This window comes from Pelodiscus sinensis, chromosome 1, assembly GCF_052426305.1.
Source record: "Pelodiscus sinensis isolate ZL-2025 chromosome 1, ASM5242630v1, whole genome shotgun sequence".
Lineage (NCBI taxonomy): Eukaryota > Metazoa > Chordata > Testudines > Trionychidae > Pelodiscus > Pelodiscus sinensis.
The window spans coordinates 248,586,548-248,658,636 of NC_143052.1; positions in this window are offsets into that span (position 1 = coordinate 248,586,548).

Sequence of the window (72,089 nt, forward strand, 5' to 3'; positions counted from 1 at the left end):
CTACAAGGACTTTTTTGTACATATTTATGCAGACGACTCTCTTATTTATGGAATGGGATCAGTTATTCCCCGGGTGGTTGTAAAACTGCAATTTCACTTTGACAAGATACAAATTAGTTTAGAGAAAACAAATTATTCCAAAGTCTTTAGAAACTGAAAGGATGTTGTTGGAGCATAGTAACAGGATAACTATATCTAGAAGATGATGATTTTATTATTCAAAACTGGATAGACTCCTGCTTAATCATGCTACTGACATTAGACTACTGATTTAATCCTGAAACACTTTCTGACGAGTGAAGTGATAAAGTCCATCACCTATCAGAAAAAGAGTTTGACATATGCCTATTGATCTTGTTTATATCTTGTGCTGTGTTGAGAATGATAACTATGCAGTTTTGGCTCCCTTTAATGAAGAAGGCAAATACAGCATTGATTTGTATGAACAAAAACTTTTAAGAGCTGAAGGTAAGATTAACACTTCTGTATCAGTGCAATAATATGTACTAAGAGATGCTAATTAGTTCAGATCAAAGCACTCATTTTTACTCATAATACTTTACCTTTAATAATAGTTACCACTATCTGGGAGTAACAAACAGTCTGAGGAATAGATTGGGATATATTTCTATGTCTGATAAGGAAAATCCTCTTGATTGAATTTGCTTTCTCTACAAAATGAGATTTGCTAGAGACAGTTTGGTGTTAGAAAGCACTAAATTTTCACAACTCTTCTTGAGAAATAGAATGTGACAATTGAATAGGTTGGGCTAACCAGTCACAAGTATAGAATAGCCCACACATGTAAGTCAGAGGATAATTTTTTGGGAACAACTTCTCTTATTTCTAATTAACAGTGGCTTAGGGAAGAGAGAGGAGGTTGGTTTTGGTTTTGGTTCATCATCAGGTCTTTCACTAACAAACTACTATATTGCCATTTAACTATGCCCATAATGTTCAAGTTATTGTTGTATCCAAAGTTTTGTATTTCCTGGGATATTTTAAATCTCTTTTCACTGAAAAGTGAGACACTGAGTACCCCATCTTCAGTTTTTAGAAGGAGACTTCTGTTTTCTTTCAAGACTATCTGATAAAGCTGGGCCTGCATTTGACAAAGCTAAGTCTGGGTGTGGCAGCCTATAAATTCACTTTCCCACAAAAGAAGTAGATATAAAGGTAGCAATGTGCATGTCGGTGGGTGGAGTCAATCAATCAATCCTTTCATCATTTTGGAAGCCGTTATTTAATAAATAGAAGTACTATAGCACTAAGCATTGAAAACTCAATGGTTTCATTTTTTCCCCTAAAGTGATTGGCAATAATCCAGCAAGAAATAATAAAGTACATTGTTCAGTCTTAGTTTAAAAAAATTAAATGAATTTATTGAAGTATTAAATCAAAGTAATGAGGCTTCACCAATACAGATGTGTGTGTGTGTTTGTCCCTCCTAACTAACATGCAATGGCCTCACATTTGGGGAAAGGGAAAGAAAGAAAACTTTGATCAATGGTGCATTAAAATTCAAGACTCTCCATGTATATAATTTTGACAGATAAATTTTCAGCTTTTTGAAATTCTATTATTTTTTGATTGTCCAAAGCTACAAGGATGTGTATCAATCATTGAATCAGGAACACTCAGTACCCTTTAATGGGAGAAAGGGGGGAAAACAAACATGAAGAAATGCTATCTTCATCACAATTACATTTTTTAGGGAGCAGTTAAAGTATGTATTGCAAATTCCTCAGGACACGGGTCTCTTGTGCTTTTGTACAGCATTATGTACACCAACAATGCTCAACAAATGACTGTTGTAGATATTGGACAACAACAATCAGAATGGACAAGAGGAAACAGCCTCCTTTTATTGTCAACAGGAGGCCTCTGTAAAATGATAGAGCCTAATTTATCTTTCATCAAAGGCCTCAAGTTCAAGATTCTAAAAAAATGGAAAGGTAGCTTTCCAGCCAACATAAAGCAGTGGTATTGGGGCTCACTTGATTATTATATGTTTAAAAAAAAGATTATGTGAATTCAAAGAAATTTGAACCCCATTTCTATGATGTTGAAAGTTAATGGCTAGTATTTAGAGAGACTGGTTATATGCAGTTTAGTTGGCATAGATGGGTACCTTATATAGTACATTGTATATACAATATAAGAAATGTACTTTATTTTATTTTCCCCTCTTTGCAGATGATGCTACTGTGACCAGTATAGTTGATATTGCAGTATTTTATTTTATTTTATTTTATTTTATTTTATTTTAAAGTACATGATAAAAGCATTGGGAGCAGGTATGAGCTTGTGAAAGGACACAGATGATTCAAGCATGATCACAGCAGTGGATTTTTTAAGAAGGGTCCACAAGGATCCAAAAATAATATGATGGATACTGGGCATGTTCAGTAGCTTTCTTGACATTATATAGAAAATTACCATTGAGAGCAGGCAGGTTTGTATTTCATATATATAAACAGTCCATGAGTTTAGTCAATTGGAGCTGAAGGGTGAGGGGTCAGGTTGTTTATAAATAATAAGACAAGAGTTACTGAAAGCTCTATGGATATGGCTGATCAAAATAAGATCATGAGATGTATCTGGTAGGAATGAGGTCCCTAAACCTTAACACTGAGCTGCAAATTTTGTATCTGAATACAAGCTAAGGTAACAAGGCATCTGTTAACCAATGGACTGAATGCTGCTATCTATAAAGAGGCACCAGACTCTTGTTTGCAGATAAGACAAGCTTTTAGTTTTTTGACTGAGAAGGTATTCAGTTTCCTTTGTGAGCTCTGAAGAAATCCAAATTACATATTAACCATGCTATAAACTGAGAAATAATTTCTGAAAGAGTGGAAGCGAAAGTATATGTTTACATATCTTCACTAAAGTATAGAAGTGTAAATGCTCTGCAAAATGTTACATTGTAATGCTGAAGTTACAAACCAAACTTCTATGCCATGTTTGTGCATGGTAACAGTACCAGGTTTGATGAAGCTCATATAGGAATAAGTGGATAGGTTTACTGTATAATAGCCTTTTGTTTTATTTAGGAAATATTTTGAATATTCTTTACTACGGTTTGTGTGTGTGTGTATGTGTATTAAATGTAAACCTTTGTTCAGCAAGAAACTCTGAAGCAAGCAACTTCGAAGATGACTGGAAACTTTTGCTCACATATATATTCAAGGTTGTGAATAAATTAGGGGTTTAATTTTTTTCTCAAAAACATCCTCAGAATGTGGAAATCTGACCTTTTTGTCAGCAAGGTTATGCTGAAATGTAAAACAAGGGGGAATGTAATAGTAGCTGTGTGCAATTTATTCCCGTTATATTACCAATGACCCAAAGTTTATTCTGTTGGATCAAGTAAAATTCTTAGTTCCTTTGGAGGAATATATTAACGTTCCACAAAGAAACAGTCAAGGACATAGAATTGCTTCAGAAAGAGGATCACCATCAGCCTTCCCCTGCTTCCAGAGAGTCTTGCACTGTGGGTCTCCTCAGGCTCACTGAAGGCAATCAATATAATATTGCAGAGAAGACTTGAAGCCCCAGGTGCTAGTTGATCCCCTTTGTGTTACTAAGAGTTTGTCTAGACTACTTATTTTGTCGACAAAAGTGGACTTTTGTCGACAAAACTATACCAGCGTCTACACTACCGCTGAGTTCTGTCGACAGAAGGTGTTATTGCCTGTAGGGTTGCGTCTAGACTACAGGGTTCTGTCGACAAAGCAGCTTGCTTTGTCGACAGAACTCAATGTGTCTGGACGTTCTTTGTCGACAGAAGTTTTGTCGACAGATACTGTCGACAAAACTTCTGTCGGCAAAACCCGGTCGTCTAGACGTACCCTAAGAGACAGTCACTGCTCTGAAGAACTTATAGCCTAAACAGAAAAGACATACATAGATTCTGATGTGGCATATGGATGAGGTATTTTATCTAAAGTTACACAGTACTGGCAGAATCAAGAAGACAAATTGGATTGGAGTCTCTGCTTTACTGAAATCAATCCAAAAACTCCCATTGACTTAGGTAGGACCAAGATTTTATCTTAGGTCTCCTGAGTCCTGTGCCCTAATCAAAGGACCATGTAAAAGGAGATATAGTACTGGATAGCCCTTGCATGTCAGAAAACACTTTGGTTTTCCAGTTCATTTGACATTGTTAGTTGAAGAAGTAATTTCCCCTCTTTCTAAACTAAGCCTTGTTCATATTACTTTAATTGGCATAATTGTTAGGATGCAGATGTGTAATGGAGAAAACAGTTTGAGTTTTCATTTTAGTCTTCTAGGCTCAGGATGGAACTTGGGCTTTAGGACCCAATGAGGTGGGCAGGTCCCAGAGCTGTGGAACTCTATCTGGAACCCTGAGAGCCTCTGTGGTCTGGCACAGACTGAGCATGACTATCTTGTTGCTGTCTAGATACATCTGCTGAGGAAATTATAGTTTGAAGCCTAAACTGATTAACTGATGTCCCATACATAATAATAATAATAATTTAAAAAATCATTTTTGTTTTTATCCTATATGGTTACGTATGGGTTACCATGCTACTTAAAATCAAATGGCCTTCACACCTTTGTTGACATCATCCAAAATAGAGAAAAAAATAGCAACATCTCTGTTTAACACAGATCTTATTCTCAGTCGCTCCTTTATTCTCTTTTAAAGAAAATAACTGTTAGTTTAGCAGAGGTGCTAATTACGAATTATATATTTAAAATTAGTATTGGCACGAATTAGTATGGTGTGTCTGATAGAAAAAGATTATATCAATCTTAACCATTTCTGTAGCATATTTTCCCATAACTACACTGCTGTTAATCTGAATATCTAAACAGTCTGTGTTCATATTAATAAAATGGAACAACAATTGCTAGCCCAGAAAAGTTGTTTTTTTTCCCCTTATGTAATCCTTTGACATTAATATCAACAGAAGAATTAAATTTAGCTTCCTGCCACTTAAATATGTGTAACCAGCTGTGAATTTATTTTTTGACTATGGAACATGAAAAAGTTTTTCTCTTCTTGAGACAAAGGTGTTAATTGGAATCTTTGTATCCTGCTAATTAAGTTCTAGTGACACCTTTTTCCTCTTCCTTGCTCTGAATTTAATGAGCTCTCTTGTTGTATTAATTTATTAGATAATTAGATAAAACAAAAACTTTTATAAAGATCAGTTTTGAGCAAGTTAACTTAACAGATTTTACATCCCAAATATAGCATAGGCATAACCAATAATAAATATGGACTAAAGGATTTTGTATATCAACAGACAAATATGTTTAAATGCGAAATACACACATAAGCAGAGGGCGTCAAAGATTGATATGTTAAACTGTGATTTTTTTTGTCTGAAGTACAGTAGCAGAACATATGGTATATAATATTCTTCACATACCTGAAATTCCCACTATATATCAGTATATCAGAACTTTTGTCAGTTATTTTTCAGTCTCTCTCTCTCTCTCTCTCTCCTTCTCTCTCTCTCTCTCTGACCTGTGTTTAAATTTTTGGTTACAATTTAAAATCACAACCTAATAATTATTAATTATGTTGGTATCATAAGAACTGAAATCAAGAAGTTGGTTTGCTGTGAATATCGTATGACTGTACTTTTACAATCTTTTAAACTGTTAACCACATTTTCAACTTAATTTAACATTAGGACAGCATATAGGATACATAGAGCAACATGCCACAATGATATACAGGCAGCCATCACACTGCAATATGTAACTACATATGATTGTGAAAGTCACTATAGCTACGGAGAGTGTTGGGATATGTAAAAATTAATAGGGTCTGGGATGGCTTTACATTACTGCTTAAGGAGTCTAGCCAATATTGGCATAGCCCTTTAAACATGTTTTTCCCCTTTGTCCTGGCAGCCTTGGAAGATGGTTTCACTGAACAGTGTCTTGTTTTGTTTTTGCACTTATCTGTACAAATATTTTCAGGGTCAAAGTGCTTTCCTGTAAGATGCTGATTAAGACAGTATGAAATGCTGATTCAACTAAAAACCAGTAAATAACACACAGGGGAGCATATAATTGTATTAATCCCCAAATTGTTAATATTAGTTGCGTAGGACCCAACATTACTAAATAAGGGTATGTCTACACTACAAAGTTAATTCGAACTAACAGACGTTAGTTCGAATTAACTTTGATAGGAGCTACACTAGTGCTCTGTTAGTTCGAACTTAATTCGAACTAGCGGAGCGCTTAATTCGAACTAGGTAAACCTCATTCTACGAGGACTAACGCCTAGTTCGAATTAGCTAGTTCGAATTAAGGGCTGTGTAGCCACTTAATTTGAACTAGTGGGAGGCTAACCCTGCCCAGCCTCCCACTAGTCCCGGCCTGCAGCCTCTGGCACACGGAGGAGTTCCAGTACACCCGTGCGTCGGGTGCCTTGCCGGACCAGCCCACATTAATGTCCGTGAACTGGCCCCGGTGGTCACACACAGCCTGCAGGAGGACGGAGAAGTACCCCTTGCGGTTCACATACTGGGAGGCCTGGTGTTCCGGGGCATGGATGGGGATGTGTGTCCCGTCGATGGCCCCCCCGGAGTTGGGGAAGCCGAGGGCGCCGAACCCCCAGATGACGGCATCTGGGTCGGCGAGGCGGACCACCCTGCGGAGCAGCACCCAGTTGATGGCCTTGACCACCTGCGGAGAGACACAGCAAAGCGCAAATCAGTGGGGCGCCCGGGTGGCTGGGAGTGCTCGTGCCCTGGCAGTGCCCCGCACCCAAATCCCGGGAGCAACCCCCCCAGGTGGCGTGTAGTACGGCCGGGAGAGACCGGCCCCTCTGGTGCGGGGCACTTTTGCCTCCTCCCCCCCCGACCCCCCGTTTTCCCTGGGGCGGCACATCCCCTCCTTGCAGCCCCCCTCGCCCCCGGCCCAGTGGCCGAAGAGTGCCGTACCTGCATGAGCACCGCTCCAACGGTGGATCTCCCCATGCCGAACTGGTTCCCGACGGATTGGTAGCTGTCCGGCGTGGAGAGCTTCCAGAGGGCGATGGCCACACACTTCTGGAGGGGGATGGCGGGCCTCATGCGAGTGTCCCTTCTGCGCAGAGCAGGGGCGAGCCACTCGCAGAGCTCCACGAAGGTGTCCCTCTTCATCCTGAAGTCCTGGGTCCACTGTTTGTCTCCCCAGCGCTCCAGGATGATGCGGTCCCACCAGTTGCTGCTGGTGTCCAGACGCCAGATGCGACAGGGCACGCCGGTGCCCGGGCACCGCTGCAGCTGCTCCATGGCCCCCAGGGTGGCCAGGTGGAGAGGCAGGGGGCTGACGTGCACCAGGTGGAACCAGGCAGCCTGCAGCCATTGCTGGCAGGCTTGCAGCAGCAAGTCCATAAACTGTACCAGAAAGTGCAGGGCGAGCTCTGGCTCCATGTTGCCATCTGCGGCAGTGTCCCCGAAGGGAATCACCGGCACAGACGGGCCCAGAGAAAAACGCTTTGCTGTCCCTTGGCGAGGTAGGCAAGCAAGCAGGAAAAGCTGAGAACCGGCTGTCCAGGGGGGTCCCTTTAAGCACGAGCCTCAGATAGCCTCAGACAGCAGCCACACAAAGCAACTTCTGACCTGATGCCCTGTCGGAACCGGTTTCAGCCGCCCTTAAATGTGCCCCTGCGTCCAATCAGTGTGGACGCACTAGTTCGAATTAGCAAAATGCTAATTCGAACTAGTTTTTAGTTCTAGATGCGCTAGTTCGAATTAGCTTATTTCGAATTAACTAATTCGAACTAAGTTAGTTCGAATTAGCGCTGTAGTGTAGACATACCCTGAGGTTTTAGAGAAAGTAGTGATAGACGTGTGAATTAACATACTAAAATAGATAAAAAGGGTGTAATTGATGCCAAATTGTTGCCACTCGGCTGTTGCGTTGAATGTCCAAGGTGAAGGTGCACAGACAATAAAGCAGTTCCATTTACCCCATCCGCTCCTAGGTCGCCTGTTTCTTCTCTAACAGAGGCTTGGTACTCTAGGATAAAACTCTACTCACTAAAGTAGTGCCTCACAATATGTGTCTACATAATATTTATACAAATGCTAGCTGGATATGCAGTGTCTGTATTCTAAACACTGCTGTAATCATTGACTTAGCAAAAATTAAACTTGGTAAACCTTTGTAGTCAATGGCATTACATGGGAGTAAGTGAGCATAGAATTTGCCTCATTGTTATAGACTATTAAAAGTTCTGTGTAAATGACCTGATGGAACATATTTGTTAACTTTTACATAGTAGTCCTGCTTCAAGAATGTATTTAAGCAATGTATTTTTAGGCATACGTTCAAAATTAAAAGGTGTGTATGTGTCTGCGGGGGGAGAATGGAAGTGTGCTATCAATAATAATGTGGTTTGGAGACAACCAGTTCAGATTAAATAAAATGCAAATCAAATAACCCCAAACTCCAGAATAAATAAATTTGAGCCCAAACTAAAGTGTTTTTGAAATTTGAATAATATTTGGTAATAATATGGCTCACTTCTGCATTTTATAGTATTGAGTTAAAGCTGGAGTGCATGGCTATTCTGAGAAGCCATTTTTCTTGCAGTTTTTTGATGATATAGAACCAGAAAATGTTAGAAATTGTGTTAGCCTATTCTTTCAAGATTTAAAGTTTGACTTTTCAATGACAAGTTGTTTTGTTGGGTTTGGATAGTCATCTGAAATTGTACACATTTATTTAAGTTGAGCCTCTGAAACACTTGAAGTAGATTGATCACTGTCAAGACCTTTAGTATACTCTGCTCCAGAAAATTAGATTTATGATTCAGTCAAAGCCCAATGTAGTCCATGGCCATGAACCTCTTGCTGCATAATTATGCTTTGGAGCCTGTTCTTCGGTTTACTAAATACGTTATTTTACCCTCGTAGTTTATGATAATAACTTTGAGGTTTCTTCAGAGTTGGGTATGTTTCTATCTATTTATTCAACAGTATATGATGGCCAAACCAAGGGATTAGAGTGAGGATCTAATAAAATCTAAATACCAAAAATATTGTGGATGTAAGATTTAATATATTTCAGCCCAAATAAGCAGATATCTCCGCAGTTGGACTATGAACCCTCATACAGGCCTGATACTCCCAGTTCTGGTCTTTCAACATGTAGTTTTTCGGGATGGACCACAGAAATTGTTCATGCTCTGCCACAGCCTAGGATCACCAAGTATCCAAAATTAGTGTGGTCCTGAGATTATTGGAGAGATCTTTTCCATGATACATAATTCATTTTCCCCTGCGGTATAATGACCTGCAACTTCTTTGCACTAAAGTGTTGCTCTAAGTTGTGATGTTAGACCCCCAGAGAATGTATTGAAATATCATTCTGGATATTAATATGCCTAACTCAAATATGCTTTATGCAAAAATGTGCATGTAATTTATCATTTAAAAAAATCTGTTGAATATGTATAGTCTATTTGTTTATTATTTCTATATTTGAAGTCAGAAATATGAAGCATAAACCTGTTTACTGCTCTAGACCTGCTAAGTGAGGGCTATTAATGGTACTTAAGGAAGTTAATGGTCCAGTATTTGGTAAAATGAGCTGTGAATAGTTTTGCTTCTCCTGTGAGCCTAATTTTAAAGGAGGTCTGGGGAAAAAAGCTATGGAAGCATGTAAGGGCATGTCTAAACAGAGCTAATATTAGTCCACACTTGAGGAGTGAAAATTCCAGCTCACAGTAATGCGCCATGCACTGATTCGCCCATATGCGGTCTCGTTGCCAGAAACTAAAGTTTCCTAGTGCATATTAATGTATTTCTGTTTGAAACTGGTCCATGCAGTATGGAACTTTAGTTCTTTCACTTGACACTCTAGTGCAGACTAATGAACCATGAAGACGAGCCCCTGATTATGCCAGGAAAATATATAAGGGGGTATGATCTAGAAGGAAAGAAGCTTGGAAGTGAGAAACTGAAAGGATGAGAAGGAGGTAATTAGTCATGTGGTTTGGAGAAAGTGAAGGGAGGAAAGAGAACTTCAGGGAGGGAAGGGAATTGAGATCTAGGCTGAGGAATGGTTCTGCAGAACTTTCGGGACAAGGGGATAAAATTTTAACTAGCTAGTGAAGGAAGATAGCAAAGTGATCTGAAGATAGATGGGTGTGATCAAAGCAATAGGCAAAATAAAATATTTTTGTTGCATATTTAGCAGGTTGAATGGTAGGATTTAAAGATGTTATCTGTGATGCCAAAACGTAGAAAAAAGAAGTCAGGTGAGAAGTAATCAGAGTTTCAAGGAGTATAGTTAGGGTAAAGGAAAGAAAAGAAATGGCATAGGATGAAGAATATGGATTTAGTAGAATTCAACAAAGCATTGATCTTTTGAGGGGTTATATGTACATGATGCAAATTACTCAAAATGGTTAAATCTAAAACAGAGCATGAAGAGCTACAGAAAGGTCTCACAAAATTTGATGATGGAGAAACAAAATGGCAAATGAATTTCAATGTTGATAAGTGCAAAGCAATTTACACCGGAAAACATAATCCCAATTATACATACAAAATTGTGGGGTCTAAATTAGCAGTTACACTCAAGGTGTCATGATGGACAATGTTTTGTAAATGGTTGCTCAATGTGAAGTGGAGAAAAAAAAAGCTAAAAAAATGTTAGGGACCATTAAGAAAGGGATAGATAAAAATAAAACAATAAATATCATATTGACACTATAAAAACCATAATACGGCTGTACCGTGAATAGTGCTTGTAGTTCTGGTTGCCCTGTTTTGAAAAAGATTTATTAGAAATGAAAAAGGTATACAGAAGGGCAACAAAAATGGTTAGAGATGCAGTTTTCATAGACTCAAAGGACTGAAAATGAATTTGAGACGTCATCAGGGCCAGTCCTCTGCACTTATGACAGGACCAAAAATTATCTACATCATTCATAACAGGTATTTGTCAATATGAAGAAAAAAATCATATGAGGAGAAATTAAAAGGACAGGGACTATTAATTTTAGAAAAGAGATGACTGTAAGGGCATATAATAGAGATCTATAAAATTATGAATGTAGAGGAGAAAGTGAATAAAGAGAAGTTATGTCCTATATTATGGTTTCTTAATTGTCAGAAAATTCCTTCTTGGTTTTCAACTACAGGAGTTAAGTCCTAGCCTCCTTTAGAACTTTATCCCCCTTATAAAATATTTTCACATCTGCATGGACAACGGGAATATGATTTGTCTTAGGTTTTGCTCCAGTGAGTAATTTGCAACCCATAGGATCTAACCCTATCTATCCTGTAGCTACTGTCTTGTCCTGTATCTTATGCATCATTTAGGCTAAGTATGAAATTTTCTTAATACGTAGTTGGATTTTTTTTCTTACTTTGATAATCTAATGATTAACCTTTCTGGGTCCTGGCTTGCTACTGGCATAGATAAATGAGTGACTTGTACTTATGCTAATTCAACTGGCAGGGAACCAGTGGGAAACTTTCATGTTGTTCAGACAATCAGACTGTACAGCTTTTTCTCTCAATCTCCAGGATTTTGCTGTATTGCAGAGGTGGACAATAAAATGGACGTGGTTCATCCAGGCTCTTATGATTTGTGTCTCTGTTACTGAATATACCTTTCTGCTACTGCTAATATTATATATCTCATCATTTTCACCCATGTCATCTCTGTCTTTGAATTCCTCTACTGTCACCATTTTCTCTATTCAGGGCTGTTGATGGGGAGGACAGGGAAAGGTCAGTTGCTCTGGGGCCCAGAAATTTAAAAGGCTCATGGCTCTGAGATGCTATCACTGCTACTGTAGCAGCAACAGCAGCTGGAGCCCCAGGCCCTGTAAATAACCACCAGAGTCCTGTGTAGCATAGTCTGGGCAGTGCTAAGTTTGGGTAAGGGTGACTAGCTCCTAGCCCCACCCTATCGACCCATTCTGTAGGGCCTAGAGCTGAGTTTCCCCCATCTTGTCCAGGATCTGTCCAAGTCTATTGCCAGCCTTGTCTTTGTTGCACCAAACATAAACCACTTGTCTTCCATTTTAAGGCCCTTTGCAACCTATTCAAAATCTTCCTTTTAACTCATGTTTACTACTGAGAAATTGACTCCTATCTCCATTTGGCCCATGATGCCACACTGTCTGCTTATTTCATCTTCAAGCAAGCACCATCATGCTTTCTTGATGCTTTCTGTCACCTATGAAAAGAATATCCCATAAGCCCCTGCATAGGTAACTACTTATTCTTCTTCAGATCCTCTTCCAAACTTTATTTTTTTGTGATGCCCACAGTAAGCTTGACTGCAGTGAGGCTGTTGATATGTAGCACCAGTGTGCCATGCTGACCAGTGTTGTCTCACTGTTCTCATTTTCTGCATTCATCTGTTGTTTCTTGTCCCATAGTTAAATTGTAAACTCTTTAGGCCAGGAACCATCTTTTTATTGAGCATTGGGCTTCTCATCTCTCAACTCTCCTGCAGTTTCCAACTCATTCTCCTAGCTCTTCTCTTTTCCTGCTTCTAAAGCCTTGCACAACAGGACTTTGGTTCATGACTGGGCACTGCAGTAATTACAAATAATAATGCACAAACACATTTTGTAAGAGCTGAAAATGGTTTAAATAATTGGCTTCTAAATTTTTAACAAATATCATCTATTATGCACATGATTTTTAATTTGTATTTGAGCTTGTTGGTGTGTGCATGTTGTAAGACATGTTAAAAGTCTAGAGCCAGACTCTGGCCTTGCTAAGCCCCTTTGTGGTACTCTGGTGCTCATGTGAGGCTGGAGCCCAGTATTTTCAGTGTTCTGCAAAGCATCACTATAAAAAGAATACCTGGGATTTCATAAATGATTTGTGTATAACAATGTTCTTGAAACTCCTGATATCTGGTGCTACTTCTTTTTGCATTCCAAATACAGATCAAATATAGCTTTTTGTTGTAGTTTTTTGAAACATCTCTCCCAAATAGATACTTTGTATGAAAGGTAATGCTGTAGGAAATATTTGGATGCATTGTATATTAGTGGATTATCAATTTATACTGGAAATACTGGCAGATCCCTAAATATTGGAAAAACCATAATTTGCAGGAACTGCTCCCTTATATATATTTTTAAAGGCAACAAAACTTCAAGAATCCTTTTCTGTAGTAGGATATTTGGTGAAGGCTATACCAATAGAATCTTAAGTCTCCTGAGAATTGTCTCCTTTTATAGCACTTCTTATTCTCATTATTATCTTTATCACAGACTGGATGAATTTTGTGCCATTTTCAGTTCTCATTACAGTCCCAAGGTTGTCATGAGAATGGATTAATTTTGCCCAATTTTTCTCATTTACAATCTTTTTTTTGCTTCATGAAAATGGATTTACTCTTATCCACTTTCTGTTCTCATGCTATTTGGCAGAGAATTAGAACATGATAGATCAGTCTTCAGAAATATATCTCATTCTCATGACAAAGAGTATAACGAGAACAGATACTGGCATCTGAATGAATTCACTCATAGCACAATTCTAAGAGTATAGTGAGAATAGAAAAGAACATCATATTTATACAGAATGTTCCAATTATTCTGGGAAATTATCTAAAAGCTCTTCTCTTACTATTATCTCTTACTATATCAAGTCTAGTCACTGTGCCCAACCTCTAAGGTTTCTACAATTTTAAATATATTTTTAAAAAGAATATGACCTGATTCTACAATTATTATTTATGAGAGATGCTCTTAATTTTGCAAGTCCTCCTTTTCATTCAGTAGGATTATTCATATGTGTAAGATCCCATAGGATTGCCCATATATCTAAGGAGGACCCAATCCTGCTCTTGCTTAGCTAAATGAGAGTGTTGTCTCTAATGTAGGTAGAATAAGGATTGGATCTTAAGCCTTACATCTGCATTCTCTTCTAAACCCTTACACATTGCTGACAATATTCTAAGGTGTGATGCAAAAGAACATGAGCTATGTACACTCTTTGGAGAAGAAGACTTCTCTTTTGTCTCAGGTATCTAGCATGATTTAGAACTTGCATAAATAATATTGGTTATTATATTAATGATGATTAGAGATGTCAAACAATTAAAATAATCACAATGAATTGTGATATTTTAAAAAGTTGTGATTAATTGCCATTTTAATCATACTGTTAAATAAGTAAAAATAATTATTTAAATGTATTTAAATATTTTTGGATATTTTTCTACATTTTCAATATATTGATTTCAATTACAACACAGAACACCTACGCTAGAGACTTTATATTATTATTTTATAAGACAGAGCATTCTACACTTCAGAGCTTACACGGAACATACAGATGCTTAGCATATCTGGCACATAAATGCCATGAAGTTGCCTGTTCTCACTGTCAAGTGACATTTTAATAAGAAGCAAGCAGTATTATCTTTCAAAAATGTAAACACACTTATTTGTCTTTTCAATTAGCTGAATAAGAAGTAGGACTGAGTGGACTTGTAGGCTCTAAAGATTTATGTACATATTCATAGTCATTTGACTCAATACAAGAGCTGTGCATTTGTTTTCCTTGCCCAGTGGGGAGCTGGGTTCTTACTGAATCGCTGGAATCACAAAGAGAGTGATTGATGCAAAATTCCAAGGTTAGTGAAATATCTTATATCAATACCTAGACTGTGAAGTCTGACCGTGTGAAGAATCTGAATGAGTATTACTGGTTTTCAAGTGCCGCCTTCTGCTCTGGGAAACAGACATGACCTTTTGTTCAAGAAGAAGTCCCAGCTCTTGCAGAAGGGTTGAATGGACTTTAGCCTGCCAGGGCCCCAAGGGGGTAATTTCCAGTATGTTTAATATGTGCATAAATCATCCACCCTCCCCGCCCATGATTTTTTTGTATGCTTTTATCCTGAATAAATGTATTCTGCTTTGCAAAAACTATGTGCTACCTTGTAACTTCTGGAATACATTGTTCATAGCTCTTGGAGAGAAAGAGAGCACAGCATAGGAGCTGGACTCAGTCAGATCTTCTTACTGGAAAAAATCACAGTGAACTGCAGGGAACTGCAACCTAATCCCCTGACCTGGAAAGACAAGAGACATAAATATGTGAAGACTGAAGGCCTGAGTCCTGAACAGGCATTCCTGTAGCACACCATGGAAAGGGTAAAAGGCACTGATATCTTGAAACTGCGACACCAACATAGTTTTAAGGTACATATCTTTCCTCTTTTATCCCTCTATGGCTATGTCTAGACTGCAGGCTTCTTTCGAAAGAGGCTCTTTCGAAAGCATCTTTCGAAAGAGCCTCTTTCAAAAGATCGCGTCTAGACTGCAGGCGGATCTTTCAAAAGAGAAATCTGCTTTTTCGAAAGAGAGCACCCAGCGAGTCTGGATGCTCTCTTTCGAAGACGGCCTCTTTACATTGAAGAACGCCTTCTTTCGAAAGAGGAACTTTCGAAAGAAGGCGTTCTTCCTCGTAAATTGAGGTTTACCGCCATCGAAAGAAAAGCCGCGCTCTTTCGAAATAATTTCGAAAGAACGCGGCTTGAGTCTGGACGCAGGGGAAGTTTTTTCGGGAAAAGGCTACTTTTCCCGAAAAAACCCCTGAGTCTGGACACGGCCTATGTGTGGTAAACTTCCATTCTATCACTCTCTATACCTAGGTAAAATAACTACAAAATATACCAGTAGCACTGGGACAGTTTTTAGGGTGAGGGTGCTGAGCTGTAATCTCTCCCCACCACTTACCCCATCCATGCCCCTTACTGCCCATGCTAGGGCCACAGTTGGGAGTGGCTGCTGAGCCAATGGTTGGAGTCCTGGGGCCTGCAGTCAAGCTCCTGGGACCATAAGAGGCAGCAGAGTCCCCAGTGGCTAGTCCCCTGGAGCCAACAATGGAGGCCATGGGTCTGGTGGACCCCCTAGAGCTGCTGGCTAGGACCCTAAGTGGCATGGGACCATGGCAAAAGGTGAAAAATCTGCAGGAGCTGCGGCTGCAGCACCTCTGCACCCCTAGTTCCTGTTTCTATGCAATACATACTACATTTTTGCCTTATTCAACTTTTAAACATTATATAAAAATACCCCCAATGAAAATCCTTATGAATCTGTTCTTCAGAAATGAATTTCTAATGCAAGCAAATGGTGCTGAGTCACCAGGCATGGTGCACATTTTTTGAAAGAATACTTTTTCAGTTGGAGAGTCCTTTTTCAGCAAAATTGAAATGTTTTATGTCAATGTGTCAATTTTGACATTTTCTATAGAAATTTTGGAGCTATTCAAAATCAAAATGGTATATCTCGTTCTAGCCTTTGTTTTGACTTCAGTATTTCTTTGAAACGTTTGTATTATGTTAGAATTTGGGATTATATTTATATATTTAATATTGTATGTGATAGTATTATGTTTTGATGTTATTGAAATAAAATGGTTTGATAAGGTCATTTCAGTGTTTCCTGAATGTAATATTTTAGCATTTCCATTTCATGAAATATTTTGAAATTTCTTCTTTTCCTTACAATTAAAAATAAACAATTTTCATATGGTAGAAATTCCTGTGAAATGGAAATTCTATTTTCCAATCAGCTCTTATGAATAGCAAAAGGAATATTCAGACAAATCATTTAGGTTTGGTCCTATATTTACTTTGAACCTTCAGTTATGTGGACATTTATAACAACATTAACAAAAGCCAAATACTCACTTTGATAAGTAAGATTCCCTCCTATCACTATATTTGTCTATTTGTTTTCCCTTCAAAGGGGCAAATCCTCAGCAGAAGGTTTGTTACATTCTGGTGGTGGTGGTGGATTCCTCCCCCAACAATTCAATGGAAAGTCAAAATATTACAGAAATGTGACCTTTGTGATTCATTCATTAGGGACTGACAGAGGTATGAAATAAACCCAGTTAATCTCATTAGGCTTTGTTTTGGGATTTTTGATGGGATAGGAATCTTGGCTATCACGTGTTTGTAAAAAATGCGGTCAGAGATGAATGGAAATAAATAATCCATCCAGCCTATCTCCTGGCAAACTGAAGACTCTAAAACTGGTTTGGACCTAAACATTGCAGGTTGGGTCCATCTCCATGTATGAATGTATGGTGCTTTATGAATAATAATAAAATGAGGTCATAGAAATAATAGAAATGTTAGAAGAGAAGGGATCTCAATAGGTCATCTATTTCAATATCCTAGATCATATGGACTCTGAAGAGGAACAAACTTCTGGAAGACTTTCAGTTTTCCTATTTCGTTTCTTTTTCTATTTTCTCATCATGGTAGGACAAAGAATATTTTGTAGGCATGTAAAAGTATGTACTCCACCTAAGGTGGAATTTAGAGTTACATGTTTGGATTTATTTTTAAAGCATCATCATTTATTTATTTTAAGAATTTGAAAAGATTTTTTTCGGGGGGGGGGAGGGAGGACTAATCATGATTTTGGAGGGAGTGGCAATGTTTTCTTCCATAGTTTTATAAATCAGAGGGGATTAATTTTGGCCAGATGGAGTGAATTTGCAGCTTGGGTTTCCACTTCTCTCCCATCTCAATTTCCCCTCAGTAGTTTTCATTCCCTAACCTAATTTTAATTCTCTAATTTCACCTTGCCACCCCGAGTCATGTCTGCTTTCTATTTTTGCATCTCTACTCTGCTTTCTCTTGATTAGGGGTTTTGTGTGTCCTTGGTCCCTGAAAGTGCCATACCTTGCACCAAGGGGGGGGGGGAGTCTTTTTTCTATTTTTCTCTCTTGCCTCCTTCTCTGTCTAAATGCTGTTCTTTATCTCTTACCCAGACAGAGCAGCAACATTAGAAGGGTCCAAGCAGAGTAGTGGTTCTGTCAAGTGGCAGAGACAAGACATAGTCTTTAAATAGCAAATAGATGCTGCTAGAGAAAAGAAAAGAGGGAAAATTGAGCCACCAGCCTTAAAGAAGGAACTGAGCTGCAGGCTCCCACTCAGCATAACAGGCTCCTCCTTTGGTACACCTGGTGCTGCAACTGAGCTGTACAAATAAACCCTTGGTTACATCAAAGGTATGAACAACCGATTCAGAATGGAACTGGCTTGCCTTCTGCTGAAGAGGATTTGCTTCACCTGTAGCTGTGGAAAAATTGCAGGTGTGGTATTAAAAGTGTGTGAACCCCATGATCACATACTTAATACAAAGCCCTGTTATTTAATATTTAAAAGCTAATCTTTTTGTCTCTAATCCATCCACTACCATATGAATAGGTTGGCTGATTATATCACAGAAGCTTACATCAAAGGTTTTTCTTTTAAAAATGGGGGCTATTTTTTTGTGAAATAATCTCCCTTCCATTCTTCTATTTCTTTATAAGCACCTTAATGGTCCCATAAGAATAACAGGATTATATAACTTGTCCTCACTAGTATATTGTGAATTATGTATGTCATTAAGCAATACGTTAATTCTTTTTGAGTTCGTTATTCTTAGTTAGTTTAAAGAAAAGCTCCAGGTATGAAACTAAGGCAGAAGAGATGAACACTGAGCAGAGGAAAACTAACATCAGAATGAGGAGGGGGTTTATTTCCACATGGAATAGGGTGGCATTCACTTTTTGTGAGTGCCCGCTGGCCAAGTGCATATGCCTGCACTCTCTTTCTGCTCGTGGTGGTTCTTCTATGAGTCAGCTTCCCAGGCCTGCCCTCTACTCCAGGTCCTAGTTCAGGTACCTGATAGTTAGCATCTGTCTGCAATGTCCCTTTAAATAACTGTGTGGCTGCTATAATTACCCTGGCTATTTCCCCATGGCCCCAGCATCTTATTCATCCTTACCTCAGGACATTGTCCCTGTGAAGTGTCAGCAGCCAGCCCAGAGCACCATCAACTCTCCTCCAGCTCTCACAAAAAGCTGTGGCTCTGACTCAGCAGCTCTCTTTATATTAGCTTGCTGGACCCTGATTGGGTACTTCTTAAACAGCCATTCTGGGAAGCTCAGAAGACCTCTCTACTGCCCTTTTCTGGGGTGGGGTTTTGCAGGACCCCAAGCCTCCAGCAGGGGTCCTCAGGAGCTAATCTACTCCATCACTCCCCCCATCCCCAGTAGATTCTCTTTTTTGTTTTATTAGATACTTGTGTCATTCTTTATATTCTGTAGTTTGGAATACATGTTGGTACCATCAATTATCTTCCATTTATTTGTCATTGGCTTCTTATATTTTTACTCTCTCCGCATGAGGGGGAATGCATTTAATAAATGATTTCACTATATATTGCAAGTCCTCTCTTTTATATAGAAGTGTATTCCAAGACACCTAGATGAAATTTAGATATTAATGTTCTGGGTATGGGTCATCTGAGCTACATTGTCATTAAAACCACAGATTTTGTGATACTCTGTTTTATTTTAATGTCAATAGTTGGCATTAAAATGTGGTTCTAGAACATACGACGAGGAGAATGTCAGGTTTATTAAGAAGCAGGGAGAAGGCTAGCTCTAAGTGTATGCCGGAGATTTGTTAGCAAATTCATCAGTTTGACAGTGCGCAAGAGGGAAAGTAATAAGAGGGTGACACACAGGAGAGCTAATAAGAAATTGGCCTTTATTTCTTTGCACCCCTATTCATTGAGATGGGACAGGATTATAAGGGATTGTTAACCCTGTTAGATGACAGGGGACAATAGCCACTGATTGTAATGACTACTCTTATGGGCCGAGGAAGATCACAGGAAATAATACCGGAAGAAGTTGTTGGAGGGTGAAGGATTGGAGCAATGGAGATAATAGCATTGCCCAGGTAATTTCCTCATGGCTCATTGATGTAATTTAATTTGTATTCAGATTTATAGAATATTGGTTATGAGTGAAAAATGACTATATAGCCATGATAAAGTGCTTGTGCTAAAATTTGACAACCATAGTTAGAGATGTGCCAAACCTTAAATTCTGTACTCAAAAACAGCCTTGGGTCAAGTTTGGGTGCCTTTTTCACAGTTTCAAAAATATATTGACAAAGAAGTTGATCCAGCAATTTGGCATATTTTGGGGGAACTGGCAGAATTATGAATTTTGGAGTTCTTCTGAGTGGTGCGACTAATTCTGCACATCTCTAGAAGGTAATTTAGCATGAATGAATTCTTTGCCTCAATATTCATGAGAGCAGCTGTAGGGCATAACCCAAAGTCTGGAATATATTTGCTAGGAAAGTGAAATACAACAGGAGTTTTATGAGCACAAGATCATACAAAATGCTTACAAAATTAAAATAATTAAAGGATGACAAAGCACTGAGCTGAGATAAATTGCACTGTGTAATGTTCAGGGAAATAGAAAAGCCCTGGTAGAGATTTTTGATAACTCACTAAGGGTAAGGAAGTAACAGAAGTGGCTTAATGTATTTTTCTTAAAGTATTTAAGAAATGATCAAGGGAGTATTCAGATCTACTGACTTAAAAGCCTGACTGGAGTTGGGAGAATTGTTTTGGAATGAAGCATATGAGATAGGATTATGAGTCATTTAAAAGCATAGTGTATAACTTGTAAGGTACATGATTAATTTGCTTGAGCTCTTTGAGTACTGTAGATTTACTGAACTGGTGAATAAATAGGTAGTAGTGGAAATAATTAATGTGGATTTCAGAAACATGTTTTTATTTCTACAATGCTGGCCTGTCATTGATTTGGCAGAATTACTAAAAGGATTTTAAACCAATGCAAAAATTCGTTGTGGGGGTAACTAATCAGTGAACCTTTGTGAATAGAAAAATTGGAACAATGCATTTGAAGTGGCTATGTCAGACTCATTTTTGTATTTATTTTCTTCAGAAAATGCCATTTCAAAACTTCTTACTTTTGAAGTACAATATAAAAACAAGTCCAATAAACTTTTCAGTGCTGGGGAGGAGAATCTGAATGCTTGAATTATACCTAGCACAGAGGGGTCCCAATCCTGACTGTGGTCTCTAGGCACTCAATACTGAAGTACAAATTACAGTGAAAACTTTGTTATCCGGCACTCTGTTAACTGGAAAGCTTTGTTAAGCAACATTACTCCCTCCATAATGTCGCCACATCCTCAGGTGCATATTCCTGACTCCCACCTGTCAAACTAGCCATTGTGGGACTTCTGACAGCCAGCACTGCCAGCTGACATAATCAGCAGCTGACTCCTTCCCGTCAACCTGCCTTAAGATTCCAGGAGTAGGGTCTGCTGGTAGGTAGTGGGGACAGAGCAATAAGCTTTGTTATACATCATATTCAGTTAACCGGCAACCCCCATTCCCCATGAGTGCTGGATAACAGAGCTTTCACTATAATGTATTTGAGGGATTTTGCCCTGGGATGAATAAATAAAATCTAGAATGTATTCAGTCAAATTTAATTAAGATATGGATGACAACATCACACAGAGGTTGGAGTAAGTCAGAAGTCAGGAGAGAAATCTTAAGGAGTTTAGCTTTTTGTAGTGACCTATAATTTTCTAATTTTTCAGTAAAACATTTCCTTTGTTTTCTTTCAGAAATATTAACATCTTGCTTTGTATTTTAAAGTTCTGAAAAGGAAGATTTCTCAAAACAGAGATCACAGAATTTTTGCCCCTGATTGTGTAAGCAGCATGATTGTGTTTAAATTTGTAGAACTATCTCGGCCACACTGGGGAAATTTGAGAGCATACCAACGGCATTGGATTAATCACTCCAGAATGGCTATTACATTATCACATTAATACAGTCACTCCTTTACTGATAACACAATACTTCTTTGTGTATATGCCTGTGAATGTATTTTGTTGGTCAGTAATATACTAGTGATGCAATTATTTGTTGTGTGTGCAGCTCTGGTGTCTGTCACCATACAGACACAAATCTTGCAGGAAATGAAAAGTTTATCAGATGGCAATTCAATGATTTGTAAAGAATGTACTCTCAAATGCTCAAAAAGACCTTTTTTTCCTAATATAGCTGGGGAAAAAGTGGGAGTGTTGAAATAAGAAACAAAAAGGGAATTCAATGAGGTGTATCAAATCCTATTAGTCCAGGTAATTTTCCCAGGCTGAATTCTGACAAGACAGGATTGTTATTAGAACTAACCAAATAATTCATATTATTCAAATGATTCATTCAGTAATTTTGTCTTTTGGGGTAGCAGAATGTCAGCAAACAGAACTAAAACAACAACTACAGAAAACTAATGCATTCCAGAAAAGTAACTATGATTTAGTATTCATTATTTAAGCTTTATTACATTTCTGTGATTTGTCAAATATGTGAAAAAGTATTGTTTCTGTTATCACAGTGATTTAAGGCATGAATGTTCAGGGACAGCAGAGTGATGTTCTCATTGCATGGATATCATAAAGTGTAATATTTCATATGCTTTCCCTAAACATTTTTGATAACAAAATCTAGACACACATTTTCTTCTGAGGGATCCTGAAATAGCTATTCCATGTCTTAACAAGCTGCCCATTATTTAGAAATAACGGATGTGCTTTTTTGGCATCCTTGTAACCCTCGTTCCACAAGGGTTAAGGGTGCTGTGTAGATGTGCCAAATTTCAAAATAAGCTATTTTGAAATAGAATTGAAATAAGATACGCATATGAAATCATAAACTACAGGATTTACCTGGTGTTGTTTGGGTCCTTGTGAGGTATCAAAGATGAGGGTGAGTGATGCAGAAGTAAGGGCTGGGAGCTGGGACATCTGGGATGGAGGGGTCACCTGGGCTTCCCACAGTGACAAGGGTGGCATTGCTTTGGTGAGAGCAGCTCCATGGGCCTCTTAGGACCATGCTGCCTGGCTGGTGGCTGCTCTTTAGGGACTGGAAGCTCCTCCTGAGGGGGGAGTTGTGGCTGCGCTGCCTGACCCTAGCCATGGCTCCAGTGGAGGGTGACCTGGCTCCTGCATCTCCTCACATTAATTATGGGTTTCATTGCATATTTTTTTATTTTCTTATCGTGGACAATTTTTGATGAAAATTGGTGAAGAGGGGCTGCTAACAGGTAGTTTGGAGAGGGAGTTCTCTAGGTGAAGGAGAAAGCTAATACAGGACCCTTGAGGGAAGTCTGTAGTGTGTGTTGTGTTTGGGTTTTCTTGCTGGGTACTGAGCTTGTGTTTGGATGTTTGTATTTTTTTCTTCTTCTCCCACCCACCCCCCACCATGGAATGTGTGCTGTTGCTGGCAGGTGGAAGCTGTGAGCTTCTAATCAGGGTTTGAAATTTAGAAGCCTCTGCTCATTGGTTAAGCCGTAATTGGGGGAGGGGCTATCAGGCAGTCCAGCGCTTTTTAAAGGAGTGAGTCATTGACCAGGGAGCATGTGAACAGGAGCTGTTAACAGGGAGTTTGGAGAGGGAGTTGGGAAGGGGGTGAGATACAGTCTCCATTCTTTAAAATCTTTTCACTACACTCCTGCCCTTCAACGAGGCATTTAATAACATTTGAGTAATCTCTCAGAAGGAAGGCATGTATGAATGGTGATAAGTCTGCTGTTGTTACCTGCACAGCATGTGCCATGTTTGTCTTCCTCCCAGAAGAAAGAAGGGAGTTCATCTGCACTAAGTGCAAGCTGGTCACTATTTTGGAAGACAAAATTAAAGGACTTGAGGCCCAAGTATTGACCCTACGTTCAATCTGAGAGGATGAAGACTTCCTTGATAGAAGGCAGCATTTAATTCTGCAGGCACAGCAGACTGAAGTGCCAGTGAGGGCAATACAGGACAAGGAAGAGAACTGGCAGCATGTAACCTCTAGGAGAAGAAGACGACAAACTCAGGTATCCCCCATTCCTGTAGAGGTAAGCAAGCACTTTCAGGGTCTCTCCACAGGCACTGCAGTGGAGAATGCTTTGTCAGGGACCTCTCAGGGAAGAAATCAGAATGGAACGCCATCTCCCGGAAGGAATGGGATGCATAGTCCCAGGGATGTGGGTTCTACAACCACCACTCCCAAAAGAAGAAGACAGGTGGTGGTGGGGGGGACTCTCTCATAAGAGGGTCTGAGTCATCCATCTGTGGTCCAGACTTGCAATCTCAAGAAGTGTGCTGCTTACCAGGAGCTCGCATTCAGGATATGACTGAGAGTCTTCCAAAACTGATCAAACCTTTGGATTGCTACCCCTTCCTGCTTCTCCATGTAGGAACTAATGATATGGCCAATAATGACCTTGAGCAGGTCACAGCAGATTATGTTGCATTGGGAAGAAGGATCAAAGAATTTGAAGCGCAAGTGGTATTCTCATCCATCCCCCCTGTTGAAGAAAAAGGTCGGGGTAGGAATTGTCGAATTGAAGAAGTAAATGTGTGGTTGAGCAGGTGGTGTCGGAGAGAGGGTTTTGGTTTCTTTGATCATGGGACTCTGTTCCGGGAACAAGGATTGTTAGGAAGAGATGGGATCCACTTAACCAAGGGTATGTCTACACAGTTCGAACTAGGGTGGTAATGTAGAAACCGGAGTTGCAAATGAAGCCCGGGATTTGAATTTCCCGGGCTTCATTTGCATGTTGCCGGGCACTGCCATTTTTAAATGTCCGCTAGTTCGGACTCAGTGCCCTGCGGCTACACGCGGCACGAACTAGGTAGTTCGGACTAGGCTTCCTTGTCCGAACTACCTGTACTCCTCATTCCACAAGGAGTACAGGAAAGAGCATCTTCATGGGCAGGCTTGCAAAGTGAGGAGGGCTTTAAACTAGGTTCATTTTGGGACAGTGACCAAAGCCCTGTGGTAAGTGAGGAAGTCTGATACCAGAAAGAAACACCAGGAGGAACGAGCAACAAGGGAGGACCTCAAATTTGGATGGAGAAGGTAGAGTGCTCAACTGGTTATCTAAGGTATTTGTACACAAATGCGAGAAGCCTGGGAAGCAAACAGGAAGAATTAGAAGCCCTGGCCCAGTCAAAGAACTATGATTTGATTGGAATAACAGAGACCTGGTGGGATGATTTGCATGTGCAGTTTGACCTGCTGCCCGCAAACAGGGAAGAACTAGTAGGGGAAGTAGAGTTGGGTGACTCCCTCAGAGAATTGATGGGCAGGATTCCCTGGGGTGCTTACATGAAGGGGAAAGGAGTCCAGGAAAGCTGGCAGTATTTTAAAGAAGCCTTATTAAAGGCACAGGAAGAAACCATCTCAATGTGCAGCAAGAAAAGTAAATATGGTAGGTGACTGGATTGGCTTACTGGGGACATCCTTGGTGATCTTAAACACAAAAAGGAAACTTACAAGAAGTGGAAATTTGGACAGATGTCTAGGGAGGAGTATAAATATGTTGCTCAAGAATGCAGGGGAAATTATCAGAAAGGCGAAAGTGCAATTGGAATTGCAACTAGCAAGGGATGTGAAGAGTAACAAGAAAGGCTTCTACAGGCATGTTAGCAATAAGAGCGTGATCAGAAACGGTGTGACAGATTATGTGAGAAAACCTAAAGTACTCAATGCTTTCTTTGCCTCGATCTTCACGGACAAGGTCAGCTCCCAGACAAATGCACTAGGCAATGCAGTATGGGAAGGAGGTGGACAGCCCTTAGTGGGGAAAGAAAAAGTTAGGAACTATTTAGAAAAGCTAAACATACACTAATCCATGTGCCCAGATTTAATGCATCTGAGGATACCGAGGGAGTTGGCAAATGTCGTTGCAGAGCCTTTGGACATTATCTTTGAAAACTTGTGGAGATCGGGAGAGATCCCAGATGATGGGAAAAAGGCAAATGTCGTGCACATCTTTAAAAAAGGGAAGAGGGACAATCCAGGGGACTACAGACCAGTCAGCATTACCTCAGTTCCCGGAAAAATCATGGAAGGGATCCTCAAGGAATCTATTTTGAAGCACTTGGAAGAGTGGAAAGTGATCAGAAATAGTCAAAATGGATTCATGAACAGTAAGTCATTCCTGACCAATATGATTAGCTTCTATGATGAGGTAACTGGGTCTGTGGATATGGGAAAGTCAGTGGATGTGATAAACCTTGACTTTAGCAAAGTTTTTGATACGGTCTCCCACAATATTTTTGCTAGTATGTTAAGGGAGTATGGATTGGATAAATGGACTGTAAGATGGATAGAAAGCTGGCTAGACTGTCGGGCCCAACAGGTTGTGATCAACATCTCAATGTCAGTTTGGCAGTCGGTTTCTAGCAGAGTGCCCCAAGGATCTATTCTCGGCCGGTTTTGTTCAACATCATTATTAATGACCTGGATGAGGGGATGGATTTCACTCTCAGCAAGTTTGTAGATGACACTAAGCTAGGGGGAGAAGTAGATAAGCCTGAGGGCAGGGATAGGGTCCAGTGTGACCTGGACAGATTAGAGGATTGGGCCACAAGAAATCTAATGAGGTTCACAAGGACAAGTGCAGAGTGCTGCACTTGGGAAAGAAGAATCCCAAGCATTGTTACAGGTTAGGGACCAACTGGCTAAGTAGCAGTTCTGCAGAAAAGGACCTGGGGATTACAGTGGATGAGAAGCTGGATATAAGTCAACAGTGCGCCCTTGTAGCCAAGATAGCTAATGGCATATCAGGGTGCTTTAGAAGGAGCATTGCCAGCAGATCTGGAGAAGTGATTATTCCCTTTATTCAGCTCTGGTGAGGCCACATCTGGAGTATTGTGTCCAGTTCTGGGCCCCACGCTATAGAAAGGATGTGGATGCATTGGAGAGCTCCAGTGGAGGGTGACCACAATGTTAAGGGGGCTGGAGCCCATGACCTATGAGGAGAGACTGAGGGATTTGGTTTTGTTTAGTCTGCAGAAGAGAAAAGTTAGGGGGGATTTGATAGCATCCTTCAACTTCCTGAAGGGACGTTCCAAAGAGGATAGAGAAAGGCTGTTCACAGTAGTGACGGATGTCAGAACAAGGAGCAATGGTCTCAAGTTACAGTGGAAAAGGTCTAGGTTGGATATTAGGAAAAACTATTTTACCAGGAGGGTGGAGAAGCACTGGAATGGGTTACCTAGGGAGGTGGTAGAATCTCCATGCCTAGAGGTTTTTAAGTCTCGGCTTGACAGAGCCCTGGCTGGGTTGATTTAGTTGGGATTGGTCCTGCCTTGGGAAAAGGGCTGGACTTGATGACCTCCTGAGGTCTCTTCCAGCTCTATGATTCAATGAAAATTAATTGTATTTCCATTTCATGTTTATCAAAACAAGAACTTGAAGCCACTTTGTCTCCAACTCATGGATTCTCCTTTGAGGAGGAGGATTTCTGTAACACTGATCTCTCTAGGCATTAACTCTGTAGTGATGAATTTCCAACAGTAGAAGTATAACAACTGACTGGATTTAAGATTCTGTTGCTTTCTTACCAAGCTCAACATGTTCTTAGTCCAGCACATATAAGTCGATAACACTTTTTATTTGACATACTTCGTGCTCTATCTATGGGTGGATGACTGCTCCTTGAAATGGAAGAACCATGTGACTCAGCATTATTATCAGATTGGATGCTACCCTGTGAGTCATCATTATTCATATTTACATTGGATCTGAAGATGCATTTCTTTGGTCTTGACTTCTTTGGTACTTATTTTGGTTTAATTTCATTTACTTTTATGATTTTAAAGAGATCAAACATGTTTGCAATGCAGGCTTCATACGAGATTAAATGACTGATCCCCAGAAAAGAAGGAACAAATTAATACCATAAAGCCATTTGAGGGTATGTCTAGACAACGGTGTTATTTTGGAATACTTCCAGTATCCCGAAATAGCTATTCTGTGTTTTTTAAGCAAGCCCTTTATTTCAAAATATAACAGGCTCACTATTCCAACATCCCTGTAAACCTCATTCCATGAGGATTGAGGGATGTTTTGGAATAGCGGTGTATTTCAAAATTTGGTGCTGCATAGAAATAAGCTATTTCGAAATTAACTTGAAATAAGCTATGCAATTTTTACAGCTTATTTCAAGCTAAAGGTGCAGTGTAGATGTGCCCTGAGATATTAGCTAGCTGAAACACAAGAGGTCAGAGTCTGACGTTAAAGAGGGCACTACTCTACAGACAATTCTAATAGTCATTCTTTAGATAGCAGGTGGTTCAACAAAGCTCCAAAAAAACCAGCAAAAGAGCAAGTAAAACAATGACCTGAAATAGACATATTTAAATGACTGAATGCAAACGTTACAGCCTTCAGGAAAGGCAGTAGGAATTAGGATGATAGTAAAGTATGTGGCTATTTAAACTATTCCCAGAGTAATGATTCAGTCAGGAGCTGAGGTGGAGCAGGGTGCAGGGGATAACATACTATGAAAGGGTTGGTCTGGTAACATATTTTTTTCTTTGTATGTAAATGTTCCTCTCTTTTTCCTTTTGAAGAGAAGAGTGTGTAGTATACATCCACCCCTCACATTCTTCTCCTGTTTTAGACCTATAATTGTTTCATTACTAAGAGAAAAATCCTGCCTTTTTATCTCCATTTTCTGCTGATCGCTGCACGCACATGAGTTGGAAAATATCCTTTCAAGGGTTGCTTTCTCTGCTGCTTGGATCTATGTAGATCTAGTTTTGGGAGCTGTTTTCTATCTTCTTTCTCTTTTTCTCTCTGAAATTATTTTTTAACCATTAACTACTCCTATGAATTCAGGTGCCTTAATCCAACTGGAAAACCCAAATCTCTTTCCTTATTTATGCCTTACATAAATGTCAACAGAATATCAAACCAGAATGCCAATTTTAATATATGGAAAATATTTATTTGTCATGTATGGTAGGGGTCACATTTAACCCATGGGATGGTAGCACAATGTGGGCACATCTACACAGCAGGCAAAAGTCAAATTAAGCTATGCAACTTCAGCTTCGTCAGATGCATAGCTGAAGTCAAAATAGCTTAAGTTGGCTTTTGGTGCTTTCTATGCATCAGGAAGTCAAAGGAAGAACACACTTCCTTCGACTTCCCTTACTCCTCGTAAAATGAGGGTTACAGGAGTTGGAGTAAGAAGTCCCTCAGCTTGCCATTATTTTGAAATAATTGCTCACAGTGTAGATGCAGTCTTTGTTATTTCGGGCTGGGGGAGGGGAGGCAGTAATATACAGGCTGCTCTGGGGAGAGAGAATAGCCTCAGTCCTCTCTCACCACAGCAGTTTGGGACCAGTTGAGATGCTCCTGTCCATGAACTCATGAACTCTGAAATATATAGTAGATAGCTGTCCCTTTCTGCACTCCTGCCCCCTTCTGGTCCAATGGGATTATAGCTGTCCTGATTCCCATCTCTGGCCCCTTGCTGCATTCCAGTGGTCATTCTGCAATATAACTCCTCCTGCTGCCAGATCTCTCCTTTCCATTTTATGAGAAACAATCGAATTCCACATCCCATTATCCTTGCATAATCAAACTATGACCTTGCTTTAAGTTATAATGAGAGAAAGCTGCACACCAAATTTGGTGGTCCTAGGTCTGTTTAGGAGTCTTTGAACAAATGGACAGATGGAAAGACAGACGCACATTTCAAAACAGATGGTCATATCGACATAAGTACATTTCTAAAATATATTGTAAGATTCAGCATCCATTCTCTTGTTTGTAAAGTTTCAGTCATCCAATTCCGGATGGATGCAACTCATATAGTTTAGTTGACCAATTACATACCAGCAGTAGAACAATTATATTACCTGAGACTAGTACGTAGGCTGAAATATGTTTGCATAATCAATTCAGTAAATTCTTGTGATGAACAGAAAAAAGACCACATTTACAATGATTATTAGTCACAGTATTTCTACCATCTCTATTTAAGAATAAAAAACCCCATATTTCCTGTTTCTGACTCTTTATTTCAGCAGAGTGGGACTGACTATATCAATGTAATTGGGGAATGACAGTATCGCAGTAGTTATTACTCAGAAGGAATAAATTTACATTGTAGTAAAGACAGTAAGACTGTAAGAGACTTTCTGTAAATGCATCAGCTACTGAAATCCTAGGGCTGCAGTAAAATATGCACTCCCACTTTCATTGTTTTTCTCCTTTGTTGTTCCTTGAATGCATTCTATTTCTGTGATCATTTCAGAAATCTCTTTTTCCTCCATCGCTACCCTTCTTTTAAAGTGTGTGTTCCACTCTTTCATTTAGGAAGCATACCTGTCTCAACACAAAATGGGAATTCGATTAATATGAAAAATTAAATATATAAGGGGTGGAGACTGTCTTCATATTTTTACAGCATAATTCATGGGAAATTATCATCATGTCACAATTAGTCTTCTGTCATAAAAAGGTCTCTTTGAGATGTAATGGACAACTAATTCATTTCTTAACTTATTATGCAGTCAGAATGTAGATCGAGAGTTTTGAGTCTGGGTTATTCTTATAATTACTGAGTGAGAAATTCCTGTTGCCTTTCATTAAGTAGTTATAATATTTAATTGAGGCTATAAGGTGTCTACACATAGAATAGTACAATGCATAATTATCAGCATACATAAAGGAACACTGCAGGTACTTTTAACAATGAAGCAGATTATGAAAAATTACATTTTTAATTTAAGTTTTGACTTTAATCTTCTCAGTGATTAAAAACAAATCTCTGCATATTTCTGCAAATGAGGACATTAAGCTAAATAAATGAACCATAAAGCATGGTAGTAAAAAACTTTGTTCATTAATGGGAATGTATAAAATAAATCTAATGTACATTTACAAATTATGGCTTTTATGGCTCCTTTTCTAATGACTATATTAGAAAGAATAGCAGCCATGAACTGTTTGTCTCTCTGGTGAATAAGACCCTCAGAACTCAGGCACTTAATGCCTGGAAGGCTTACCCTTCATCATGGCCCAGAATGTGTCCTGAAGTCCCAGGATGAAAGACGAGATGCCTCTGCCCTTGACCCATGACCCTAGACCCTCCACTTCCAAACATGTTGAATATCCTACAACCGAGTTGGTGGGAAACATAAGCTTTCCATGTGAGGGAGCTGACAGTGCTGCTGAACCGAACATAACGTTCAGCATGAGATCAATAACTCACGGCTCTTTTGAATGGAATTGCCTTTCTTTTGTGCATGTAAGGCGAGCCTGGGGCTGAATTAGTTACTGCATAAGAATGATTGAATGCAGAGGAATGAATTGAGCAATAAAACAGCACTTGCTTTTTTTTTTCCTTTTCTTTTTGCCTCCCTCTTGTCTTCTCTTCTTTTTCACCAAACTAAATATAAAGGGGAAAATTTCACTTTGGTATACTGCAAATTGGACATGTGATTCCTGTTAATATTAATGAAAGCTGTATTAGTCCACATGGACCACGCATGCCATACCATTCAATTTCCATAACATGAATTGGACTCTTGTACCTAAAGCGTAGAACAGCATGCTGAAAAGCTCTGATAAATATAGAGAGGTGTCAAAGGAAGTCTGACTTGATGTAAATTATCATTTTTCTATTGTCCCTTAGGCTGTGCGTCTTACCAACTTAGAATTAATTACTTATTTAGACCCCTTTTAGAAAGGCGACTTGAGAGGTAATGTATAAGTTTTATTTTATTTTATTTTCCTAATGGGCTGTGCTCCATTTTCACTATGTTCACAAACCCCACTCCTTCTGGTAGCTTTTGCACCAGAGAGCATAATGACATTCAGAGAGAGAGATGATGTCAGTCTGTCTCCCAGCATGAAAAATGTTTTTATATATCGAGAGATTTTATTTGATTTTATTTGTTATATATCCGTCACACCTATTTTAACTTATTTTGCCTTCTAGCTCCTTTATGCACAATTTAAAATCTACTTATATTCCTGTAGACATTGGTAGCTGTGTAAGTATCTAACTTATTAAACAACTTTGAGATTGAAGCTGAGTCCAGAACAAATATTAATGAGCCCTGACCTATAACTTACATATGAATTTTGGAATTGTTTGGATACGAATCAAAATTTTGAAACTGAATATTTTTCTGTGTTTAAGTGGGTTTTTAAAATGTAATTATTTGATTAAAGAGGTGGAGAATCCAGCTTTTAGCTGATAACTTTAATTGCTTTGAAATTAATGGGACCACTGACAAACTTAAGTTGTTAAAGTGCTCAAGTGCTTTGTTGATTAGAGTCTAAAGACTTTAAAAAGTCTTCAGTAACTTGTCTGGGCCTGATGCTTTTATCAATTTCATACCTCACTTCAGAGCTGGTCAGGATTTTTTTTTTCCTGTTGAACTGATTTTCTGATAGAAAACGCTGTTTCTATAAAATGTGAATTGTATCTAAAAATTGTATTTACCTTCAGGAAAATCAAAATTAAATATTTAAAGTCAGATCAGTTTGACTTAAACTGGAATGTTTTGTTTTATTGAACGCTTTAAAAATTAAATTGCACTCTTTTATCTGTGCTTTGCCTTATGGAAGCTATATTTCAGGCCTGCATTTTTTTCTACTGTTGCCCGTTCTTAGATTAGTTATGAATTTCCAGTTGCCACTTTTAGGATTGACAGGTCGTTTGTCCCAGGATCAGGTCCAATATTTAATATAGTTGGCAACAATGATTTGCAGAGTTGCAACGTTCACACTATAGGAACTCTTGAATATTTACAAATATAGTTTATTAATACAGGGTGAACCTCGCTGGTCCAGCACACTTGGACCTGACTGGTCTCGAATGAGGGGATTTGCCAGACCAGGGAAGGTCCCTTTCTTTGTGGCCCTGCTGCCACTGTGTCTAGGACTCCAGCCTACCCCTGCTGCTGCCTGGGGCTGTCCCAAGCTCTGCTGCTGCTGGGATGGAGTGCTGTGACCATAGCTCCATAGTCAGGGCAGAACTCCTCAGCCGCTTGGCTCCATAGCTAGGGCCAGAGCTCTGCGGCTGGAGCGGAGGGCCAGGGCCAGAGCTCCATGGCCCAGACCAGAGCTTCCAGACTGCCACTGGGATCAGAGCTCCTTGGCTAAGGCTGGAAGGTCCATGGCTACAGCCAGATTAGAATTCCCCAGCCACTGGGGCCAGGGAGCTCTGCAGGGACCAGAACTCCCTGCCATGCCATTCATCCTCCCTCCCACCCACCCAGACTCTCTGGGATCCCAGCTGAGTTGCCGGTGCCCCCTGACGGAGCTCCTGCTCTGCTGCCAGACCTCCCTCTTCATGGGCTCTGTGGTCCAGGAATATCCGTGGTCTATGCCAGACCACGGATGTTGCTGGACCAGGGAGTCCCAGTTAAGGGAGGTACAACCTGAACATTTAATACAGTCACAAACACCTCAACATCATAAAATGGATAGGGAATGTACATCTAAATTTCCATTCCATACACTCACACCATTCCTTCTAGAGCAACCTGATGTATTAGCCATCATCTTCCTCATTGTCTTTATCTTCCCCATCACCACCAGTGGCTTTCATTCTGTCACCTCTCAAGAACTACATCTTCTTCTCCTACCACATCTAGACTGGATGCCAATTTTATAATATGCTACACTGACATTGTTATGTTTGCTACATATTCAGTAAGGGATGTTTCCTTTTCTCCTTAATTGTATTTCCTCACCTTGCTAATGGTGAAGTGTCTTTTTCCTATAGGTCAATATACCTTTGATCTCAACTTATTATCATATTTGTCAATTTGTTTCCAGTGGGTTTTTTGTGGTTGCCTATCATATTTGTTATTTCTGTCCTTCCCAGTTATTCATTCTGGCTTTAACTGGTTATTTCGGGTTTTTACAAGTAACGATGTACCCGGTAAGTTTAAGGGTATTTTTGTAAGACCCTCTGGCAATGAAGGTTGCTTTATCTAGGTAAAGGTCCCAAGTATATGCATATTGACTCTTCTATTTGGATGAAAGGTCCTAGCCATGTGCATGCTAGCTATACCTTAGCTCAACATACAGGATGTGACCTGTAAATCCCTTGCATTACAGCCAAACTTGCAACATAAACCTACTGCAACTTGTTATAATAAACACATAAAACAATGAGGAAATAAGAAATCTATATATCTATAGGCAAGCAAGCAGATTAGTCTTATAGTCTACACTATGGGTCAAAAATTCCCAGAACTCTATATGTACACTAATGAAATACAGATTCTCTCTCCCAGAGGGTGCCTGGGGAAGCAGAGGAGGCAAGGAGAGCTTCTCAGAATGAGCCTTATGGAAATTGCAATCTGTCCATGGATTCTGGCTCATAGGGCAGAAAGCCGACAGAACGTTTCTGAACTATAACTCCTATGATGCAATGAATCACTCTCACAAAAATTCAGTTTAATTCTGAGCTGATAATAGAATGAAGTGTTTCTGGTCAGTTCGATAAACCAAAATTTAAACATGTCTAAAGTAATTCTAGATTTGGAGCTTTCCAACCCCATTTTTAACTATCTTTCTGTTATACTTGCTCGCTTTCTGACTTCTCTCTTAGGGCTTGTCTACCTCTCTCTCCTCCCAAGTAATGCAAGTTACATTGACTTAAAGCAGTATCTACACCACACTATGTGGGCCAGCAGAGACACTTTTCCACCGACATAACTTCCACCTCTCATTGAGGTGGAGTAATTATGTTGACAAGAGAGCACTGATGCATCAGTCCCAATGTGGCATGGTTGTGAAGTCAAGCCTTTATTCTTCTTTTGTTAATAGTGATATTTAGGGCACAGATACATAGATGGAAGGTATGGTTTTTCACATAATATATAAAGCTACATTTGTCAACTTGGATTGTGGGACCGACAAGGTAAGGACCACTTTGTTTACTTAACGTGTCCCTGGCCATGGAGCCTCGCAGCTCCATTGGCGGGAAACTTTTGTGAGAGTGATGCGCTGCCTCATAAACAAAGCGGCGCCAGCAGCTTACCATGGCAAGCCCATACACCAAAGTTGAAAAATGCTAGTATAAAGTATGTTTGAGTATTCTTGGAATCAATATAAACAAATCCTTTAGTCTTTAAGATGTTTTCCATTCATCACATACTGCTGTTGCCAACAATTTTTCTGCTTTATAAGGACTGCATAACAACTTTTCTGTAGATTGTTATTCTCTGTGTGTTATTTATAAAATGGCTTCATAAAATGGCTAGTTTACTATTTGCCACCTGCAGCCTATTGTGTGGAGTTGGGACACTGGCAGCCATTTAAACAATTTTGTTTTGCTATTGATTCAGCTTTTCCCAGTTTTGCTTTGTAGCATGGTGAAGTTAGAGAGCTCTTTTTTTACATCATCTGTCTTAACCTTGCCCAATTCCTTAATTAGAAGAATTTGACATTTGTCACAAAAGCATGGCCATTGCCACACGTCACTCATTTGATGGTTTATACATGGTAGAGTTTAAGGTGTTGGGGTTTAAAAGTTGGAGAAAACCAAGATCAATATTCACATAGGACTCAAAGAAAGTTAGCTTGCTGAAGTGTTTCTGTGAAATTATCAAAATGTCATTTATCCATGAAAATAAATAGTTTTGTGAAAAAAATCATGTTATAAGATTTTGTTTAAAAGAAACCTTGAAACAGAAATGTGATAAATTTTGACATTTTTCATATATTTCATGTTAATTTGGCATTTATGGGGGGGAAATCCAACTTTTATGAAAAGGTTTGTGTATGAACATAAGAACATAAGAACGGCCGTACTGGGTCAGACCAAAGGTCCTTCTAGCCCAGTATCCTGTCTACCGACAGTGGCCAGCACCAGGTGTCCCAGAGAGGGTGGACTGAAGACAATGATCAAGCGATTTGTCTCCTGCCATCTCTCTCCAGCCTCTGACAAACAGAGGCCAAGGACACCATTTTATCCCCTGGCTAATAGCCTTTTATGGACCTAACCTCCATGGACCTAACCTCCATTATCTAGCTTCTCTTTAAACTCTGTTATAGTCCTAGCCTTCACAGCCTCCTCTGGCAAGGAGTTCCACAGGTTGACTACACGCTGTGTGAAGAAGAACTTTCTTTTATTAGTTTGAAACCTGCTACCCATTAATTTCATTTGGTGTCTTCTAGTTCTTCTATTTAGGGAACTAATTAATAACTTTTCTTTATCCGCCCTCTCCACACCACTCATGATTTTATAGACCTCTATCATATCCCCCCTCAGTCTCCTCTTTTCTAAACTGAAAAGTCCCAGTCGCTTTAACCTCTCCTCATATGGGACCCGTTCCAAACCCCTAATCATTTTAGTTGCCCTTTTCTGAACCCTTTCCAAGGCCAAAATATCTTTTTTGAGGTGAGGAGACCACATCTGTACACAGTATTCAAGATGTGGGTGTACCATAGTTTTATACAAGGGCAGTAAGATATTCTGGGTCTTTATTTTGATTCCTTTCCTAATAATTCCTAGCATCCTATTTGCCTTTTTGACCGCCGCTGCACACTGCGTGGAAGTTTTCAGAGAACTGTCCACGATAACTCCAAGATCTCATTCCTGATTTGTCATAGCCAAATTAGCCCCCATCATACTGTACGTATAGTTGGGGTTATTTTTCCCGATGTGCATTACTTTACACTTATCCACATTAAATTTCATTTGCCATTTTGTTGCCCAATCACTCAGTTTGGTGAGATCTTCTTGGAATCCCTCACAGTCTGCTTCTGTCTTGACTATCCTAAACAGTTTGGTATCATCGGCAAACTTTACTACCTTACTGCTTACCCCTTTCTCCAGATCATTTATGAATAAGTTGAAAAGGATTGGTCCCAGGACTGACCCTTGGGGTACACCACTAGTTACCCCTCTCCAATCTGAAAATTTACCATTTATTCCTACCCTTTGTTTCCTATCTTTTAACCAGTTCTCAATCCAAGAAAGGACCTTCCATCTTATCCCATGGCCATGTAATTTACACAAGAGCCTTTGGTGAGAGACCTTGTCAAAGGCTTTCTGAAAATCCAAGTATACTATATCTACTGGATCCCCCTTGTCCGCATGTTTGTTAACCCCTTCAAAGAACTGTAACAGATTAGTAAGACAGGATTTCCCTTTACAGAAACCATGTTGACTTTTGTCCAACAAATTATGTTCTTCTACATGCTTCACAATTTTATTCTTTACTATTGTTTTGACTAATTTGCCTGGTACTGAAGTTAGACTTACCGGTCTGTAATTGCCAGGATCGCCTCTAGAGCCCTTTTTAAATATTGGTGTCACGTTAGCTACCTTCCAGTCATTAGGTACGGAAGCCGATTTAAAGGATACGTTACAAACCACAGATAATAGCTCAGCAATTTCCCATTTGAGTTCTTTTAGAACCCTTGGATGAATGCCATCCGGTCCCGGAGATTTGTTAACATTAAGTTTTTCTATTTTTTCCAAAACCTCCTCTAATGACACTTCAATCCGGCACACTTCTTCAGATTCATCACCCACAAAGGACGGTGCAGATTCGGGAAACTCCCCAACGCCCTCATCCATGAAGACTGAAGCAAAGAAATCATTTAGTTTCTCCGCAATGGCTTTATCGTCCTTGATTGCTCCTTTTATAGCTCGGTCTTCTAGGGGACCCACAGGATTTTTAGCAGGCTTCCTGCTTCTAATGTATTTAAAAACATTTTGTTATTTCTGTTTGAGTTTTTGGCTAGCTGTTCCTAAAAATCTTTTTTTGCTGTTCTTATTACATTTTTACACTTGATTTGACAGTGTTTATGTTCCCTTCTATTTATCTCACTAGGATTGGACTTCCACTTCTTAAAAGATACCTTTCTGTTCCTCACTGCTTCTTTTACATGGTGGTTAAGCCACGGTCTCTTGCTATGTTTTAGGTCTCTTGCTATTTTTTTAATTTGGGGTATACATTTAAGTTGGGCCTCTATTATGGTGTCTTTAAAAAGTTTCCATGCAGCTTTCAGGGATTTGGCTCTAGTCACTGTGCCTTTTAATTTCTGTTTAACTAACCTCCTCATTTTTGTGTAATTCCCCTTTTTGAAATTAAATGCCAGGGTGCTGGACTGCTGAGGTGTTCTTCCCACCACAGGAATGTTGACTGTTATTATATTATGGTCACTATTCCCAAGCGGTCCTGTAACAGTTATTTCCTGGACCTGATCCTGCACTCCACTCAGGACTAAATCGAGAATTGCCTCTCCCCTTGTGGGTTCCTGCACCAGCTGCTTCAAGAAGCAGTCATTTAAGCCATTGAGAAATTTTATCTCCGCTTCTCTTCCTGAGGTGTCATGTATCCAGTCAATATGGGGGTAATTATAATCCCCCATTATTATAGAGTTCTCTATTTTGGTAGCCTCTCTAATCTCCCTCAGCATTTCAATGTCAGTATCACTGTCCTGGTCAGGTGGTCGGTAATATATCCCTACTGCTAATTTCTTATTTTTGGAGCATGGAATTACTATCCATAGCGATTCTATGGAACATGTTGATTCACTTAATATTTTTATTTCATTTGATTCTACATTATCTTTCACATACAGTGCCACTCTGCCACCCATCTGTCCTGCTCTATCCTTTCTATATATTTTATACCCGGGTATGATTGTGTCCCACAGATTTTCCTCATTCCACCAGGTTTTAGTGATGCCTATTATGTCAATCTCCTCATTTAATACGAGGTACTCTAGTTTACCCATCTTATTAGTCAGACTCCTAGCATTTGTGTACAAGCACTTTAAAAATTTGCCACTGCTTATTTGTCTGCCCTTCCCTGATGCATTGGATTCTTTTGTATGCGGTTGTTTGTCTGCTCTGGCCCATGGTTTGCCCTCTCCCCTCCTCTCTTTCTGACTACAGCTTAGAGAATCTCTATCAATGGATTCTCCTCTAAAAGAAGTCTCCCTCCAATTTACGTGCATCTCTGCACCAATCGGCTTTCCCCCATCTCTTAGTTTAAAAACTGCTCTACGGCCTTTTTAATGTTTAGTGCCAGCAGTCTGGTTCCACCCTGGTTTAGGTGGAGCCCATCCTTCCTGTATAGGCTCCCCCTCTCCCAAAAGTGTCCCCAGTTCCTAATTAATCTAAACCCCTCTTCCCTACACCATCGTCTCATCCACACATTGAGACTCTGAAGCTTCGCCTGCCTACCTGGCCTTGCGTGTGGAACTGGAAGCATTTCCGAGAATGCCACCATTTCCGAGAATGTGCAAAAGAGAGCGAGAGAAAGAGAAAAAGAGAGAGAGAGAAAGAGATATGATTTTAAAATGTTATTCACTTTTTTACAGTCTAAAAACAGAAGGGTAAAATTTAAAAATGGAGAGTAGCAATGTTAAATGCACACAATGGAATTCTAAATAGGGCTCTATAGTCACCTAGAAATAGTCCTGCATTTTGCTTCAGCTACACCAGACTAACATGGCTACATTTCTATTACTAAAAAATGTTTGACATTTATACCTGGGTGAATAGCTGCCTTTTTTTGTTTGATGGAAATTTTTTTTAAAATGGGAAAAAATATCTGTTCAGAACAAAATGAACCCAAAGATTGCAAGAAAAAAAGTGAACATTTTCTTTTGGATTGAATGAAATATACCATCCAACCTCAAATGTTTTGTTTCAGGTTTTTTTTACAAATTTACATTCAAAACACAGCCAGAGTAGGAGCTGTCCTTGTAATCTTTAGTCCAATGGTTGGAGTATTCATTTGTAATGTCAGTGACCTGAGTTTAGTTTAGACCTGAGACCTCTGCCTGATATGCAGAAACTTGAGTCCTTCTTACAGCAGGAAAGTGCATAAATCACTGGATTTCTGATACTCTGGGACAGGTCTCTGTCAATCTTTCCTTCTCAAGCTGTTCCACTTTTCAGAACTAGACACTGGCACGGGGACTTAAATGTAGGCCTCCAAAATCCTATATGAGTGGCCTACCTATAATTCTTGTTACATGGCCCAATGACTGACTGCTCAATGTCACACACAGTGGCAATTTGTAGTCATTCATAATGACAATGAATCATTATGGGGCCAGTAAAAGAGAACAGAATTTTAGAAGTCTGGCAGGCTGATAATCTACATAATTAGTCATTCATTTCCAAAGCCCTGTTAAAGAGCCTTTACTGACTTTCTATTTTCTTTTTTGGGGTAATTGATGGGCATGCAGAAAATGAGAGACACATGCAGAGTATGATTTAAAAGAGGTGGGACACAACTTTTAAAAACCATTAACCATCAATGAACCTTTCAACTACCAGCAGGGCCATTCCAATGGTTACTTAAGAGGTACGAGACCTACGTTCAAGTCTCCGTGACAACAACTCTTTCATCATTTATAAAAAGTGAAACAGCTTCAAAAGGAGAGTTTCAGAAAGACCTGTTCCATAACATGGACATTGCTTTGTTTCAGCACTCTCAGCTCAGTTGATAGGGAAGAAAAAATTGCTGAAATGGTGTAAGAAGCAGGGGTAGAGCTATTTTACTGTAAACAAGATTTCCTCAGGCACTGTGGATAAAAGAATGAGTAGGAAAAATTTCATTTTCTAAAGATCAGCGAAAGACATTCATTTAATTAATGGCATAAATACTAACATTTGAAGTTTATTAGCATTAGTATAATTATTTTGTGGTTGTTTTATTCTTCCCTTGATACACAGGAGAACTCCAATGACGGAAAAAAAGAGCCAAAACACCTCAACTAATGGCAACATCTGGACCCCAAATCTCCAATACACTACACATATCGAAGTCGTAGTATTGGTGGTGTGACACTTCACTTTGATTATTGGGGAGTGAAGGTACCCAATCACCTCCTCTGTCATATGTGCACAATTCCCATGGACTTCAGTGAAAGTTGTATATATCTGTAACTGATGGTATAATTGGACCTAGGTAGTCTTTGAAGAATAGCAATGACACTTGTGTCAGCCTTCTTCTCTAAGAGTGCTCAACTCCTGCTTAGCCCCAAGCTCTGCCCACATATCATCCTTTCCCTTAAAGCTCCACCCTGCACTACCCCTTTCCCATCCCCAGTCCACGACTGCCTCTTTTCTTCCAGTTCTGCCTCCTCTCCCCAAGCACACCCGATCTCCTCTCCTCTTCCTCCCCCAGGGCCTCCTGAATTCCATGGAATAGCTGATCACAGCAGGTGGGAAGTTCTGGGACGTACAGGAAGAGGTTGATTGGAGAGGCTACTGGCAGGTGGGTGGCACCAAGGGAATGGTGAGCAAGCTAGCTGCTGGTGGGTGCTAGGAACCCAGTATTTTTTTTTCTGTGGATACTCCAGCCCAGGAGCACCCACATAATCAGTGCCCCTGAGTAATAAAATGGTAGTATTGTGATATTTTTATAAATTTGCTTTAAAAAGGATCTGAGACTGCCTCCTCAGTTGGTATAAATCAGCTTTGTTAATGGAACTAAGGATCTGACTCCACAGCTTTCTTCTGATTGCTTGTTTACCTCCTCCAGAATGCTGTTTCTGTTGCATTGGCTTTTCTTTTCTTTTTTCTTTCCTTTTTTTCATTATCATGAGAACCTGTTTAAAGAGGGAAGAGACACAACCTGGGACATTCAGTTGTTAAAACTACCTGGACAAATTAGATTTCCACTGGACTTTACATTTAATTAATTAGTCTCTATCAATAAACCTGGATTGAGCAATTTTACAGGCTAGAGTTAACTAGAACGGTATAAAACAACAAAAAAAAAGTGGTTTGTAAAGCAGAATTGCTCCTGAGAAACTCCAAAAGTTTGGTTTGTACTACATAGTTTCATGCAATTTTCATTTTTGGTATCTTATCCCAGAGATAAGTCTTGGAAATAAAAGGCTATTAAAAGAGAATCGTTTTGAAAATCCACTGAAATAAGTCAAAATCAATGGCTCCTTTACAGAGCAAAACCTGGGGAAAGAATTAGCAAGAATTACTGTATAGGTAAGTCTGCTACTCATTTTCTTATGCTTAACTGCAGAAAGAAGGAAATAGGGGTCAAAATTGTAACTTATCAGTGGTCTTAAAATATTTTACAGCTGTATTTCCAATATATGCCCTACAATATGGCTTGCTGCATTGTCCTGGGGAAAAACACACATACACAAACACACATTTTTACAGTTTCACATGCACCCACATATGTTTTGTCTACCACAGCATTTATAGGTATGCTTTTATGTACTAATCTCTTTAAATTGGCAAAACTGAACTATACTTGGAGCTTCCTTTTTTGACCACCTTTACTACAGGTAGCATCGAAATAACTAAAAATAGGCTGAAGAAACCTTTCTGCACTATCCCTAGAATACTTTAGTTTTGGCCTCAGCAATGAAACAGTCAATTTTGGAGATATAAGATATCAAATCTATCCAACAGTTTCTTAGAAAAGGTACCAAATGAAAGCCCATGAAATATACCACTCTTTGGGCAATGTATCCACTGAAAATGTGGTTTTACTATATATGATGTTTTAAAAAGCATTCTGTATTTTAGATTAAGGACTACTTTTTCACAAAGAGGACACAGATCTAGTGACCTGTAATGTCTAGCAGTAATTCAAAACTAAACTAAGATCCAACATTAAATAAATTCTGCAGTTAAATCAATTTTTGGAACCAGGTACAGTTTTCTAACCCTGTTTCTAACAGTGTTCTAACCATTGGCCAAATGTCGGAAAAGACTCTTTCAGAAGAAAAGCGGGAAAATACATGCAAATTGCAGTTTGCAATATGTGTATCTTTTTCTGACTTTTCTTTGTATTGTAGACATAGTCTCGTTTAGGTTTCTTACTTCTCAAACTCTACTGACTTCACTAGGGAGGATCCAAGCCCAAAGTGTCCAAAAGTATGGATGATGATGATGATATTTTCAACATCATCACACTCTACTGTGAATGTGTATCATGTGGATGGAGCTTGTGGTAAGGCAAATACTCATTAGGATAAGACTTTGGAAAGTAATGTCAAATGTATCCTGGGTATGCATTACTTAGGGCTTTAAAATGAAACATACAAAAACTAACAAAACAGAACAGTGACACTTTAAAACCAAAAAGTCTTCACTCTCAGTTACAAATCAGTGATAAGATACGTGAACTTATTATAAGGAATGAACTACTAAATCACTTGTAATCATTATACTTCTGCCATGCTATTTATTTTTTTTTAGATTTTTTATATACAATTAATTTCATACTTTTCTTTAAAAAACATTTTTTTTTAATTCTGTGAGAAAAGGGAAGGAAATAAACAGAACAAAAAGAAGAAAAAGACACAAACTTATTATCTAAAATTTGTGAAGTTGAAATGATTTCACACTTCTGTTTCTAAGACTTTGTTCAGACTTTTTTCAAATTGGATGAAATTCATTCTCATTCATAGACAGCTTTTATGTTAGTAGCCCCACAATTTCTGTAATGCATCCGTGCATCTAATTATTTTTGTGTTTATAACAATGAATCAAAAATACCTCTTAGTAGCATTTGCCATGCATTTGATTATGAATTAATTGCAGATCCTGTACCTAACCTCATAATGCTTTCAGTAGTGCACAATGTAGCACAGGTCAGATCGGGCATTTCTTTGACTTTGTTGAGTGGATGCATTACCTTTGAACAGGTTACAAAAACACTGACTTCAGCATTCCTTATTGTTTTTTTTTTTCCCTTGATGATATGGACCAGCACAGACCATCATGTCTACCCAGTTCTCAAGCCTGGAGTAACTCCAGGCTTCCTGAACCATGAAATGATTTACTGACCAAGAGTGGCTTTCTCCAAAATTTAGTCAAGTAAATCACTCCCCCAGCTCTTTGATTTTTTTCCTCTTAAGTTGATCCTGTTTAGAAATAGTTGAAGTTGTAGCCTGATTTATGTAACTTTATTGGTGGTGCATACTAGTTCCTCTGCACATTTCGCAGGCCTATCTTTTGCCAACAATGAGTGTTTATAAAAATTTATTTGACAAAAATCAGCTATGGTAAACCTCAAAATCTGACAGAGAGCTATCCTTCTTTGAAAGGTTTAGAGACTCCAGAAAGATACAAATAACATAAGAAATAGCAGACACATGTTAAATCATCTAACAGCAAAGGGGATACTTTATGGAAATGAACTCACAAGATAATAATTTGAATTTGACAAGGTGATAATTAAAGTCCCCAGATAGACTCCTTCCACATCTGTATGCCTTTCAGTAAAGTTGGTTAGCATATTAACTACTGCTGGAGAATACTAAAAAATATTCATGGGATGTTAAACTGCATATTATTATTCATTTCAATTTGTATAATAAATGTAACAAAATGCAATGCATACAATATTACACAAGAGGTACTAATCTCTATTATAGACTTACTTTAAAGAACATTGATAGCATACCAAACCCTTAGATGCCAGTTTTATTGAGAGAAATTCAAGAGATTTGAGTAATAATTGATCTTTCTGGCAAGAGAAAAGAGGTGATAAATTTCTTGTGCATGTGGAATACTCAAGTAGAGACATTTTCAGAGCAGTAACCAGAACTGTTTTATATTACAGTTACTGATGAATAACCATTGGTACATACATATATTTTACTGGAAGACTTTATAATTAATAGTAGCTGGGTTTGTCAAAAAGCACTGAGACTGGGGTTGTTTAATATAATGTTTATAGTTATTAAGCATTAAGCATTTCAAAAAGCTATCATCTGATTCCTGAATAAGCTATACTCTCTCTTGTGACAGCAGTCTGCCAAACAGAATCCACTGAAAAAGATCACTAAATTATGTGACTGGGTTGTATATTTTAAATGTTTGTGTCTAGAAAAAAACCTACACTCTCAGAATAAAGGATGGGCTTTTCTAAGAAGCCTAAGGAGTTGGGTATCCAAACTGGGATTATCAAGTTGAAAGCCTAACTGTTAAGTTCCTTGAAAAAACACACACATATATTTGTTAAACGAAGTTGTTCTTGGGAAAACAATATATATGTACAGGCAGTCCCCGGGTTACATGGATCCGACTTACATCGGATCCCTACTTACAAACGGGGTGAGGCAACCCAACACTAGCTGCTTCCCCCCAGCAGATCAGGGAGACGTGAAGCTAGCGCCCCCCCCAGCAGACCAGGGAGACGTGGAGCGGCTTTTCTCAGCAGAAACCTCAGCTTGAGAATAAAGGACTGAGGGAAGTGAGGTGTGGGAGAATAAAACTGAGCTCTGGAGAAATGTTTGGCTAGAGTTTCCCCTACAATATGTACCAGTTCCGACTTACATACAAATTCAACTTAAGAACAAACCTACAGTCCCTATCTTGTACGTAACCCGGGGATTGCCTATATTCAGGAGCTGCATTATCTGAGCCCTGTATTAAAGACTGAGTCTGTATTATCATTAATGATCTTTGTCATCTTCCTTGCCTGTTCAGAGGAAAAATGCAAAAAATGGCTCTATGCTTAGGCCTCAGTTCAGGAGCAATTCACTTTTAAAGAAATCAGATTGCTTATTTACATGTGTCCTTGAGCGATTGGCAGAGAAGTTCTACAGTCAATGGGTGTGGGTGAGTGGTACTTGCCTATCATACACATCTCAAAAATGAGGGAAGCATAGAAATTGGAGATAGAAAAGAACTATTAGATTATCCAGTATATGCCCCTGCCAGTGGAAGATTCTTCCCTACAATTTGTACTATAACGATTTATATAGTCTAATTTTAAATGTCACGATGCTGCTGTCATTTCTTTTCTTAGGAGACTATTTCACAGTCTGATAGTCCTCAACCTAAATCATCTCTTTGTTAATCACCCTGTTACTCCTAGTTATATCCCTCTGTGTCACCATAAGTAATTTCTCTTCTTCTTTTGGAGGTTAGTATATGTTCCACTCTTACACAAGATTTCAAAGGAAGGGCAACGGTAAATGGTTCTTTTTACCTCACATCACAAAGATTCTCGAAATGGTGTGTCTGTTAGAATTCACCTACATAAAGTGCCAGTATTTTGACAGGACGTTTCAAAGCAGCAGCTCTGCATGGTGCCCGGGGTCAGCTGGGTCTGAGTCCTCAGCTGAGCTTTGGCTCCATACAGCGCTGCTGGTTTGAAACACCGTGTGCATCTGGGACTGGCCCCAGGATTCACACGGCATTTCAAAGCGGCAGCACTGTATGGATCCCAGGGTCTGGCCTTGGGCTCCATGTGGTGCCACCACTTTGAAGCACCCCTTTTTTCTCCCCCCCTTGCTGCCTCTTTGTGGTAGAGGCAGCAGGTGGTGGGGAAGCGACTAGTCGACCAGTTGTTCATATCCCTAGTTTCTTCAATTTCTTATTTATCTATCTTCAGAGTCTATTTCTTTAGACTTTGGTAGCAAATTAGCAGGCAGAACCAACAATGGGCTAGAATTTAGGCCTGTCCCAAATCTGGAAATCTGTGAGGTTTAACACAGCCATATATCACTTGTATTTGTTAGCAACTTAAATAGTAACAAAGTGCCCAATTCTGCAATATACCAAGAACCCAAAATCATTTACGTGATGAAGGTGCTCTAGCTCCATGGATTTATTCTGCTTCCCCTGAACATGAGGACATTTCCTCTCTGTAAACTCTGGGTAAAGAAGGCTAAATCAAGACAGCTTCAGAAGGGCCAGGATTTTTTCTTTCTTCTTCCCAAGCTACCATCTCTCGATCATTCCTCTTGAGATAGGGAGATATATTAAGATAGTTTCAGAAAGGCCATATTTTCATATTTGGTCAAACCTGAAGTAAATGGGCTTTACACAAGAATTTTCTGAGGAGATCAGATATGAGATGGACATTTTTTTCTCTATTCTTCACCCAAACCCTTAAGGCTGCGGTAGTATCTATGGCCTTTCTGCTTCTCCTCTCCAATGAATTTTAACCATTCAGTCTGCTTAGATGTCCAAGCCCAGCCCATCTCTACCTGCTACCTCTAAAAAGACAAATCAGCCAACCTCTCTCTGTCTCTGAAACCCAAAATTGTCACTTCCATACCACATCTAGTTGCTTTTTACCCTTGTGTGAAAGGCTGAACTGAAATGCTAACTCAGATTTGCCACATATGTTATCGGTGGAGCAACCCAGACAGTTTCTGTGATGCAAAATATTTGTTTAAAATTTTTATTTTTGAGAGCTACATTCACTACTGTTCAATTGGTATGTCAAACACAAAAGCAGTTTCCTGCAAAATATTTGAATGTGAACAAAAGCATGGTTTAGAGATATACAGTTATTAAGGGAAACTAATTCTTTGAATATGTCTCTTTCAAAATGTTGCTGTCACTTATTGCCAAAACAGAAAAAAGTTTACTTTTATAGTGATTAGTTCAAAATCAATTAGAGCACAGTACGTTAGGTCCAAGAATGCCACAAATACTTAAATTATTATAAATTCTGGTTGAGATGTTACAAATGACATGCAGGTAAGGCTTTGGCAATAGAGTGACAATGTGAAAGCCCATGTCATTTCTAATATGGCTTGTTAAATATTATAGTTCACATACTAAAAAATAGGGGCATGCAAGATAATTTTCAAACTTAGTCCAAAATTGTGAGTTCTGAAATTCCACTCAGATTCAAACGTAAATACAGAAAGAGTAAAAGAGGGAAGAGAGAGAGCTTCTTCTGAAACAATGCCGTGTACAGGCCACCCACTTGTACTGGACTAGTTTTTGGGAATTCAAGGTTAATTATATCTGTTATACTGCACTAATGTCTCTTGATGGCAAAGCATGTATTTGCACAGCTTTTCTTTTTTCCTTGTTTTTAAAGCTATCCTTGGAAGAAGTGTGTGGATAACCATGGCTTTAAAATTATAGGAGGGAAATTGTTCACAAGCTCTAACTAACTTATCTTGCAAACTTAAACATGTGTCTGATAGGGCTGGAAAACTTTAAACACCTTGATGTTGACCTATTTAGAGGGGTGATGATAACAAGCCTAGCCTAGCCTGGTTTGTTTTAAAGTCCATTAACTACTGTATACGTTAGTTGGATTTCTCAAATAAGCGAAAGTGGCTAATATTTCCCTTAATCTGAATCTCAGATGGGAATGTCTGCAACGCTGTTTGACAGACATATTCAGATTAATGGGATCACTAGCAAAGGTCAATAATTAAACCCTGGGGCACATGGAAAAACCTGACAGTAACATTTGCCAGGTGTAGTTTTTGGAGATGGTCTGCTATCACTTACTGACCAGTAGCCTTTAGATAGTAATAACAGTAAGCCTGTCACCACAAAACCACCTTATTTGATAAGCAAGTCAGCATTTCCCGTCCTTGGGACACTGCAGCATGCTCATTGCTTGCTAGGTATTAGCAGACATTGCAGAAATATGGAGCTTTCTTATTTATGTGCATTTAACTATATCTCCCTTTCACCTTTCCTTTGCTGAAATCCCACTTTAATCAATGGGGCTACTTTTGTAATATTGGTATATTCTACATGAGTGAGGGAATCAGAATCTGGACTTAAGGAGGCTAATATTAAAAAAAAAACCCACCTTGCCCTTCATTTCCAGTAAGTCTGTCCTCTAAAATGAGCAAACATGTTTTTTATAAAGTTGCTTTAATCTAAATATTGTACTGGTTTATTGGAGAAAAACAAAGCTTGCAGAAAATGTAAATTGAGTTGATTTCACTTTAAATCAGATATTTCCATTAAAAGATGGTCAACTTTGTTATTTTGTTTTAAGAAGCTGATTTTTCTCAACTTTTTTTTCTTGTTATTTCAGTTTATTTATTTTGCAACTTCTACATAAAGTGGTTTACACAAAAATTCACTAGCACCCCTTGCAATATGTGTGTATGTGGGGGGGGGGGGGGAGTGAGCAACTATATAGAGTGATTCTATACTGCTGTAAAGGCCCTTCTAGCCTCATTTGTGTAGAGCCATATGGCATTTGTCCCATATGGAATTTGGTGCTCTGGAGGATTAGCTGGAAAAAGAACAGTTGGATGTGGCCATTTTAAGTTTAAAATATAAATCAGTTCAGATCAGAAGAACTGTAGTAAAGGTTTATTGCATGCCTGAGAATAAGCCTATCCCAATCAGACTTGTCATATATAAAGTAATGGATAGGTGCATTGTCTTTTTCATAGCAGCATACAGTGGCCAAATTATAAAACTGATGTGTGACACTCATTGGCATCCTGAATTGCTTTTTAGTTGCAGTATCCAGGAATTCTGTTTATTCTTAGTGATAAAAGATTATTTTCTTTTAACAGGCACCTAGCAATACTTAAATGCATATCTCCATGTTCACTTGAGTATCAATCTGCTTTCATACCCCTCTCCAGGGACTGCCTGGTGTAGGCTCTACAGCATTGTACACAGTGAGTGTCCCAATTTCATGGTGTATCTTTAAGGAAGGCATCAGGTATCTCTGTATTTCAATACAATAAAATGATTGGTAAGGCTGTCTACATTTGGGAGTGTGTGATTACAAGCTCTGCTCCAATTAGCCCATTAAAATTATGCGTCTAACATGTGTGTCAGTTCCTGTTAGCGGTCCCAAATATGCACCAGTAGCTACATACCTTAGATTATGTCTATACTGTGTGTCTATTTCGGGATACCAGAAGTATCCCAAATTAGCTACCTCACATCTGAACAAGCTGCCTGTTATTTCAAAATATTTTTCAAAATAATAGGCATGCTATTTCAGCATCCCGGTAAATCGCATTGCATGAGGGTTAAGGGACGGCTCAAAATAGTGTGTGATTTCGAAATCTGGTGGTGTGTAGAGACACCAAATTTAAAAATAAGATATTTCAAAATAGATTCAAAATAAGACATGCAATTTGTATAGGACAAATTGCATATCTTATTTTGAGTTTCGGGTTCTGTGTAGATGCACCCTTTGGGCTAGCCTGATCTGCCACTTGCACTAGCCTGATCACACTGCACTATTTTTACATGCTAGATCCAGCACAGATAGTTCAGGTACTGCTACTTTAACTGGGAATCACACCTTTCAGCTCAAATGTCCTGGTGAGATGGAAATGCCCTTAACTATTTGGTAAATGCCCCCTTTACCATAGTTTTGATTCAGGGAAGGAATAACCACTTACTGTCAGAGATTTGTTTGGTACATAAATCTAGGCCTCGCACAAGCTTAGAACAAAATACTGTATATGACCATAGAATTACAAATGGCTAAGTCCAAAATAATGCATGTTTGTTTCCTAGAAATACCATTCAGTTGTTCTCTTTCCAGTTTAACAAATGTGGCAATGTAACAAATATCTGCCACTAATAGACGCTTGCCAGTTATTTTATCCAAATTCATGGCTCTGATATCTCCTCCAGTCCCCCACTCCACTGTTCGACTGTAGCCCTTTTACATAGTTTTGCACTACAAAATGGCCTTAAATTAGCGGAAGATAGACACTGACTTTAGTGCTCCCTTATACTGCCAGGCTACAGCTAGACTGGCATGATTTTGCGGAAATACTTTTAACTGAAAAGTTTTTCCGTTAAAAGTATTTCCGCAAAAGCGTGTCTAGATTGGCATGGATGCTTTTGCGCAAAAGCATCCGTGGCCAGTCTAGACGCGATTTTGCGCAAGAAAGCCCTGATCGCCATTTTAGCCATCGGGGCTTTTTTGCATAAAACAGTTCTTCCCTGTCTACACTGGCCCTCTTGAGCAAGCATTCTTGTACAAGAGGGCTTTTTCCCGAGTGGGAGCGTGAAAGTATTTGCACAAGAAGCATTGATTTTGTACATTACAAAGTCAGTGCTCTTGCACAAATTCAAGCGGCCAGTGTAGACAGCTGGCAAGTTTTTGCACAAAAGCAGCTGCTTTTGCGCAAAATCTTGCCAGTCTAGACGCACCCCCAAAGTAGTATAATGGAGATTTCATGTCACAGGCAATCAGGCCAATTGAAACAGGTTTAAGGTGTTTGCAAAGCCATTAGGCATTACCATATTTACAGATACTAAAATGTAAACTAATAAGAGCATCATAACTTTATGCTCTTTTTGTATCTATATATGTAATATGTTTTGTGCATGATTTCAAAAGAATACATAAACCACCAGGATTATAACCCATATTGTAATAACCTGGATAACCTAGGGCCCAGTGCTCCATTTCTTACCAAAAGTAATCTTAAGGTCAAGGTGATCTTTGCTTTAGAAAGCAACACAGATATCAGATCCTTGTGAGTGAAATTATATAGCCTCTTAAACATTCCTGAGCACTTATTTACTATAGAGACAAGTTAGAAATAAACATTTCACTGATATTTATAATTAATTTTTTTTTAAATCCGTTCCTCAAAAATTCTCTGGTGTGAATCCTGAAGTCCAGGGTATGTCTACACTACAGAGTTTTGTTGGAAAAACGGCCGTTTTGTTGGAAAAACAGCTGTTTTTCTGAAAAAATCTTCAATTACATCCACACTACAATCAGGTTCTTCCAAAAGAAAATTGAAAGACCAGAGGGGGTTTTCCAACATTGGAAATCCTCTTTCTAGGAGGAAGAAGCCTTTGTCTGAAAAAGCTCTTTTGGAAAAAGGCCTACATGGACGGGGAAGAGAGAGTTCTTTTGAAAGAAAAGGAAAAAGCACAGGTGCCCTGCTGGCCATACCATCCATAGTAATCACAGCTTATATGAGAGATAACATCCATTCAACGTGGACTCTGTCTTTCGAAAAAGCATATTGGGTTTTTTTGATGTGCTTTGTCAGTATGGACACTCTCTTTCGGAAGAAGTTTTTTCTGAAGATCTCTTCTGAAAAAAGGTTCTTCTGAAAGAAGCCTGCAGTCTAGACATAGCCTCATATTTCCCATTCTTATTGAAGTAATCTCCCACTGATTTAATATGTTTTACCTGAGCATATACTCAGTTAGGACCTCAGGGTTTGGTCTGTCTTTGTTACACACAGAGTCATGAGAACTGTATGTATTAATCTTTACTGAAAAACATGTAATTGTTCCAGAAACCACCTATTGCTTTTTTTCTATTTTCAGAAGAACCTGTATTTGGTCCCTAAGATACAATTGTTTACTGCGAATTGATAACTTCACAAGTTTTTAAGCCCATTCACGTTCATTAGTTCTGCTCCTCCATTCTTTTCCCCTCCACCCATAAAGATCAGGAGCTGTCAGACTGAAATAGCATGGTCAGCTAATGTTTTTGCCAGATAAAAATAATACTTATAGGAGTGGTGGAAACCATTTTAGGACAGAAAGAAATAGCTCTTAAAATGTTGCCCAATGACATTGGTCACGCCATTTACTTCATAGCAAATGCTGAAATTGATAACAGATAATTGTACAAATAGTGTTTCATGAGTTTTTAATAACTAATTTCCCAAATATTTCATTTTAAGATTAAACAAAAAACAGTTTAAATAACATATTTAGAAGAAAATCGGTATGCAAAAACATAAGTTAGTCTCATAAAATAGGAAGGCAAACTGTTTTAGATGTTAGATCTAAATCTTAATCTGTTCTTCAAATTTAGATGTGATTTAAATCCTATTAATGTCAGCTGAGAGAAACTCTTTGACTTTAATGGGTTTTGGATCGTGTTCAATATATTATCAATGTAGTTATCCATGTGTTTTACTGCTATATAGAAGACATGATATGTACTCTGTAGCGTCTGGATAAATTCTGGCTTCATTGAAGTCCATGAGAATTTTGCCAATGCATTCTATGAGGCTAGGGTTTTACCCTTTGTCTAAACTATGGCTATGTCTACACAACAAGGTAAGAGTGTGATCTCCTGCCCATATACATATACCAATGCTAGTTTTTGTTGAGGCCATGTCTACTCTACATATAAGATTGAAGCAGCTGCAGTCAATTTTCCAGGGTTTGAATTAGCAGTTCTAATTGAGGACATGCTAATTTGAACAGAGAGGTAGTCATTGATGACGGTATTTCTGCTTCTACGAGAAGTATGGGAAGTCAAAGGGTGAGTGCTCTCCCTTCAACTTCCCACAGCATGGATGGCGCCAAAATTTGAGTTAAGATACTTTGACTTAAGCTACCCAGGGATGTGTGGACCAGGGATACTTGCAAGTAGGAATAAGAGATCCTCCGGAATAGGGCTTTATTCTGGAGGATCGCGCCAGTCTGGACGCTTTTCTCCGGCTTATCTCCAAGCCAGAAAAAAGCAGCGGCCATGAAAATACAAATGCCGGGGGGGATATTTAAATCCCCCGCGGATTTGCCTCTTCCAAAGTGCTACAATTGCATGCCTATTCCGTAATAGGCGGCCAGTGTAGACACAGCCCTAGGGTGACACAGCTATTCATTAGTCTGGATTGTACCCTAGTATGTCATGCCTACACTCATAGTTTTATAGCAATGCAGGCAGAAAAAAATTCCATTCACATGATGTTTCATCAAAACGAAAATGTTTCAGAGAAATTTATCTATTGTAATTAAAAAATTCCATTGAGAAGCTTTCTCAGTTCCAAGATGGATTAGAGAGAGTGAGAGTAATCAGCTTAGATATAGGAACTTGAACCTAGGTTGCCCCCACTTGCTAGGTGAATGCCATAATCACCAAATTATTCATTCTTCTGGTGCGGCTTGATTGATTGATCTTTCTTTTGTTTTTCTCGCCAGCACCAAAATTTGAAAGGCCCAAAGTCTGGCTGTGGTAATAGTAACTCTGGTATGTCTACACTTGCATCCTCTTTCGAGAGAGGGATGCAAATGAAGACATTCAAAAATGCAAATGAAGCTGAAATTTAAATATCCCACACTTCATTTGCATATTTGCGTTATGGCGCTATTTCAAAATAGCGCTATTTTGAAATAACAGATGATGTTAAGATGCAGTTATTTCAAGAGAAAACCCTTTTCTCGAAATAACCCTTATTCCTCATACAATTAGGTTTACCAGTTATTTCAAGAGAAGGGTTTTCTCTCAAAATAACCTCATCTTAACAGCGTCTGTTATTTCGAAATAGCGCCATAATGTGAATATGCAAATGAAGCGAGGGATATTTAAATCCCAGTTTCATTTACAATTTTGAATGTCTTCATTTGCATTTCTCTCTCAAAAGAGGATTCAAGTGTAGATATATTCTCTGTTTACCTTTTTATCATATATATAGTAGCCCAATGCTTGTGAGTCTGTAATGCTGAAATGCTGGCAGCGCTGTTGCCTGAAATGCTGGCTGTTCCCTCTAGGCGGCACGTGCTGCATGGGGAGTGTGGGGCCCAAATGGCTGCCTGCTCCCCCATGGCAGCCCGGCTGAGTGGCACAGAAGTCAGCCGAGCACCACGGCGAGAGGGAAAGGGGGGCAGGGCGGTGATGTGTGGCATGACAGTGGCTCCAGGCCCCACCTCCGGCCGTGAACGTTACTGCCCCACTTGCCCTTCGCCTCCTGCCGTGGCGCTCGGCTGACTTCTGAGCTGCTCACCCAGGCCGCCGTGTGGGAGCATGTGGCGCAAGTGGCCATTTGGGCTCCTCGCTCCCCGTGCAGCACGGGCCGCCTAGAGGGAGGAGAGAGAGAGAGAGACTGACGGAGGCTCAGGAGAGAAGACCAGCATGGAGGAGAGACCTGAAAATCCCGTCTTATGATGGGCTAATTGGCTAGTAGTATTAATGTTTTCACAGAAGGGGGGACAGTGTGTTCCAGGTGTTTGAGTCCCTTAGCATCAATATTGATACTCCAAGTAACCCCACAGTTTAATTACCTCCTTTTCCCTTTATTCCAACATTTTGGTTACTCTAGTGTCCAGTTTTAAGCACATAACAGATTGGTTTACAAAGGAATTCAACAACAATTTTTCTTTTTAGAGAGAAGAAAAAAAATAGCATCTACACACCCTTCACAGCCTAATTTTCTTCACCACTCTCAAATGTTCTTTGGATTTAGGTTACAGTCCTCTAAGACATTGTCAGCCGACGGTCAGGGCAGTGTGTGTGTGTGTGTGTTTCCGATAAAAGGTTTAACGTACGTATCTTTACTGCTAGGACCGGGGTCCCATCGTAGAGGGTGGCCAGCAGGCCAACAGACGCCCCGTTATATAGGAAGAGCTTATTACACCTTAGATTTTAGCTGCTAGAACACAAAGTTCCTTCGCAGCGGGCAGCCTAGGAAAGGCTGAAAAGGTGCCCCAACGGATCTTGTCACCTGGGAGTGACACAGATCCAAACGCCCAAGCTCTCCCTATGTCTGTCCCTTTATGACCGGCTGAAGTTCTTTTAAATTGTGCTTGGTTCTGTTACAGCAACTGGAGGAGTCAGGTTAAAGCTTAAAGAGTTACAGGTTTATTAAAAGACTTATAAAAGCATATGGTTACAATGGCTATTGCTCTATTTCTTAAATGCTAGCAAATATATATATAGGTCTTAAAAATGATCACAGGAAAAAGGTAAAGATAGAAAATAGAAATAATGGTACCAAGTGACAGCTTAATCTTTAAAGAGCTCTAACACTATGTATATATATACTTAAGCAAAGAACCACATCCAGGTACAATTTTTACCCCTTTCTGTGCCTCTCGACTCCAGCGTGTCAGGCCAGGGCCGGTCTCTCAATTCCTAGGAAAGACGAATACGAGGTGGGCGTCCCCTTGGAACCTCGGGAGATCAAACACCTAACCCGACCAGCAGATAGATGGTAGATTGACACTCAGAGAAAATGTGCTGCTGGACCCATCTATATACCCCTGGGGGCCCATATCCTCTTTCTTATCTAAGATGCCGAATTGTACTGGTCCATTTTGTGGCGCCGGTTCTTACAAGCAAGTTTCAAGTTAATTTACACTTGCAAGAGAGATAACTAAACTGTGAATACTAGACATTTTTTACTGGGCGAGAGATTCCTCCCCCCGCGGATGGATGTGTGTTCGTATCAATATGGGTTTGAGTCAAGGGCACTCCTTGGCAGCCTCTTGGTCAGCAATTGGAGCATCTCTGTTTACAGCCATTCACGGTCACAGCAGCCTGGGCCTTCTGCTCTGTGTGCCCTGTATGCTCCAGGCAAGCAAAAATGGATGTTACAAGGGGGTTCCTGTCTGGCTACAGACATCCACTTTTTCTTTTGCACAGTCTTGTTTCCTGCTTCTAGTCTTTTACCTCTCTCTAAAAAGTCTGGTGAGAAAATCCTTTCATAAAATTGCAATCCCCTCTGCCGTGCAACCCCTTGATAAGCCTCTTCAGATGTTGAAAGGCCACAACCAGGTTATCTGTTGTCTGGATACTAGGCCAGGTGGTAGAGCCAGTGTTTGTTGGTTGTTTGGTTGGTTGGTTGGCTGGTTGGTTTGGCCACCTTCTTTGACCAAGGATGTTTCAATATAAATAAGAGATAACATATACCTGAAAGAAACATAAAATGATAAATTAATAAACTTTGCAGATACAGAAAAATTGGGTAACTGGTAATTAATGAAGAGGACAGGCCACTGAATCAGAGCAATCTGGATGACTTTGTAAGCTGGGCTCAAGTAAACAATTAAGCATTTTTGGAAGGCTAAATGTACAAGTATTCATCTAGGAACAAAGGAGGTAGCAATACTTACAGGCTAGAGGGCTCTATCCTGGGAAACAAGGACTGAAAAATATTTGAGGGACATCGAGGATAGTCAGTGGAACATGAGTTTCTAGCGTGAAACTTTGGCCAAGAGGGTAAATATGATCCTGCGATACATAAATGGGAATCCTAAATGGCAGCAGAAAAGTTATTTTATAAGTTATAATTAGCACTTTTGTGGCCACTGCTGTTATACTGTGTTCTGTTGTCCACAATTAAAGAAGGACATTGATAAATTGGAGAGGGCTCAGAGAAGCCCACAAATGATTAAAGAATTAGAAAACATGATTTATAGTGATTGAACTACTTGAGTCTATTTAGCTTAACCAAGAGAAAGTTAAGCAGTGGCTTGATTACACTCTGTAAGAACCTGAATAGGGAACAAATATTTAAGAAGGAGGTCTTCAGTGTAGCAGTGAAAAACATGACAAATCCAAAGTCCAGATGGTGAAATTAGACAACATAAGCTGGAATAAACAGTGAAAAATGGAGTTTAGGTCCATCAATACTTATTAGACAGAATGGGTAAGAAGAGTGTCTCTAGCCTCTGTTTGTCAGGGGCTAGAAATGGTTGACAGGAGAGGGCTCACTTGATGATTGCCTGTTCTGTTCACTCCCTCTGGGGCATCTGGCATTGGCCACTGTCGACAAACAGGATACTGGGCTAGATAGACCTTTTGTCTGACCCAGTATGGCCATTCTTATGTTATTATGAGAGTAATTAGCCATTGAACAGTCTGTTGGAAACTACCCGTGCATTTAAGGAGTGCAAGACTTTGCCCTATATACACTTTAGAAAAGTTAGATCGTTTTCATTCTTGGCTAAAGTTTGGGGTTCCCCAATCTTATAAGCATCACAAGTAGCTTCTTGGAATTCACCATCCGGTAGTTCTCATATTTTCAATTTGAAATAGAATGAAAAAATAGATGCCAAACACACACACGGTGTAAAATACAAAAGTTGAATGGAACCTGGGAATGATGTCTGCAAACATCCATGGCTGTCATCAAAAAGGCAAAGAGGATCCAGGTGTTCATAAGTAGGCACTGAATACAAATTAGGAAAAAGAGAAAAAAATAGCACTTTTCACACATAGATGACTTTTTACAATGCACGTTGTAGGGGACAAATTCTGTTATTAAATATCTAAACTGTTTCAAATAAGAATTAGATAAGGTCATGAAGGATAGGATCATCAATGGTTATTGGCCAAAATGATCAGGAATACAACTCCATGCGGTAGTTATGCCTAAAGGTCCAAGTATCAGAATCTGGGACTGGACAACAAAGGATGGACATCTCGAAATTTCCCTGTTCTATTCATTCCCTCCTAAGTATCTGGCACCGGTCATTGTCAGAGATGGTATACTGGGCTAAATAGATCATTGGTCTCACTCAATATAGCTCAATTCTCACCTACATTATATCGTGTGCAATCCCACTGATATGTAAGTTCAAGAAGAATCTAGCTGCACATATAGATTATAAATAGTTTTAAATATCAAGTGCTAGAAATGAATTTGTAGCTCACCTACGAACATTGAACCTTCTGTAGACTTTTACAGTCATCATAGATTGTGGGACTACATGAGTGTACCTTTAGCTGTGACACTTGTCCATAAATGGATCCTCCATTGTAAGACAGAGAAAAGTTTCAGAAGATGGTAATATGGTGATGTATGATTAAATATGACTATTTATATAATTGACATTACCACTGTTGTACAACTGCAACAAATCTTGTACAAACTCTTATGCATCAATGGAAAAGTTACAGTCTATCAGATATGATTATTCTCTTTACATAAATGTATCATATGTGATGTTATGAATATTAATTATGCACTGGTATTGTATACATGTGTTCTATTGCTGGGTTACACCCACTAGATAGTTGTCTGGCTCTGATGTAAATTCTATGTGTTCATGGCCCATTAAGGTCACTTCACTCTAACAATGGGCCACAGAAAAAACTCATCCAGGCCAGATAGACCTTCATGCAGTAAACTGAGTTTCCAAGGACCAATGGCAGTCCCCTGTGAATCATCAAAACTATGTAATGACATATGTTATGCTCATGTGACCCTGGACTCCCTCATGGGTAGTAATTTTCCATGCACCTGGGGTGTGGGCTTTATTTGAGACACTGAGATTCCATGCACATAGCAGAGGATATAAAAGACCCCTGAGATTCCTCAATTTTGTCTCTTTCCTGTTCTGTTTCTTTGGGCTGTGGATTTACAGCTAAAAGGAACATTTTGAACTATGCATCTTGCTCTCCTTTGCCAGCTGTTTATCTCATCACTGTTATCATACTGATCTATGAAGACTGAAAAATCACCCAAATGTATAGGATATATTGACCACTATTAACTCTTTCTTCTTCTTTCCTTTTATTATTAAGCCATTAGTTTTTAGATACAAATGGATTGGCATCAGTGTGATTATTTGGTAACATCTGAGTTACGTATTGACCAGCCTAAGAGGCTGACCCTTGGGACAAGAAGGGCCTATGTTTGATTACATTGATTTTCAATAACAACTCATCATAAAGCTTAGTGTCTGGGTGATGAGCTTGTTAAGCAGAATTGTTGAAATATGTATAATTGCTTGCATAAGTACATCTTATTAATGTTCTGTATAATCAGCCTAGATGCAAACTGTGTATTAGCACTATTATATATATTATTATTATAACTATGCATGTCTGTGACCACATATATTATGTCATGACACCATTGGCTTTATAACTGTCCTCTGATTTTGTTTATTAGTTGTCTATAGTAACTGTTTCATTTCAAATTCAAAAGTGTACATGAATATACATGGGTGAAACCCTTCACTTCATGAATATTCATAGCAAAAGAATGTTATCTCATTAATAATAAGTGTTTTGATTATAGACCAATAAGAATGAAGTATGCTAATAGTGCATCCTATACTAGACCAATCATTTTAAACTAAAACCTTCATGCATATGCATGAGTGTAGCCTATAATAACCTGTGCAACGCCCGTTGCTGTTGTTGCGTCGGGGCGTCGGGTTAGGTTAGGTCAGGCTAGCGTATTTGTGAGAGGGTGTCTGGTATCTTGTCCTAGGTCGGACGAAAAGGTTAAGTTCATCTTAAAGTCAAGTCAAGCGGAAGGCTTGGTCTTGTACTTTAACAATATTACCTTTAGGTTTAGTTTAGTTAGTTTCGTTTTAGTTAGGATTAGATTTCGTCGTCGAGTCTGTTCGGTAGGCAGCGTCAGTCTACGCATGTCGGCCGTCGTCGTGTCTATCCGGCGGGCGCGTAGCGAATTAGATAAGGTTTTATTTTAGAATAGATTAAGGTAGGATAGAATAGAAGGTCTAGCTTCCATCGCTGTCCAGTTGCTCCGAAGCGCAGGAAGAAGGACGAGGACTGCGCGGAAGGCCAGTTGTCGTTCCCCATTCCGGCTTTGTCGAGGGACGTCTGGTTGTTCTTCTCCAAAGGCCTGGAAGGACCTGAGGATTGAGGTCACCAGCATCGGCGCTGTCAGCCACCGAGGGACTCCTTGTTGTTCCTCTCCTGAGGCTTCAAATTAGCCAAAGGATTGAGGTTGCCAGCTACTCATCCATCGCCCCTTGCGCCACTAGACTCTGGTAATGTTACTTAGTATTTAAGGGGACTGCCCCCTTTTGGTTATTTGAGATATAGATATATGTTACAATATAGTCATGTTGTTATGAAATGTATCCAAATTGTCTAGTCTTTATTTATGCATCGCCGCTCATGGTAGGAAAATAAACCCTGGTGATTAGATACAGGATTTGGGGTCACATTTGCAATCTATCTTTTATTTAATTAGGCTAATTGATATTGATAATTAACACACTGTCCTGAGGCTGGGCTGTTAAAGGCATTATCAGCAGATCAGGTGTAACAAGCTGAAATGCCTAAGTAGACTGCATTTTTGACTTGTTAACCAGTGTGGTGAGAAAGAAGTTCACTTTCATTACTGGATTGGTTTAATCCAGTCAGTTTGAGCTGACTCTATTTCTCAACAGTCTGTCCTGAATTTGGCATCCTTTGCTGTGACACACTGAGGCATGGTGACAAGCAACGTATGAAGGTAAAATTTAGATTGAGGAACCTATTATTCATGCTCAAGAACACTGGCTCATATAATTAATTCCACTGAACTAAATGGGGAAATTCATCTAATCATTGCTTACAAATATGAATGTAAAGTCACCACAATAGGTTTCTAAGTGGCTAGCGCCTGTACATGCTGCCACTTTCCTTTATGTTCCCCTAGCTGGGGGAAGAACAGGGCAGGGACATGATTTAACGAGGTTTTCCCACTGCTTGGCAGGGAGGTGAGTGAGGAGGTCGGAGGTGCAGGGTCTCGGCAGGGTGGTAAGTGAAGGAGGTGGGGAGTAGGATTCAGCTGGGGAGGGTGAGGCTGCAGTGCCAACATGCGCTCCCAGCACAACCCCAATCCACTCACACACCACCCTGCTGAGACCCCACCTCCCCACCCTGCTCATTCACTGCCCTGCCAAAACCCCACATCCCCAGCCCATTCACTCACCACCCTGCTGAGACCTCATATCCCCAGACCCTTCACACATTCCCACCAAGTCACCACACCCCTAGCCCACTTCTGCCTCCTCCCCCAGTCATACACCTACCCCCAGCCTGCTCGTTCACCTTCCCCCCATAGCCAGACACTCTAACTGCAGCCCACTCCTGCACCCTTTCCCCTAGCCAGACATCTACCCCCTGAGAGAGGGGGGTTGGCAAGCCACCTAATAATACAAAAAAAAGGCTTTTTAAATGTTTGTGTGCCCTATGGCACCAAGTAGATTGAGCTTTCTGCTCTTGACTGACACTTTTTAATATGGGACAGTGGCTGAGTTATGTTAATACCGGTAAATTTGGACCCCATCTAAATTAACACAACATACCTCCTGCAGAATAAAGACCATGGAACTTCCCTTACGCATTTTTCTTTGAAAGAGAACATTTCTTTAGCATCAAACCAATGTTGATTTAAATGTTTTTGATTTACTACAAAACAAATTTTTTTCTGCAGATAATTCTTTGTCCAAAACAGTTTTTGTTGAAAAAGCAAAAAGGTCAGAAATTTTTGAAATCAGTCCAAAACTATCTAATATTTTGTCACTGGCAGTAATTCCTAAAGTCACTGTCATGGGTCAGTATTCTAGGATACACAATCCTCAACGGTTGGAGTGGAGAATCTTCAAAACCATACAAAATTTTAATGTAGTGGATTAAGCCTCTAAAACAATTCCAAATATCAATATTTGGGGAAAAAATTAAGAACACAGTTGTTATACATGTGGTTTTGTTGACTGTAAGTCTAATTTGCACCTTCCTGTCAACCCAAAGATACATATTTGATTACCAACAGTACATGTTAATTTCTTCTTATGTCTTGCTATTTCAACCTTAAAGACAGTTCTGGATTGCTTGTTTCTGTGACCTTATTATCAATTATAAAAGCAGCGAGGAGTCCTGTGGCACCTTACAGACTAACCGAAGTGTTGGAGCATAAGCGTTTGTGGGCAAAGACCCACTTCGTCACATGCACCTTCGTCTAAAAGGTGCCACAGGACTCCTGGCCGCTGTTGCCGATTCAGACTAACACGGCTACCCCTCTGATACTTATTATCAATTATGTAACAGTGGAAGCCAGTAACACTCTAAGGGTATGTCTACACTAGCCCCCTAGTTCGAACTAGGAAGGCTAACATAGGCATTCAAAGTTGCAAATGAAGCCCGGGATTTAAATATCCCGGGCTTCATTTGCATCTTCCTGGGTGCCACCATTTTTAAATGTCCCTTAGTCTGAACGGCGTGCCCGCGGCATGGAGTAGGTAGTTCGAATTAGGATCTCTAATTCAAACTACCGGTACACCTCGAGGTCCTAATTCAAACTACCTACTCCATGCCGCGTGTAGCCACGGGCATGCAGTTCGGACTAAGGGACATTTAAAAATGGTGGCACCCGGGAAGATGCAAATGAAGCCCGGGATATTTAAATCCTGGGCTTCATTTGCAACTTTGAATGCCTACATTAGCCTCCCTAGTTCGAACTAGGTAGACATACCCTAACTGAGCAGTGACAGGCAGGATAGAATTCTGGGAAGCTGTAGCTGGCCTGAAGAAATAGCTATAGAGAGCAAAAAGGTTTGTTTGATTGTAATCCCTTCTATTGGAAAGTAGGCTGGGGGCTTCTGATATAAAAGAGCAGAATGAGGTGCTCAAGTGATAGTCAGAAGGGTACGTCTAGACTACATCCCTCTATCGGCAGAGGGATGTAAATTAAGCACTTCAAAAGTGCAAATGAAGCCAGGATTTAAATATCCTGTGCTTCATTTGCATAATCACGTAATGGCGCTCTTTCGAAAAAGCGCTATTTTTAAATTGAAACCACAGTCTAGACGCTGTTCTTTTGAAAATTGAAGCCTTTTTCGAAAGATCCTGTAAACCTTAAAAAATGAGGTTTACAGGATCTTTCAAAAAAGCTCCCCGTTTTCTAAAAAAACGCATCTAGACTGCGGTTTCAACTTCAAAAGAGCTCTTTTTTGAAAAAGCGCCATTATGTGATTATGCAAATGAGTACGTGATTATTTAAATCCAGGCTTCATTTGCACTTTCATAGTGCTTCATTTACATCCCTCTGCCGACAGAGGGATGTAGTCTAGATACACTGAAGGGATGACAGTGCAAATTGAGAAGGCAGGACCAGATGGAGCCAGAAGATACAGGTCTTTGAGCATGAGAGGCTGAGGCCTGGGTGAAAGAGACTTTATTTTGTGTTTATTTTGAATTGGACTTAAAGTCAAACCCCATCAGAGGAATTTTGTCTTATGCCTTTTGGACTGTATATAACTGTAATAGGGGAAGGGGAAATTGAGGAAGGGTGCTGCAGGTCCACACACCTGAGCACAAGGGGATGCTTGGGTAGTGGCGACTTTGCTATGGTTATTTTAACAGTCCTTGTTGCCTTTTTGTAACCTATAATCTAGTGAGGATAGATTGCCTAGTCTGTACCAATTTATATTTGTTCCAATACATGTGGTCACTGTGATAATCCAAATATCTTTTGAAAGGCTTAGGCACAGTGTAGGGAGTTCCAGCTGTTTATTCTAGAAGTTTTATGCTACAATGAAATTGTAGTCACTTTTTATAACAAAATGCTTAATTACAGTTTACTGGAAACAATACAACGTTTTGTCACTTCAATAGAATTATCTTCCTTTTTCATTTGAAATCTTCCTTTCCAAGTTATAATAGAATATTCTTAGCGTTTTTATTTTTTAAATATTTGTTTTAACTAATTTGGATAGTTATTTTATTTAGGTTATTAAATATGTTTTCAAGCAAGTTGTATATTTTGCTTCAGATTCACTATTTCAAAGTGTTTAGAATTCTGAAGAGTCTAATAATCTCTTCTTGAAAGAAATCCTCATGTATGTTTTTATTACTTATTCATTGCCGGTTACTATTATTTACATATTGCTATGGTAACCTAAAGCTCCAATTAGGAATCGAGGCCCACATTGCTCTAGGTACTGTATAAACTCCATTTAGTTCTTACCACAAGAGATTGACAATGTGGGTAATGAGAATGTAAAAGTTGGATGAAACAAATAATCAGAGGAGAAAGGGAAGATCTGGTAACACACTAAGGGTATGTCTAGACTACATGCCTCTGCCGATAGACTACCCGACATAGTCAATGAAGCCAGGATTTAAATATCCCCGGCTTCATTAAAATAAAAATGGCCGCCGTGCCGTGCCAGCACAGCGCAGCAGTCAATACACGGGTCGGCCAACAGGGAACGCCTTTGTCGATCACTCCCTTCTGCCTCGTGGAACGAGATTTACAGGAACGGTCGACAAAGGCATTCCCTGTCGACCGATCTGCGTCTTGACTGCTTCACTGTGTTGACGATCAGCTGAGTCGGCACAGTGCAGTGGCCATTTTTATTTTAATGAAGCCGGGGATATTTAAATCCCGGCTTCATTGACTATGTCGAGTAGTCTAATTTTACATGCCTCTGTCGGCAGAGAAATGTAGTTTAGACATACACTAAGGTACAGCAGACTGCAGTTTTTCTTTATACAGAGCCTGTTGGTGATTGATCAAATAAGCACAACAATATAATTTATGGTGGCGTTACTGGAGAGTGAAACATTACTGAAGATCATAGCAAAGAGACGATAGGCTTCAGGAGGTGAAATTATGCAGGTGGGGAAAATCTCTCAGTACCTTTGGCCTCTGATTCATGCTCTTCCAGGGATCTAAATATGCTCATGAGTAAACAAGTAGACAATACCAGGGACTCCAGAACACGGTGAATTGGAATTTCCATGATATCAGAGGCAGTCCCAATTTACTATATATTTGAGAGAATTTGTCTATCTGTCGGTTTGTTCAAGAACTCCTAAATGGTAAGAGCTAGGCCCACCAAATTTGGTATTCAGCTTCCTCTCATCATAACTTAAACCAAGGTAAGAGTTTAATTGTGCCAAGAAAATGGTATGTGCCTGGGATTCCATCTCATAAAATTATACAAAAAATACACAGAATCAGCAGGCAGGTGAAAAGGGCTTTTGGGAAGACGTTTCCCTGGCCAGGACTGCCCCAGTCCCAAGCCCCCCCATTCCTCAGGCACTCCTTAATGAGGGCAGGAGGGGCTGAAGCTCCCTCCCAAATCATAAGGGGACCTTGCTTGTTATTTCCCTTCATTATGGAGCAAGGGGAAAATGCACGTGCCCCAGCCAGGGGACATGTACCCCTTCCCCTTGCTGTACCTGATGGAGCTGCATGGCCATGGAGAAGTATTTCTCACCTGGACCCAAGCTGTTGCGGTGAGGGAGGGGTGGGGTAGTCCACTCTGACTGAGGTGGATACCTGAATACTGAATACCTCATCTCTACCTGCACCCTATAACAATTATTTAAATGAAGCACCTACATTTTCATTTTATTTTCCAAAACCCCCAAATTAATTGAGTTAAGGATCTGAGCAATGCCAGGTAAATCTTCTAGTAAAATATAATTGAGATTGTGATGCCTCACCTAATGTTAATCATTTGTATCTAAGTGAATTTGAGGAACAAGATAGCACTTGTACAATACAGAACATTCTTATTTGAGTATCAAATGTATTGTCTAGCCATAAGATTCCACTTTTTCCAGATTTTTACAAAAAGATCAGTTAGTCCCTTTGTTATAACTAGCTGTAGATAAATCTTCTTCAGAAGAGGGTACTGATTTATTTTATTCCAGTAAGGGTATGTCTACACTACCCTCCTAGTTCGAACTAGCGGGGTAATGTATGCATACTGCACTTGCTAATGAAGCCCGGGATTTGAATTTCCCGGGCTTCATTAGCATAAGCGGGGAGCCGCCATTTTTAAATCCCCGCTGCTTCGAACCCCGTGCAGCGCGGCTACACGGGGCTCGAACTAGGTAGTTCGGACTAGGTGCCTATTCCGAACTACCATTACTCCTCGTGAAACGAGGTGTACCGGTAGTTCGGAATAGGCACCCTAGTCTGAACTACCTAGTTCGAGCCCCGTGTAGCCGCGCTGCACGGGGTTCGAAGCAGCGGGGATTTAAAAATGGCGGCTCCCCGCTTATGCTAATGAAGCCCGGGAAATTCAAATCCCGGGCTTCATTAGCAAGTGCGGTATGCATACATTACCCTCCTAGTTCGAACTAGGAGGGTAGTGTAGACATACCCTAAGAGACTATAAACACATACACCCTATCACATAAGTGCACTTCTGGCATGTTTTGCTAAAGCTTTTTTTGTGTTCCATTAAGATAATATTTTCATAAGGAGTATAGAAGATACTGCCCATTATAAGGAGTAACATTTAGTAGCTCTTTGACTCAATCTTATCATAACGCTCCATAAAGACATTTCCCACAAAGCCAATGTGATCCCTACCATTGTGCATGGCGAAGTCCAGTCTCATCTTTGCTTTGTTTATTAATTGTTTTTTGCAGGTTTGGTCACTTTTCAAGGGATCTAAAAACTAGCAGGCTTCCCATGTTGTATCAATTGGAAGATCTCTGTCATTCTGGATGAAAAAACTTGTTGGATTTGGTTTTAAGGCATTTTATGAATTGGTGCTACAGAGTAAAACACTCCAGTCAAATGAAGTGGCATGAAACCTTATGTGTGGGCTGCATTTGGGAAGTCCACAGTGATTGACACTGTGGTGCTAAACAGTTGGTTCTTTGTAATATGTTTATCCAAGTGCATGAGATATTGTAGCACACATGATATTTTTCAAGCAATAAATTATGATCAGTCCAAGCTTATACTTTGATTTCAGTAACAGGTCTTTTGGGAGTTGAATATATGTTCTAATTTGATTTCACCTCTCCCTCACCAAACTATTTAACTCAGAAGGTGCACACCCACTAACTTCTAAATTTAAAGTGTGTTCATTGTCCTACACTGTAATCTAAAATGTCATGGCACTGAACCATTAAAATTCAATTGATTCATGTGGGAACATTACATGTGTTTCAATGTTTTAAAAGATATTGTATAAAAAGTATCAGAAAATTAAGAGATAGTTAAGCCTGAAGCAGTAGATGACAACAGCAATTTTTTTGAAAACAATGTCCAACCTACATGCAGTTGGAAAAAAATCTTCCTTTCTAACTGAATTGTTGATAGGGTGACACCTATATTTTGGCAGCATTATTTTTAAAGTAAATTAGCTTCATCTATATTTACTCATCTCGTTATATTTACTTTTCATTAAATATGATAAACCAAATATTATTGGAACAAATTATCATTGACTATGAATTTCAAAGTTTTGTGCATCAGTATCTGAGGAATCCAAATTCTGTATTCACAGTCCTGAGCATTCAAGCCAAAAACTGGTGATCAATCTGTAGAATTAATATATCTGCAAAGCCAATAATTGAACAACTAACATATTTGAGGAAAGCATGATCTACTGTGCAAGCAGAAACAGCCAAATTTCTGAATAAAGTGCCATTTTGATCATTTGTGTGCTTTTCTCGTTTTCTTTTTAGGGACTTGAGAGGCATGTAAACTACAAAGAAATATAAAATAGCATCACAGACAGTCACTACATTTCTTCTGTAATTAAATATTATTAGAGAAATATGTGACATAAATTAATGTCCACAGTACCTGCTGATATTAAAAAATCAGCAAAAATGAATACACAATGTTGGTCAAAATTGCAAGAAAAAGTGCACTAGTGCTAAGTATTACGTAATAATTTAGAGCAAATTCTTGCAGACTTACTCATATTTCTGAAAGGTATCTGTAGAACTATTGGCAGATTAAAGTACTATTCAAGGTGAATAAGTCTGGCAAAAGCTGGCCAATAATGTGACTTGCTGAAACTTCAACAAATTTTAAAATAAGCATGTCTTATTTTAATATGCATCTGGAAACTTCAGACATTCCTCATAAAGGGAAGAAAAACCTGTAGGTGGGTACATTAGATGCATGACTTCTTTTATCAGAGAGTATGTGTCTTCTCCTTTCATCACAACAAGGTTACAGTCTAAGGCTACGTCTAGACTACCCACAGTTTCCGAAAGAAGATGCAAATTATGTGTGATTTGAATATTGTCTTCTGATCCCTTTTTGGAAGAGTTTTTTTTTTAAAAAAAAGCAGTCTAGATGGGGTTTTCACACAAAAATCCCCTTTTTTTAAAAAAACCCTTATTCTTCAAAAAATGAGGTTTACAGGGTTCTTTCGAAAAAGGGGATTTTCGTGTGAAAAACTCCATCTAGACTACTTTAAAAAAAAAACCTCTTCCAAAAAAGAGATGGGAAGATGATATGCAAATTCACACCTAATTTGCATATCTTCTTTCGGAAACCGCGGGTAGTCTAGATGTGCCCCTCATGATTATTGTTCTGTTGTTTCTATATAGCAATCAAAATCAGCAAATTTTTTTTGTTCAAAAATATTTGTAATGCATTTGTGTGAGAAGTAAGAAATGAGTAGTAGAACAATGTATTCACTTTCAGATGGCTTTGTCTTCCTGAGATTCAGGGCCTCAAATAGATTCCTCTACTTGGGTATATCTACACTACCCTCCTAGTTCGAACTAGGAGGGTAATGTAGACATACCGCACTTGCAAAGGCAGACTTCAGAGGCAGCTATGTTTATCCCTCTCTTCTCAGCCAGGAAGCAGGCTGCTATCCTAAGGTCCATAGGAAGAGGAGGGGAAAAATCAGAAAATATCTCTGTGTTATGAACATGCCCTGAAAGAAAGTGGAAATAGATTTAAACTGGATTTGTATGAATTTTTTTGTTTCAAGATAAGCACAGTGTTCAGGAAAGGTGTTGACTTGAAAGCACTGGATAATGAAGTATTCCCATTTATCTACAGAACAAATGCATTTCACCCACGTTGTTTTACAAATGTCTCAACCTGGACTAGGAAGGAGCATTTAACATGGAAGAACGATTTCATACTAATTCTATCTTCTGGCGACCTGCTCAGATTGGCACTTCTACCAGCATTTTTGTTAACTGTTGTGCAGTTTGTGACAGACATTTTAAAAACAGAAACAGGACTGGACTCACCCTCACATTCCATAGAGGTAAAGCCGCAGAGGACCCAGGCGGCGTGACCGCGGTGTGTCTCGGTCCGCCGCCCGCGTCTTCCTGGTCTGCTGGGGTTGGGGGGGCGCAGCTAGTATGCCCCCCCAGCAGACTAGGCTTTTCTCCGGACGCCTGTGGCAGAGCAGCTGGGGTGCTGCCGGTTGGTCCCGCAGCACCGCTCTGGGCGCTACTGGTCCAACCCAGCAGCACCCCAGCTGCTCTGCCCCAGGCGTCCTGATTTAGCTGCTGCTGAAACTGACCAGCGCTGACTACAGGAAGCCCGAGGCAGAGTTGCTTTGCCCCGGGCTTCCTGGAATCAGCTGCTGATCAGTTTCAGCAGCAGCTGACTTGGGGACGCTTTGGGTTCTTAAGTTGATTCTGTATGTATGTCAGAACTGGCGGTCAGTTTCAGCAGTGGCTGAATCTGGACGCCAGTTCCGACTTACATACAGATTCAACTTAAGAACAAACCTACAATCCCTATCTTGTACGTAACCCGGGGACTGCCTGTACTTAAACATTCTGGATCAAGACAAGCACAAGTGCAACAATTGCTGACTGGAAAAAAAGAGGAGCAAGCTTCACCATTATGAGTGCCACACTCCACAACCTCCTGGGTCACTAGACTCCATCATGACACCACTGGGCATTTGTCATCCTATTCCTGAGAGATGTCCCAACCAAATCAGACCAACTGAGGTATCCAAATGATGTTACTGCTTCCTCAGATGTATTTCAACCACCACCTCTACCTATGTCCTTTTCCTTTCCCATGTTACTTTTCTTTCCTATCCTTCTCCATTTTCCTTCTGTTTAAAAAAGTCTCATTTACTCAGCCAAAACATTGTATTTTGCAGCACTGCTATTAACCTGTGACCAAAGCTGCAACTAAAAGCAATGTCCCATCTACCCAACATTGATAAGTGGCTGATAAAACCACATTTCACGAGGAGTAACGGTTGTTCGAACTAGGAAGCCTAGTTCGAACTACCTAGTTCGTGCCCCGTGTAGCCGCGCTGCACGGGGTTCGAACCAGCGGGGTTTTAAAAATGGCAGCTCCCCGCTTATGCAAATGAATCCCGGGAAATTCAAATCCCGGGCTTCATTTGCAAGTGCGGTATGCTTACATTACCCTGCTAGTTCGAACTAGCGGGGTAGTGTAGACATACCCCTTCAGAGCTGAGGCCTTCTTCCTCTCTTTATTAAACACTTTTTAAAAGAAAACCCTCTGTTTATAATCTAGCTGCTCACCATATTTTTTCTTATCCTCACTTTAAAAGCCTAATCCTGCATGACTGCAGTCCAGGGGAATTTTCCTATTGATTCCAATAATAGTAAGGAAAGGTCCAAATGGCCCTGATTCTGAGATGTTGTATATATTGGATAGATGGCTGTGTAGGTGGGTGGTGAATTCAGCTGCATCAGCAATTCTCAACCTGGGGCCAGATTTTACCGCAAAGATGTAACACTTGTAAGAGATGAATTCCTTCTGGATTGTTTCTCTAGCCATAATCTCAATTGTTTTATTTTTGCATCTGTATTGTGAGCAGTGAAGGGTACAACAGGGATTAGGTAGAATTTGAAAATGGCTTGTCGGAGTATATATTCCTTTTCGAAGATTTTTTTCCCCTTTTGTGTATTGGTTTGCTGCCATGCACTTATCTTTGTTGTAACTTTTTTTCTCCTATTCTTCGATGTCCCTGAACATGATTGGTTAGTTTCGTGTTCTCATGCTATTGTTCAAGATGTTTCTATGGTGAGTGATTTAATTTCACTAGGTTTGTGGCTTTCTCCTGCTGTGCTTGTACAATGGCATTGATGTAGATTGTTGAAAGGGAGAGTCTCAAGCCAGGTGGAGTTAATTAAGATGAGGTAGGTACCAAAGGAAAAAAAAAGAAGAAAGAAAAGAAAAGGAGAAAGCAAACCTGGCAGATGATGATACAGCAAACACAAATACATTTTTGATGACAGATTATGTCATTTTAAAATAGTGAGAACAACTGAACACCAAGAGGCAATGTCTGCTGAAACTGCAGCTCACAGAGAGGAAGAAGTCATTCATTTTCTGTGAATAACTGAACAGTCAGAGGGATTCTGAGAGAACTCACTACAATGTTTATAATGAAAGAACTCAATGAACATATAAGAAAAATACAGAACCCCCTCCCGTCCCAAGAGTCAGTCATGTTCACACTCACACTTGATATATTGACTTTGGAGTTACTTACAAGCTTTGTCATGCTAATAAAGTTATTGACATTGATTCAGAAGAAAAGAGAATAGATGAAGACCTGTATTATTTGAGACTTCTGTTGGAGAAAGAAACGAAGAGTTAATATATTGCCCTATAGTGATAGAAATGTAACCGTGTTAGTCTGGGGCAGCTGAAGCAAAATGCAGGACAATGTAGCACTTTAAAGACTAGTCTTTAAAGTGCTACATTGTCCTGTATATTGCCCTAGGCGGCCAAAGTTTTCAGATGGCAGAAACCTAGTTTTATTTAACACATATATGCTGGAAGAAACATAGAAGAACGGGCTGTGAAATAACACTGAGGGAAAGAGAAGAATAAGACATTTGTCTTTTAGTGCAGTAAGTGGGAATTTCGTTAGCTTGAAGGAGTGTCTGTTCTAACCCTAAAGTGTATGCTCAAGCACAACGTATGGAACAGAAATCTGGTTGAGAGCAGGAAAAATCTTGAATATCTTCTGTGTTTCAGAAGAGAGCCAAATGGAGCAGAAGGGCATTGGAATCTATGTGGCTGGAGCTTGATAGAAATAGAGGGAATGAAGTGTGTGGGGGAAAGGGGGAGGAGGGATGACTAGCCATGGATGGTCACAGCATATTTTGTTTGTGCTGTGGTGTATTAATATTCCTATAGAAACTAGTGCATGTGCTATGCTGATAGAATGTGTTTGGCACTGAAAGGAAATAGGAAAAGAGAAGGGATCTTACTTTCACTTGGAAGGTGGTCCTATTCAGAGCTTATTCTGATTTATGATGGAATAGAATTCCGTGTCCAGGGAGTGGCCATGCCCCAAAACCAACCATGGGTTCTATCTTCCCAAAGGTCCTGAGTGAGTACAGCGATCATAGTGAGTCTAAGTAAAAGGACATGGCCTCTGAGATAGTCAATGTCCTGTTCATTGAATATTCTATAGAATAGGGGAAGGAACTTGGCCCTTAGGTGTATTTGGTGCTGCCAAGATGGCCAGAAGGGTCTCCAGAATGGTCACCAGAATGGTGTGTTGTCATTGTTTTGTCTGACTTAGAAGGTGGACTGCATT